This window comes from Staurois parvus, unplaced genomic scaffold (assembly GCF_062004578.1).
Source record: "Staurois parvus isolate SC_StPar_1 unplaced genomic scaffold, SC_StPar_1.0 ptg000502l, whole genome shotgun sequence".
In the NCBI taxonomy this organism is placed as follows: Eukaryota; Metazoa; Chordata; class Amphibia; order Anura; family Ranidae; genus Staurois; species Staurois parvus.
Window position 1 is genome coordinate 814,064 of NW_028318298.1, and position 72,089 is coordinate 886,152.

Here is a 72,089-nt window from a genome sequence, read left to right on the forward strand (position 1 = left end):
TATTGCCAAAAGTATTGGGACACCCCTCTTAATCATTGGATTTAGGTGTTCCAATCACTTCCATGGCCACAGGTGTATAAAATCAAGCACTAGACATGCAGGTTCCTTCTACAAACAAGTGTGAAAGAATGGTTCATTCTCAGGAGCTCAGTGAATTTAAACATGGTACCGTGATAAGTTGCCACCTGTGCAATAAATCCATCCGTGAAATTTCCTTGCTACTAAATATTCCACAGTCAACTGTTAGTGCTATTATAACAAAGTGGAAGCAAGTCTGAATGTCTAGTGCTTGATTTTATACACCTGTGGCCATGGAAGTGGTAGGCCATGTAAAATGATAGAGCAGGGTCAGCACATGCTGAAGCGCACAGTGCACAAAAGTTGCCAACTGTCTGCAGAATCAATAGCTAAAGAACTCCAAACTTCATGTGGCCTTCATATTAGCACAACAACAATGCATAGAGCTTCATGGAATGGGTTTCCATGGCCAAACAGCTTCATCCAAGCTTTACATCACCAAGAGCAATGCAAAGCATTGGATGCAGTGGTGTAAAGCATGCCGCCACTGGACTCTAGAGCAGTGGAGACGTGTTCTCTGGAGTGATGAATCACACTTCTCTGTCTAGCAATCCAATGAATGCATCTGGGTTTGACAGTTGCCAGCAGAATGGTACTTGCCTGACTGCATTGTGCCAAGTGTAACGTTTGGTGGAGGTGGGATTATGGCATGGGGTTGTTTTTCAGGGGTTGGGCTTGGCCAGTGAAGCGAACTCTTAAGGTGACAGCATACCAAGAGATTTTGGACAATTTCATGCTTCCAACTTTGTGGGAACAGTTTGGGGATGGCCCCTTCCTGTTCCAACATGACTGTGAACAAAGCAAGGTCCATAAAGACATGGCTGAGTGAGTTTGGAGTGGAGGAACTGACCTGCACCTCAACCCGATAGAACACCTTTATGATGAATTAGAGCAGAGACTGTGATCCAGGCCTTCTCATCCAACATCAGTGCCTGAACTTGCAAATGCGTTTCTGAAAGAATGGTCAAACATTCCCATGGACACATTCCTAAACCTTGTGGACTGCCTTCTCAGAAGAGTTGAAGCTGTTGTAGCTGTTGTAGCTGCAAAGGGTCTGCCAACTCAATATTGAACCCTACGGACTAAAACTGGAATGCCATTAAAGTTCATGTGCGTGTAAAGGCAGACGTCCCAATACTGGCAATATGGTATATATGCTCATTCAATACACTTTATCATGATGATTAGAGATGAGCGAATCGAACATGGCGAAGTGGAATTCGTTTCGAATATTGGGAAATATTCGATTCGCGCCGAATCCGAAAAGTAGCCAACTTCGGATGCACGAATCAAATTTTCCCAAAAATGGCGGCGACATGTGTGGCGACGGAGCGGGGATCTCTGGGAAGGCGCGCAGACAAGGCGCGCTGACCCATAATGCATTCATTCATGACATGTGATCGCATTAGCCAATCAGCAGCCAGCCAGCCAGCACTGTGTAATGGTGGAGCTATAAATTGCGGCCATCTTACAATTCTCCATTAGCCTGCGGTCATTCAAGAGAGACAGATCTGTCTGTATTAGGGACAGAGTTAGGGCCAGAGAGACTTTAGGGCCACAGAATCGTTACTTAGGGACACAGAATCGTTACTTAGGGACACAGAATCGTTACTCAGGGACACAGAATTGTTACTCAGGGACACAGAATTGTTACTCAGGGACAGACACAGAATTGTTACTGAGGGACACAGAATTGTTACTGAGGGACACAGAATTGTTACTCGGGGACACGGAATTGTTACTCAGGGACACAGAATTGTTACTCAGGGACACAGAATTGTTACTGAGGGACAGACACAGAATTGTTACTCAGGGACACAGAATTGTTACTGAGGGACACAGAATTGTTACTCAGGGACACAGAATTGTTACTCAGGGACACAGAATTGTTACTCAGGGACAGACACAGAATTGTTACTGAGGGACACAGAATTGTTACTGAGGGACACAGAATTGTTACTCAGGGACACAGAATTGTTATTCAGGGACACAGAATTGTTACTCAGGGACAGACACAGAATTGTTACTGAGGAACACAGAATTGTTACTGAGGGACTCAGAATTGTTACTCAGGGACAGACACAGAATTGTTACTGAGGGACACAGAATTGTTACTGAGGGAAACAGAATTGTTACTCAGGGACACAGAATTGGTACTCAGGGACACAGAATTGTTACTCAGGGACAGACACAGAATTGTTACTGAGGGACACAGAATTAATACTGAGGGACACAGAATTGTTACTGAGGGACACAGAATTGTTACTGAGGGACACAGAATCGTTACTGAGGGACACAGAATTGTTACTCAGGGACACAGAACTGTTACTCAGGGACACAGAATTGTTACTCAGGGACACAGAATTGTTACTCAGGGACACAGAATCGTTGAATTAAAGAGTATGTCAGACAACACGCAGAGGAGTGGCAGAGGAGTGGCAGAGGAGGCAATGTTTCAGGAGCGAGCAGACGTGGCAGCAGAGGAAGGGGTCGAGGCAGCACTAGTCGCAGCCAGAGGCCAGTGCTCCCGGTGGAATGCCATTAAAGTTCATGTGCGTGTAAAGGCAGACGTCCCAATACTGGCAATATGGTATATATGCTCATTCAATACACTTTATCATGATGATTAGAGATGAGCGAATCGAACATGGCGAAGTGGAATTCGTTTCGAATATTGGGAAATATTCGATTCGCGCCGAATCCAACTTCGGATGCACGAATCAAATTTTCCCAAAAATGGCGGCGACATGTGTGGCGACGGAGCGGGGATCTCTGGGAAGGCGCGCTGACCCATAATGCATTCATTCATGACATGTGATCGCATTAGCCAATCAGCAGCCAGCCAGCCTGCACTGTGTAATGGTGGAGCTATAAATTGTGGCCATCTTACAATTCTCCATTAGCCTGCGGTCATTCAAGAGAGACAGATCTGTCTGTATTAGGGACAGAGTTAGGGCCAGAGAGACTTTAGGGCCACAGAATCGTTACTTAGGGACACAGAATCGTTACTTAGGGACACAGAATCGTTACTCAGGGACACAGAATTGTTACTCAGGGACACAGAATTGTTACTCAGGGACAGACACAGAATTGTTACTGAGGGACACAGAATTGTTACTGAGGGACACAGAATTGTTACTCAGGGACACAGAATTGTTACTCAGGGACACAGAATTGTTACTGAGGGACAGACACAGAATTGTTACTCAGGGACACAGAATTGTTACTGAGGGACACAGAATTGTTACTCAGGGACACAGAATTGTTACTCAGGGACACAGAATTGTTACTCAGGGACAGACACAGAATTGTTACTGAGGGACACAGAATTGTTACTGAGGGACACAGAATTGTTACTCAGGGACACAGAATTGTTATTCAGGGACACAGAATTGTTACTCAGGGACAGACACAGAATTGTTACTGAGGGACACAGAATCGTTACTGAGGGACACAGAATTGTTACTCAGGGACAGACACAGAATTGTTACTGAGGGACACAGAATTGTTACTGAGGGAAACAGAATTGTTACTCAGGGACACAGAATTGGTACTCAGGGACACAGAATTGTTACTCAGGGACAGACACAGAATTGTTACTGAGGGACACAGAATTAATACTGAGGGACACAGAATTGTTACTGAGGGACACAGAATTGTTACTGAGGGACACAGAATCGTTACTGAGGGACACAGAATTGTTACTCAGGGACACAGAACTGTTACTCAGGGACACAGAATTGTTACTCAGGGACACAGAATTGTTACTGAGGGACACAGAATTGTTACTCAGGGACACAGAATTGTTACTCAGGGACAGACACAGAATTGTTACTGAGGGACACAGAATTGTTACTGAGGGACACAGAATTGTTACTCAGGGACACAGAATTGTTACTCAGGGACAGACACAGAATTGTTACTGAGGGACACAGAATTGTTACTGAGGGACACAGAATTGTTACTGAGGGACACAGAATTGTTACTCAGGGACACAGAACTGTTACTCAGGGACACAGAATTGTTACTCAGGGACACAGAATTGTTACTCAGGGACAGACACAGAATTGTTACTGAGGGACACAGAATTGTTACTGAGGGACACAGAATTGTTACTCAGGGACACAGAATTGTTATTCAGGGACACAGAATTGTTACTCAGGGACAGACACAGAATTGTTACTGAGGGACACAGAATTGTTACTGAGGGACACAGAATTGTTACTGAGGGACACAAAATTGTTACTCAGGGACACAGAATTGTTACTCAGGGACACAGAATTGTTACTGAGGGACACAGAATTGTTACTCAGGGACACAGAATTGTTACTCAGGGACACAGAATTGTTACTGAGGGACACAGAATTAATACTGAGGGACACAGAATTGTTACTGAGGGACACAGAATCGTTACTGAGGGACACAGAATTGTTACTCAGGGACACAGAACTGTTACTCAGGGACACAGAATTGTTACTCAGGGACACAGAATTGTTACTCAGGGACACAGAATCGTTGAATTAAAGAGTATGTCAGACAACACGCAGAGGAGTGGCAGAGGAGTGGCAGAGGAGGCAATGTTTCAGGAGCGAGCAGACGTGGCAGCAGAGGAAGGGGTCGAGGCAGCACTAGTCGCAGCCAGAGGCCAGTGCTCCCGGTGGAATGCCATTAAAGTTCATGTGCGTGTAAAGGCAGACGTCCCAATACTGGCAATATGGTATATATGCTCATTCAATACACTTTATCATGATGATTAGAGATGAGCGAATCGAACATGGCGAAGTGGAATTCGTTTCGAATATTGGGAAATATTCGATTCGCGCCGAATCCAACTTCGGATGCACGAATCAAATTTTCCCAAAAATGGCGGCGACATGTGTGGCGACGGAGCGGGGATCTCTGGGAAGGCGCGCTGACCCATAATGCATTCATTCATGACATGTGATCGCATTAGCCAATCAGCAGCCAGCCAGCCAGCACTGTGTAATGGTGGAGCTATAAATTGTGGCCATCTTACAATTCTCCATTAGCCTGCGGTCATTCAAGAGAGACAGATCTGTCTGTATTAGGGACAGAGTTAGGGCCAGAGAGACTTTAGGGCCACAGAATCGTTACTTAGGGACACAGAATCGTTACTTAGGGACACAGAATCGTTACTCAGGGACACAGAATTGTTACTCAGGGACACAGAATTGTTACTCAGGGACAGACACAGAATTGTTACTGAGGGACACAGAATTGTTACTGAGGGACACAGAATTGTTACTCAGGGACACAGAATTGTTACTCAGGGACACAGAATTGTTACTGAGGGACAGACACAGAATTGTTACTCAGGGACACAGAATTGTTACTGAGGGACACAGAATTGTTACTCAGGGACACAGAATTGTTACTCAGGGACACAGAATTGTTACTCAGGGACAGACACAGAATTGTTACTGAAGGACACAGAATTGTTACTGAGGGACACAGAATTGTTACTCAGGGACACAGAATTGTTATTCAGGGACACAGAATTGTTACTCAGGGACAGACACAGAATTGTTACTGAGGGACACAGAATCGTTACTGAGGGACACAGAATTGTTACTCAGGGACAGACACAGAATTGTTACTGAGGGACACAGAATTGTTACTGAGGGAAACAGAATTGTTACTCAGGGACACAGAATTGGTACTCAGGGACACAGAATTGTTACTCAGGGACAGACACAGAATTGTTACTGAGGGACACAGAATTAATACTGAGGGACACAGAATTGTTACTGAGGGACACAGAATTGTTACTGAGGGACACAGAATCGTTACTGAGGGACACAGAATTGTTACTCAGGGACACAGAACTGTTACTCAGGGACACAGAATTGTTACTCAGGGACACATAATTGTTACTGAGGGACACAGAATTGTTACTGAGGGACACAGAATTGTTACTCAGGGACACAGAATTGTTACTCAGGGACAGACACAGAATTGTTACTGAGGGACACAGAATTGTTACTGAGGGACACAGAATTGTTACTCAGGGACACAGAATTGTTACTCAGGGACAGACACAGAATTGTTACTGAGGGACACAGAATTGTTACTGAGGGACACAGAATTGTTACTGAGGGACACAGAATTGTTACTCAGGGACACAAAACTGTTACTCAGGGACACAGAATTGTTACTCAGGGACACAGAATTGTTACTCAGGGACAGACACAGAATTGTTACTGAGGGACACAGAATTGTTACTGAGGGACACAGAATTGTTACTCAGGGACACAGAATTGTTATTCAGGGACACAGAATTGTTACTCAGGGACAGACACAGAATTGTTACTGAGGGACACAGAATTGTTACTGAGGGACACAGAATTGTTACTGAGGGACACAAAATTGTTACTCAGGGACACAGAATTGTTACTCAGGGACACAGAATTGTTACTGAGGGACACAGAATTGTTACTCAGGGACACAGAATTGTTACTCAGGGACAGACACAGAATTGTTACTGAGGGATACAGAATTGTTACTCAGGGACACAGAATTGTTACTGAGGGACACAGAATTGTTACTCAGGGACAGACACAGAATTGTTACTCAGGGACACAGAATTGTTACTCAGGGACACAGAATTGTTACTGAGGGACACAGAATCGTTACTGAGGGACACAGAATTCTTACTCAGGGACACAGAATTGTTACTCAGGGACACAGAATTGTTACTGAGGGACACAGAATCGTTACTGAGGGACACAGAATTGTTACTCAGGGACACAGAATTGTTACTCAGGGACACAGAATCGTTGAATTAAAGAGTATGTCAGACAACACGCAGAGGAGTGGCAAAGGAGGCAATGTTTCAGGAGCGAGCAGACGTGGCAGCAGAGGAAGGGGTCGAGGCAGCACTAGTCGCAGCCAGAGGCCAGTGCTCCCGGTGTCATCCAGCGGTCATGTCTCCACCGACAACCCTGCCGTCATCGATTGGTTGGCTCGGTCGTCTTCCTCTTCCCAGGTCACCTCTGACACCTACAGCCAACGGTCGGTGGGTACGTCAGACACAACCGTTAGTTGGCATGGCCCGGGAGCAAGCCCACTGAAATCACGTGTCCTCTACCTGCCCCTGTCCTTTGGTGTTCCCTCACCAAGCGAAGTATCGCATGCTGTGGGCTCAGCCCCACTGTACAGTGAGGAAGAGCTAACAGAGGGCGGTCAGGAACGGGGGAGACATCCGCCTCTTCAGCAGCCAGGCGAAGAAGTACAGGTCTGTCTCCTGACCCACACGCAGCCGAGGGGGCTAGTAGTGAGGCGGAGACCCTAATTGATGATGATGAGGCTGATCGCACTTGGCAGCCTCGTCGTCATCAGGCTATTGCTTCCGCATCATCAGGAGAAGAGGGTGCCAGCTTGGCAGCGAGCAAAACAGTCGGTGGGTTGCCCAGGAGGCAGCAGGGTCGCAGCAGTGTCAGTGGAGGCAAACGGCCACGGAGTAGAGCACCAGCTCCACTGCAGCCTACCACCACGGCCAGTAGTGCACGGAGGAAGTAGCAGTCAGCCAGTGAGGAGTAGCGAGGGCAAAGTTTCCTACTCAGCGGTGTGGCAATTTTTCGTCAAGCCGCCCGAGGAAGTAAACGTAGCCGTATGTCGACTATGTGGCCAGAAAGTCAAGCGTGGCCAGGGGGCCCATGTTGGGACTACAGTGTTGCGTCAGCATATGCAGCGTCGCCATTCGGTGGCCTGGGAAAACCGTGATAAAGATATGGCGGTTCTGCCTGCCCCAGCCCCCGCTCCATCACCCGCTCCGTTACTTGCTCCGTCACCCGACATCAATCACCCTCTATCAGCCAGTCAAGGCTCCAACACCTCTGCTGAGGGGAGTTGTCGCTCGTTGGCATCTTCCGCTCGTTCAGATGCTCCTTCTCCTGCTACTCCTCTTCACGGATTCCGTCAGCAGTCTTTCTTGGAATCCATTTCCAAGAGACAACAGTTTGCGAGCACGCACCCGACGGTGCAGAAGCTGAACGTCCTCCTGTCCAAGTTGCTGGTGCTGCAGTCCCTCCCTTTCCAAGTGGTGGACTCAGCACCTTTCTGAGAAATGATGGCTTGTGCCGAGCCACGGTGGAGAGTGCCAAGCCGGCATTTCTTCGCCAAAAAGGCAGTGCCAGCCCTGCATTCACATGTAGAAGAGATGGTGGGCCAGTCTTTGAGCATGTCGGTCTCTGCCAAAGTGCACGGCAGCGTCGACGTGTGGAGCTGTAACTACGGTCAGGGACAGTACATGTCATTTACGGCCCACTGGGTGAACGTGGTGCCGGCACAGCCGCACCAGCAACTTGGACAGGTCACGCCGCTTTTGCCTCCACGTTTGCACGTCCTTGGTCCAGAAAAGATGTCCGCCTCTACCACCTCTTCTTCCGCCGTGTCCTCAGCCGCCACCCCTGTGCCAAGTCCCATTACCCGACCGGCATATCACATGTGCAGGGCGCAACGGTGTCACGCTGTGCTGCACCTGGTATGCCTTGGCAAACGTAGTCACACAGGGGAGGAACTTCTGAGTGTAATGAACAGAGAAATCGACAGATGGCTGTCTCCGCGCAAACTGAAAATCGGAACCATGTTGACCGACAACGGAAAGAACATGGTGTCTGCTCTGCGTCAAGGAAGGTTGTGCCATGCGCCATGCATGGCTCACGTATTCAATCTGGTTGTCAAGCGGTTCCTAAAATCCACCATCCCACTGCAAGACATCCTTAAAATGTCACGTAAACTTTGCATGCATTTCAGCCATTCCTACACCGCAAAGCACACCCTCCTTGAGCTGCAGCGGCAGAACGGAATTCCACAGCATCGCCTGATCTGCGACGTTGCAACAAGGTGGAATTCAACCCTACATATGTTAGACCGCCTTTACGAACAGCGAAAGGCCATCACCGATTTCCTGATGTTACAAGCGGATAAAGGTACTCCCCTGTGTAACTTCGATGTCAGCCATTGGCAGCTCATGCGTGACACCTGCCGCTTGCTCAGGCCCTTTGAGGAGGCCACGCTATTCGTGAGTCGCAGGACTATGGGATGAACGACGTCATTCCTCTGTTGCACGTCCTGGAACAAATGCTGTTAACAATGGCTGGTCAGGGTGCGGTAGACGTGGCGCACAGATCTCAACGCCACATGACCCCTGTGGGGGCAGGAGAGGAAGAAGAGGAGGAGGTAGAGGAGGACATTGGTGCTCAGGAATTATTGAGTAAAATGGGTGGTTTTTCCACTCAGCGGACAGGAGTGGAGGAGCAGGAGCATCTGGTAGAGGAGGAGGAGGAGGAGACAGAGGACCCAGACGCACCGTGGCAGTATGCTGTGGAGATGGAGGCAGGGAGTCCCTCGCATTCCTTGGCACAAATGGCCCATAGCATGCTCGGTTGCTTGCGTAGCGAGAGCCGAATAATAACCATCAGACAGAGGGATGACTTTTGGCTGTCCACCTTGTTGGACCCTCGCTACCGTTCAAAAATGGTGGCCTTTTTCACACCTGCTGAGAGGGAGGCCAAAATAACGTACTATAAAAACCACCTATGTAGTCAGTTGGTCTCTGCCTTTGTGCGCCAACGTCCATCCTCAGACACTGTGGGCCCTGTGCGCTCGCGTTCCGCTGCCATGGCATCAGGGGAGGGGTGGGGTGGTAGGAGCAGTGGCAGCTCCACCAGCAGCGGCTGCCTCAGTCTGCAGTCGATGATGAGTAGCTTTCTTCACCAGCGCAGTGAGGAAACTACTAACCAGCCGCAGCAGCAGCAGCATCAGGTGGACCTGGAGCAGGACCTCAAACAACAGGCTTGGGCCTACTTGGACAGCACCCTGCCAACCGAGGTAGACAATCCCCTTGACTACTGGGCAAGGAAACTTGACCTTTGGCCCCAACTAGCTGAATTTGCCCTTGAAAGGCTGTCATGCCCGGCCAGTAGCATCGGCGCGCGTGTTTAGTGCGGCAGGAGGTATTGTAACTCCGCGGAGGACACGACTGTCCACCCAAAGTGTGGAGAGACTCACGTTTGTGAAAATGAATCAGGGGTGGATTAGTCTGGATTTCAAACCACCAGTTCCTGACACAACTGACTAAATCCGCCATGAATCATGCCCCAAACATGTTATTATTTTTAACATAGGCCTCTGTATGGCCTTCAATTTAAGCTGCTTACGCTTCGCCACTCTGCCATGGGTCCCTGTACCGCCTCCTCTTGCTGCTGCCAGGTCCAGAGTGTGTCATGGGTCCCTGTACGGCCTCCCATTGCTGCTGTCTCCATCGCCACACTCTGCCATGTGCCACTTTCAGGTCTCCTCACACTGCTGGTGGGTTCCATTTTGTCATAGGGTGCTGGCAGATTACGGGCCTCCCATTGCTGCTGCCAGGCCCGTAATCTGCCATGGGCCCCCGTACCGCCTCCTCATGCTGCTGCCAGGTCCAGAGTGTCTCATGGGTCCCTGTACGGCCTCCCATTGCTGCTGTCTCCATCGCCACACTCTGCCATGTGCCACTTTCAGGTCTCCTCACACTGCTGGTGGGTTCCATTTTGTCATAGGGTGCTGGCAGATTACGGGCCTCCCATTGCTGCTGCCAGGCCCGTAATCTGCCATGGGCCCCCGTACCGACTCCTCATGCTGCTGCCAGGCCCGTAATCTGTCATGGGCCCCTGTACCGCCTCCTCATGCTGCTGCCAGGTCCAGAGTCTCTCATGGGTCCCTGTACGGCCTCCCATTGCTGCTGTCTCCATCGCCACACTCTGCCATGTGCCACTTTCAGGTCTCCTCACACTGCTGGTGGGTTCCATTTTGTCATAGGGTGCTGGCAGATTACGGGCCTCCCATTGCTGCTGCCAGGCCTGTAATCTGCCATGGGCCCCCGTACCGCCTCCTCATGCTGCTGCCAGGTCCAGAGTGTCTCATGGGTCCCTGTACGGCCTCCCATTGCTGCTGTCTCCATCGCCACACTCTGCCATGTGCCATTTTCAGGTCTCCTCACACTGCTGGTGGGTTCCATTTTGTCATAGGGTGCTGGCAGATTACGGGCCTCCCAATGCTGCTGCCAGGCCCGTAATCTGCCATGGGCCCCCGTACCGACTCCTCATGCTGCTGCCAGGCCCGTAATCTGTCATGGGCCCCTGTACCGCCTCCTCATGCTGCTGCCAGGTCCAGAGTGTCTCATGGGTCCCTGTACGGCCTCCCATTGCTGCTGTCTCCATCGCCACACTCTGCCATGTGCCACTTTCAGGTCTCCTCACACTGCTGGTGGGTTCCATTTTGTCATAGGGTGCTGGCAGATTACGGGCCTCCCATTGCTGCTGCCAGGCCCGTAATCTGCCATGGGCCCCCGTACCGACTCCTCATGCTGCTGCCAGGCCCGTAATCTGTCATGGGCCCCTGTACCGCCTCCTCATGCTGCTGCCAGGTCCAGAGTGTCTCATGGGTCCCTGTACGGCCTCCCATTGCTGCTGTCTCCATCGCCACACTCTGCCATGTGCCACTTTCAGGTCTCCTCACACTGCTGGTGGGTTCCATTTTGTCATAGGGTGCTGGCAGATTACGGGCCTCCCATTGCTGCTGCCAGGCCCGTAATCTGCCATGGGCCCCCGTACCGCCTCCTCATGCTGCTGCCAGGTCCAGAGTGTGTCATGGGTCCCTGTACGGCCTCCCATTGCTGCTGTCTCCATCGCCACACTCTGCCATGTGCCACTTTCAGGTCTCCTCACACTGCTGGTGGGTTCCATTTTGTCATAGGGTGCTGGCAGATTACGGGCCTCCCATTGCTGCTGCCAGGCCCGTAATCTGCCATGGGCCCCCGTACCGACTCCTCATGCTGCTGCCAGGCCCGTAATCTGTCATGGACCCCTGTACCGCCTCCTCATGCTGCTGCCAGGTCCAGAGTGTCTCATGGGTCCCTGTACGGCCTCCCATTGCTGCTTTCTCCATCGCCACACTCTGCCATGTGCCTTTTTCAGGTCTCCTCACACTGCTGGTGGGTTCCATTTTGTCATAGGGTGCTGGCAGATTACGGGCCTCCCATTGCTGCTGCCAGGCCCGTAATCTGCCATGGGCCCCCGTACCGACTCCTCATGCTGCTGCCAGGCCCGTAATCTGTCATGGGCCCCTGTACCACCTCCTCATGCTGCTGCCAGGTCCAGAGTGTCTCATGGGTCCCTGTACGGCCTCCCATTGCTGCTGTCTCCATTGCCACACTCTGCCATGTGCCACTTTCAGGTCTCCTCACACTGCTGGTGGGTTCCATTTTGTCATAGGGTGCTGTATGGCCTCCCATTGCTGATGCCTCCACCGCCACACTGTGGCTCCACGCTCTGGTTTTGGCCCCGTGACTGCCCAAATGAGTGAAGTGTGCGGTGATTCTAAGATCGACGGCACTCATCTGCATGTCATACTGACTGACAGTATTATTTCTCTTCCCCAGCAGATTCCAAGGGCATTTAAATTAAAGGTACAGTGTTCTGCACTAATATAAAGGCTCTATGAAGCCTAGAAACACCCTTTTTATAAGTTAAATTCGCAGCGAATATATTCGACTCGAATTTATTCCGCGAATTCGCCGAATCAGCCGAATCGAATTTTTGAATACTTTGCTCATCTCTAATGATGATCTAAGCACTATGATATACTTTTCAGTTTAGATTTTTGAAAAATCATAAATTTGCCAGTCTGCATTTGTATATCCATGCATGCAATCACTAAACTGTCTGCTTCATTTCTTATGCTACCCACTCTGAAAAATGTGGAGCCAGCCTTCCAATACTCTAATCCCATCTAAAATCATTGTTTATTACAAACATTATATGAAATGACAGAATCAATTAAAACCATCTCCAGTTTATAATCTAATACTAGAATAGAATCTGAGATCTTGTATTTTCTTGTTCAGTCATATAATCCATTTTTTTATATTCATTCTTTCAAAATGTAATCTTTATCCCAACAGACCACCATCAGTATGTATGTACAGACCTAATGTTGAAAAAAGGAAATGTGGGGTAGGGGAAAGGAGAAACAAAATAAGGGGAGAGAAAAGAAGGAAAATAAAAGGAAGGGAGGGAAGAAAGAGAAGAAGGAAGATGAGGGTTAAGGATTGGGTATAGACCTAATCATAATAATGGGAAACCTCCCATTTGAACAGGACAGAAAGTGTTGTTCGTAGGATTACAAGTAGAGATGAGCGAATTATTCAAAAATTCGATTCGGCTAATTCGCCGAATTTGCGGGAGAAATTTGATTCGATGCGAATTTATTCGCCGCAAATTTAACTTATTAAAAGGGTTGCTAGGCTTCAGAGAGCCTTTATATTAGTGCAGAACACTGTACCTTTAATTTAAATGCCCTTGGAGTCTGCTGGGGAAGAGAAATAATACTGTCAGTCAGTATGACATGCAGATGAGTGCCGTCGATCTTAGAATCACCGCACACTTCACTCATTTGGGCAGTCACGGGGCACGACGAAGAAGAAGAAGAAGAAGAATGAAAAGAAGAATGAAAAGAAGAAGAAGAATGAAAAGAAGAAGAATGAAAAGAAGAAGAATGAAAAGAAGAATGAAAAGAAGAAGAAGAAGAATGAAAAGAAGAAGAAGAAGAATGAAAAGAAGAATGAGAAGAAGAATGAAAAGAAGAAGAAGAAGAATGAAAAGAAGAATGAAAAGAAGAAGAAGAAGAATGAAAAGAAGAAGAAGAAGAATGAAAAGAAGAATGAGAAGAAGAATGAGAAGAAGAATGAGAAGAAGAATGAAAAGAAGAATGAGAAGAAGAATGAAAAGAAGAAGAATGAAAAGAAGAATGAGAAGAAGAATGAAAAGAAGAATGAAAAGAATGAAAAGAAGAATGAAAAGAAGAAGAAGAAGAATGAAAAGAAGAAGAAGAAGAATGAAAAGAAGAATGAAAAGAAGAAGAAGAAGAATGAAAAGAAGAAGAATGAAAAGAAGAATGAAAAGAAGAAGAAGAAGAATGAAAAGAAGAAGAAGAAGAATGAAAAGAAGAAGAAGAAGAATGAAAAGAAGAATGAAAAGAAGAAGAAGAATGAAAAGAAGAAGAAGAGGAATGAAAAGAAGAATGAAAAGAAGAAGAATGAAAAGAAGAAGAAGAATGAAAAGAAGAATGAAAAGAAGAAGAAGAATGAAAAGAAGAAGAAGAAGAATGAAAAGAAGAATGAAAAGAAGAAGAAGAAGAATGAAAAGAAGAAGAAGAAGAAGAATGAAAAGAAGAAGAAGAAGAAGAAGAATGAAAAGAAGAATGAAAAGAAGAAGAAGAAGAATGAAAAGAAGAAGAAGAAGAATGAAAAGAAGAAGAATGAAAAGAAGAATGAAAAGAAGAAGAAGAAGAATGAAAAGAAGAAGAAGAAGAATGAAAAGAAGAAGAAGAAGAATGAAAAGAAGAATGAAAAGAAGAAGAAGAAGAATGAAAAGAAGAAGAAGAAGAATGAAAAGAAGAATGAAAAGAAGAAGAAGAAGAATGAAAAGAAGAAGAAGAAGAATGAAAAGAAGAATGAAAAGAAGAAGAAGAAGAATGAAAAGAAGAAGAAGAAGAATGAAAAGAAGAAGAAGAAGAATGAAAAGAAGAAGAAGAAGAAGAATGAAAAGAAGAAGAAGAAGAATGAAAAGAAGAATGAAAAGAAGAAGAATGAAAAGAAGAAGAAGAATGAAAAGAAGAAGAAGAAGAATGAAAAGAAGAATGAAAAGAAGAAGAATGAAAAGAAGAAGAAGAAGAATGAAAATAAGAATGAAAAGAAGAAGAAGAAGAATTAAAAGAAGAAGAATGAAAAGAAGAATGAAAAGAAGAAGAAGAAGAAGAATGAAAAGAAGAAGAAGAATGAAAAGAAGAAGTATTCCAGTACAGCAAAAAGTGTATCTGCAGAGAGCTCCGCTATTTCTGACAGTTCTCTGACAGTTCCTTCACATTTACAGCGGTTGAAAGATTGTATCTATTTATTTCCGAATAAAAACATCTGTATCCTAAATGGAAACAAATAGATACAATGTTTCAACCGCTGTAAATGAACTGTCAGAACTGTCAGAAATAGCGGAGCTCTCTGCAGTGACACTTTTGCCAGCTGATCGGGAAAAATTCGATTCGTGCACCCGAAGTTTGCTAAAATTCGGATTCGATGCGAATCGAATTTTTCCCGATATTCGAAACGAATTCCACTTCGCCTGGTTCGATTCGCTCATCTCTAATTGCAAGGTGAAAGTAAAGAGAAAAAAAACACATTAAAAAAGAAAAATAATGCAGCTACAATATCCAAGGACTAATGAGCTGCATTATATTTACATCATATTTGTTTCTGGGTTTAGATACACTTTTGTTAATAAAAAAAAAAGATAGTTAATGAAGTGTTAAACTTCATTAACCCTCATTTTTTTATTAACTGAATCTATATTACTTTTGTTTTCATCATTGTTGCGTATCTTCTTTTGTAATGCTACATTACAAATAATGCTTACCTTATTTCTCAAAATAACATTTACACTTTTCATATATGAATGTATGGGAAAAAAAGCCATCATAATAATCAAATCCTGCTTCTGCCATCTTTGTGAAAATGGGAGTGAGTAGACCATCACAACAGGAAGTAAAATGTATGTCCTAGATAGACCACTAGCCACCAGTGATCTTAAAGACCTCCTTCAAGGGTCAGTGTCTTTCTGGAGGTACATGGGACAAAATAATCAAGGAAAGGGAAAAGGATTAGAGCACTTATCTTTCCCAGGCCAAGGAGAGCGAGGATCAGACTCTTATGCCATGTCCTTCTTTCCCCTCTCAAAAGCATCCCTTTCATTACTGTGCATCTTCTGCAACAGTATTGAGGCCTCTCAAGTTAGGCTCCTTCTCCACCTGTAAGGCCTGGCACTCCAAAAGGGCTAAATCTGAGACGTCCTCCTCAATGAAGGTGCGCTTCCACTTTCCAGAAGGGGGAATGCCTGTTGGCATTTGCGGGCACTTGGGAATTTTATATATCTGATGCTTGGGTATGAGAGTTGGTATCTCAAGGTTACAAACTTGTGTTTTATTCCTTGCTCCTCCTCACATTCTAGCTTCCAATCTCCTTGAGTCTTTGCAATGCCTTATGACCCTTCATCAGGTCCGCTGCTTTTGTAAGGTTTCATTACTTCAGTTCCTGCTGCAGAAGGCTTTCAGGGATTTTATTACAGTCTACTTATAGTTCCCAATCCCAAGGGATTCCCATCCACCCTATCATGGAGCTCAAAGCTCTAAATGTCCTAATTCAAGCTTACATGTTCCAAATGAAATTGGTTGGCCATTGCTTATCTCCATCAGGGGGATTTCCTAGACTCGGTGGACTTCAAAAAGTAAATGCTTAAGTGGGACTTTCAATATACCTCTGGTGTTCACAAGAAAAACAGACATGAACCAACTGAGTATATTGAAAATCATAAAGATATACACTCACTGGTCACTTTATTAGGTACACCTGCTCTATTGCTTGGTAACACAAATTACTTATCAGCCAATCACATGGCAGCAACTCAATGCATTTAGGCATCTAGACGTAGTAAAGACGATTTTGCTGAAGCCCAAACTGAGCATCACAATGTGGAAGAAAGGGGATTTAAGTGACTATTTCAAAAACTGTTGATCAACTGGGATTTTCACACACAACCATATCTAGGGTTTACAGAGAATGGCCTGAAAAATAGAAAATATCCAGTGAGTGGCAGTTGTGTGGATGAAAATGCCTTATTGATGTCAGAGATCGGAGGAGAATGGGCAGACAAGTTCGAAATGATAGAAAAGCAACAGTAACTCAAATAACCACTTGTTACAACCAACGTATGCAGAATACTGTTATTTTAATTTGTGATATCCAGATTTTTTATTCAGTCTCTAGTAGTTATAATATACGACTAGCCAAAATATTTTCCTCTAATTAGATGTGAATGAGAAAGGTTTTGAGCTAAAGTAATAACAGATGTGAATTATTTGTGTATGGAGTTTGGTAACTAAGTAGTTTAGACATAATGATTGATGGTTTTAAGTTTATATTTTCTTAAATGTAATGTATACCTTGTTATGATTTAACTGCTTGCCCTGTACTGCTAGGCTGCGCAAAATCACACACACACATATATATATATATACATACAGTATATACATGATTCACATTTCTGGGGGGGGGGTGCAATCCGCCTTACTTGCACCACTATTGGTTACTGGGGATGTCAATCACCGAGTCCCGGCTGGCGATTCCCGGCCGGGGCTCGGTGATCGTCGGCAAAGCTGACAGGAGAGAGACCTGTGTATAAACAACACAGGTCTCTCTCCTGTCAGCATGGACATGCTGCTTTGTATCTCTGCACAACAGAGAGATACAAAGCAGCATGTCTCCCAAGTAAAACAGCACAAAATGTAAAACACACACAGTACACTGTTAACCCTTTGATCGCCCCAGATGTTAACAACTTCCTGCCCAGTGTCAGTAGTACAGTGTCAGTGCTTTTTATTAGCACTGATCACTCTATTACTGTCCCTGGGGATGTCAGTGGCAGTTAGTTCCCACCCATTGTCAGAATGCCCCCCCCCCCTGCAGTCCCGCTATAAGTCGTTGAACACCACCATTAATAGTATAAAAATAAATAAAAATTCCAGTATATATACCATTTGTAGATGCTATAACTTTCGCGTAAACCAATTAATATACACTTATTGGGATCTTTTTTAGCAAAGACATGAAGCAGAATATATTTTGCCATATGTTTATGAGGAAGTTTGATTTTTTAAATTTTTTTATTGGATATGTTTTATAATAAAAAATGTCAAAAATATTGTTGTTTTTTTTCATAATTGTTGATCTTTTTTTGTTTATAGCGCAAAAAATAAAAACGCAGAGGTGATCAAATACCATCGAAAGAAAGCTTTATTTGTGGGGAAAAAAATTACATAAATTTTATTTTTGTACAGTGCTGCATATCTCAAAAAATGGCCTGGTCAGGAAGGGGGTTAAATCCTCTGGAGGGCAAGTGGTTAATTTAATAGATTGAGAGCACACAGTTGTGTTCAAAATAATAGCAGTGTGTTGAAAAAAGTGAATAAAGCTCAAAATATTTCTAATAGCTTTTATTTCCATACACACAAATGCATTGGGAACACTACACATTCTATTCCAAATCAAAACATGAAGAAAAATATATCAAATTTATGTTGTTCCTCTAAAAAAAATTGAAGAAAAGTGAATATTAGACTGTTCAAAAAAATAGCAGTGTTTGTATTCTTCTTTACAAACTCAAACATTCACTATATAAACTGAAAAATGTTTGAAGATTTTGCTTTCCTTTGAATCACTTAATGAATATTTCGTTGTATAAGCACTGTTTCTGAGAACTGCTGTACATCTGTGTTGCATGGAGTCAACCAACTTCTGGCATCTGTGAACAGGTATTCCAGGCCAGGATGATTGGACTACATTCCACAGTTCTCTATTTCTTGGTTTTGCCTCAGAAACTGCATTTTTGATGTCACCCCACAAGTTTTCTATTGGATTAAGATCCGGGGATTGGGCTGGCCACTCCATTACGTCAATCTTGTTGGTCTGGAACCAAGATGTTGCACGTTTACTGGTGTGTTTGGGGTCGTTGTCTTGTTGGAACACCCATTTCAAGGGCATTTCCTCTTCAGCATAAGGCAGCATGACCTCTTCAAGTATTCTGATGTATTCAAACTGATCCACGATCCCTGGTATGCGATAAATAGGCCCAACACCGTAATATGAGAAACATCCCCAGTCCTTGCCATTTTGGCTATTCTTCTAAACATTCAAATGATAGTTTTTCACTTTCTTCCAAGTCTTTGAGGTTTTGGTTGCCATTTTAAAGCATTTGCAATCATTTTAGCTGAGCAGCCTATCATTTTCTGCACTTCTTTATATGTTTTCCCCTCTCCAATCAACTTTTTAATCAAGGTACGCTGTTCTTCTGAACAATGTCTGCAACGGCCCATTTTCCTCAGAATTTCAGAGAGAAATGCACTGTAACCAGCATGTACAACATTTGCTGTCTTCCTTCCTTACATAAGGGCAATAATTGCCACCTGTTTTTCAAAGAATGAATGAGCTCACTAATAGAACTCCACACTGCTATTATTTTGAACATGCCCCTTTCAATTAGTGATTCAATTACACAGAATCAGCAGCATGCATGTCATGACTGTTGGGTCTGTTGGATTTCTATTACTCTATTACACCTGCTAGTAAATTATTTACCATGTAGAAATATCATTTCTACCAAAAACAGTGATTGATCAGGTTAGTGATGTCTGACTGCTATTATTTTGAACACAACTGTGTGTATTCTTTCAATGTTCATCAATCATACACATCAGACACAAGAATATTATTAGTGTCTTTTCACAATTCTACATTTCTAACATTTTTGCAAAGCCAGCCCTTATCAAAATTTTCTGAGTTTTTTGCCTTTTTCCTCACTTGCTCAGAGGGTAAGAAGATGATCTGAATTAGGTCTGTTAACTGATCAAGCTTTGGAAAAGATTGAAGAACGTAACCTGTGATTGTGGAGAACAAAAGTCGAGAGAGGCGGGTCCCTGAGCCACCACATAAGAAGAAACCTGCTATATTCGGTGAGTAGAAATAATGGAATTTATTGATTTATTAGATAATGAAAGCAAGTTGGAATTTCAGGGTTTAGCTAGCCATGCTTCTGATAGTGGTTTGTGGAAATCTATGTATGAGCAATGTTTGCAGGCTAATGTTGATATTGATAAATCTAGATTTTCATTTAATAAAATTAAATAAAAATTGCGTAACGTAATGAAGCTAGTTAGCATTCCATAATGCATTTGTTTTTTAATCTTTTTCTGATTGATTTAACCTCAATGACAATCAGAGAAATAGAACTTTCTGTCTTTGGGTTCACAATTTTATGGCACGTTGTTTACTCAAGATGCCATATCTTAATGAGGATGAGGAGGAAGTTCATAGCAGCACATCAGACAGATTGCATCAGTTGTTGCTATGTACAACTGGAGAGGAAACTCCTCTGGAAATCTTAAATTCATTAAGAGCTACAATGGATGATGATCCTTTTGATTATAGGATTAGATTTTCCAAAACATATGGAATGGTATTTGATTTAGAGGATGAGACCCCTGCTATGGTAAAAGCTTTTGTTAAAATATGTATCTAGATACAGCGTCTGTTGTCATTGCTGCCAAAAAATGTAATTTAGACGAGGCATCATCTTTTATTGATAAAGTAAGAAGACAATTAAAACAAAGTACTGTACAATCTAAAATAGCTTCTATTTAGAATGGAAACCTAAAAAGGAAAGTCAGCTCAGATTTAAGACAGGAAACTCTGCCCCCTACAGGAATGACAGAGTAAGACAAAGGAATCAAAGGGAAAAACTTACTGTCAAAGCCAGGGCATTTTAGGTGGCAGTGCAAGAAATTTTCGAAAGACATTGAGATGATGAATTTTGGAAAAGAAAATGGACTTGTTTCTCTTGAACCGTCTGCTCCACCTTGTTCAGAGGAAGCCAAGTTATCTTCACCCTACACTCCTCTGATGAAAGAGTTTAGTGAAGTGTCAGTTGGCAATGGAGTAAATGTAAATAACTTACCTTCACCATGACTGAGAACGGGAATTAGAGCCTCGCTGTTTGGATTATGTTGCTCCAATTTTTAGACAAGTGTGGGCATCCCTATGTAAAAGCTAAAATAAATGGCCAAAAATTTAAATGTCTTTATTCTATTAAATGCAGCCGTTCTTACAGTTGTTGGGTTTAATGGGACAGGTCATTTCCATGCTACAATGTGTAAAAATGTGTCTTTTGAAATTCCAGGTTGTTTGCAAACTGAAATTGACATTTGGTATTGTCAAGCTGCAGAGAACATTATTGGTACAGACATTTTGTCTCAAAGAGGGTGGACAATTGATTTGGCTAATGGAGTGATTTGGAAAGGCCCTACCAATTGTAATCCGGTGGTAATTGACCCAGCAGATTATTGTGAAGTTGGCAGCATCTGTTTGACAGAAGTAATTGATGCTGACTATAAATGGCCAGATGCAGGAGATAATTTGGAATTAAACAGCTGGTACAATCACACAAAAAACTTTGGAGTCAAGGTAAAAATGAAGCAGGACTATTTTAAGATATTGAAGTAGATATTCAAGGCTGCGATCTTACACCTATTAAGCAATACAATTTACTGCCAGAATCCGATGGACCTGTATCAATTATCATAAAATAATTAGCAGGGAATCATTAGGAAAGCTATGTCTGTGACAAATAATCCACTATGTGTAGTGGCTAAGTGGATACACTCCAAGTTGTACGCCTATTGTAGCAGAAACTCCAGACATCATGTCGCAGATAAACAATGCAAAAAGTGTTCTCTGTTTTTGACATTGTGAATGGATTTTTCAGTATTAAATTGGCTAAGAGTTGCCAATAAAAATTTTCTTTTGTTCATAAAAAAAGTCCAATGTTTTCCAGTGCCTTCCTTCCAAGGCTTGCACTTGTCCCTTTCTATATTTCATCAGGCATTAGTAAATGTTTTATCCAAATTCTCTAAACCAGATTGTTTAATCCAATATGTAAATGACATTCTGCTAATGACTGAAAAAAGGACGGAGCACATGACTCCTTTGGCAGAACTGTTCACACTTCTGCAAGAAGAAGGTCTCAAGCTGAACATGCACAAAGTTCAGCTCATAGAGTTCTGATTGATCTAGGAAAGAGACAGTCTTTAAAAGAACACATTGAGGCTATTAGGTCACTTCCTGTACCAACAAGACCAAAAAACTCCTTTATTAATTGGGCTGCATCAATATTCATAAATTAATATAAAATGCAATTTCTTTATTAATACAGAAGATTTTTCTCAAAAAATAGGTTAAAAACCCATAATAGTACAGATATTGCGGCTACAAGTTCTATTCGCACATATACAAGGCTGTAAAATAAAGCCAGGAGATTCAAACTGCATAGATAATCCAAAAGTGCAACACCCGACACGTTTCAAAGTGTCGTTCTTCCTCAAGGGTGCTTTCTATGTATTCAGAGTATACTTTAATCAAAAAACATTATATTAATGACAATTTTAGTTATAAATATGCACAAAATATTTTTATCCAAATAGGCACTGACATGATGTGCATTATAAACAAATATATATATAGCAGCTAACATGGACAGAATTAAAATTAATGTCAGTGCTATTCTGCTGGCTCATCAGGCAGGAATACTCCCCTAAGAGATGGGAGGGCTCTATAGAATACCAACAATTTTCACTGCTGGGGCCACCATACAAGGTCTTGCTAGTAAGAGATGTATATAAATGAATACAATATTGGTATATGTATATAGAATTATATAAGAGGGAACAGATATTTACCCACCCTCTCTAATGTATATTGGGCACATGAACCAGATGCGTTTAATGCCAGCAAGCTTGACAAAATATCAGAATGCAACTTCAATGGGGAAATCTATAAAGATATATATATCTATATATATAGATATATATATATAGATATCTATAGATATATATACTGTAATAATCAATTAAAAACAGCATAAGTGTATGCTTTTTTGAATTGTTCTAAAAGATACACATAGGCCCTGATTTACTATTGGGCGTGGGTGCATATTCGTGGGCGAACGCCCAATTTTTATGGGCGACCGTCTATTTTTACCCCGCAACGAGATTTACTATTGAGCAGCGCCCATAAGCAGATGCCCAATCGAATTTACAAAAAGACACATGCCCGGAATCAGACTCACAAAGCAGACTTGCTAAGAAGCACGTCTAACACCATGAAAAATCACTGCAGAGACATGTTCACTTAGAAATTTGCTTTACCAAATATCAGGACTTCACTTTAAACAATATCTGCTATTTCCAAAAAAATTAAGAATGTGTTAAAAATCGTTTTTTTCAAGGAAATAGACACAATAAAAATCTTGACACCCGTGCAGTGTCTTTGGCCGATATAAATGTGCATGTGCAGAACACATTTTAGGTGTCTGCCATGGGCGTTTGCTTTTTAGCCACTGCTCAATAGTAAATCTCATTGTGGATTCCTCTGACAGCCGACACTCGGTCGCGTCTACTGTGTTAAACAAACAGCACTAAGCATATCTTCATGTATTCTAATTTGATTTCCTTAGTTCTAGTGATTCTATTTTTGTTTCTTATCCTTTATAATTATTTCTGTAATGATTTTACTTATTTCGAAGGTCTAGATAATATTTATTTTGACAGCTGAATGTAAAAATAAAGGTCCGGCAGGTCAGGAAAGGGGGGGGACGAGCGAGCGCCCCCCCCTCCTGAACCATACAAGCCCACATGCCCTCAACATGGGGGGTGCTTTGGGGCAGGGGGGCTCCCCCTCCCCCCAAAGCACCTTGTCCCCATGTTGATGAGGACAAGGGCCTCTTCCCCACAACCCTGGCCGGTGGTTGTGGGGGTCTGCGGGCGGGGGGCTTATCAGAAACTGGAAGCCCCCTTTAACAAGGGGGTCCCCAGATCCCGCCCCCCCCTACGTGAATGAGTCTGCGGTACATGGTCCTGCGACTCATTCACCCAAAAAAAAAGTGTGGTGTAAAAAAAACACAGTACAGGGTCTTTGACAAGTCCTTTATTAAAACAATGCCCCCCGAAGTAGATCCAACATCAGTCACGGCGGCGGCGCAACCCGAAAATAGAAAGAAAAGAAAAATGTTCCGCTCCCGTCGGAGGCTTCCAGCCTTGTGAAGAAAAGGCTAGCTGACATTTCTTAAATAGGTAGGGGGCGGGGCCAGCCGGGGAAATCATCCCAGTGACCCCGCCCCATGTAACATCATTGATGTCACATGGGGCGGGTTTCTCGGGTGATGTCCCCGGCTGGCCCCGCCCCCAAAGCACCCCCCCATGTTGAGGGCATGTGGCCTGGTATGGTTCAGGAGGGGGGGGCGCTCGCTCACCCCCCCCCCTTTCCTGACCTGCCGGGCTGCATGCTCGGATAAGGGTCTGGTATGGATATTGAGGGGGACCCACGCTGGTTTTTTTTCAAATTTTAGTGTGGAGTTCCCCCTTAATATCCATACCAGATCCGAAGGGCTTGGTACGGATGGGAGGGGGGACCCCACGCTTTTTTTTTTATTAATTTGCAATAAAGGAAATTATTTTACATTTAGCTGTCAGTGGGGAACCCCGCTGACAGTTGAAACACTAACACATGGCTGTCGCTCCTACAATCCCGCATGAGTTATGTTATCAACTCATGCATCGTTTTAGTAGCGAAAACCAATGCAGCGCTCATGTTTCAGCTGTCGGCGGAGTTCCCCACTGACAGTTGAATGTAAAAGTATTGCAAGGAATTATAAACAATTTTTAAAAAACATGGCTTGGGGATATACTAAGCCCTTCAGGTCCCATATGGATGTTAAGGGGTAACTCCACGCCGAAATTAACCATTTCAATACCGTGCAATTTTACACCTTCCTGCCCAGGCCATTTTTCAGGTTTCAGCGCTCTCACACTTTGAATGACAATTGCGCGGTCATACAACACTGTACCCAAACTAAAATTTTATCATTTTCTTCACACAACTAGAGCTTTCTCTTGGTGGTATTTAATCACCGTTGGGGTTTTTATTTTTTGCTAAATTAACAAAAAAAGACCAAAAATTTTGAAAGAAAACCACATTTTTCTTTCTTTCTGTTATAAAAGTTTACAAATAAATAATTGTTCTTCATAAATTTAGGCCGAGATGTATTCTGCTACATGTCTTTGGTGAAAATAACCCAAATTAGGATGTATTTTTTAGTTTGTAGGAAAGTTATAGAGTTCACAAACTATGGTATAGATCTGAATATTGATCAATCCTGAAGTACTGACAGCCAATCTAATTTCTTGAGGTCCAAGAATGTCAGAACAGTACAGATATCCCCCAAATGACCCCTTTTTGCAGAGTAGACAGTCCGACGTACTTCATAAGAGACATGGCGAGTTTTTTGAAGTTGTATTTTTATGTCATAATTTTTCGGAAAATGAAAAAATTAAAAAAATTATTTTCACTATTTTTTTTTTTACATACTGTCACCAGTGCAGTACAGCGTCATCATATAACTGGCATGGCGGTTAACAGGGACACTGACTGGTGACAGTATGAAAAAAAAAAAAATATATATTTTTTTATTTTTTTTTTATTTTTTTATTATATTGAATTTTTTATTACATTTTTTTTATTTTTTTTAAGATTTTTTTTTCATATTTTACTATGACCAAAGTAGTACAATGTTACCATAGTAACACTGTACTACTTTGGGGAAGTGATCAGTATTTTTTTTTTTTTTTTTACACAATTTGCTTATAGCAAAGAATTACTTTGCTATAAGCAAGCATTTACCCGAATGAAATCGATTCATTCAGCTTTTTTTTTTTTTTTTTTGTGCTTAGCTGTGATTTGGTCACAGCTAATCACATGACATGTGCATGTGATTAGCTGTGACCATTCACAGCTAGGCACTAGTATACAATGGATGGCATCATGAATGAAGCCATCCATTGTATACAACTGTCATGTGACCTGCTGTGATTGGTCACAGCAGGTCACATGGTACCAGCAACGGGAGCCGGTACTTGGATCTGTCATCGGCCGTGTCCGAGGTGCACGGCCCGTGACAGATCCCGCTGCTGCGCCGCTCTGCATTACCGCAAACGGCGCATGTGCGGGAGCACGCCAAATGGCGTGCACCCGGAATGAAGAGGCACATCTGAAGCCACCAAACGGCCATTGGCCGGGCGGCTAATGGTTAAATAAAAACAGCGTGGGGTACCCCCCAAAATCCATAACAGATACTTATCCGAGCATGCAGCCCGGCAGGTCAGGAAAGGGGTGGGGGAGCAAGCGCCTCCCCCCCTCCTGAACCATACCAGGCCACATGCCCATACCAAATTATTCAAACATTTGTAAACAGACCAATTAACTGAAATGGTTTGGCATTTGTACCCCAAATATGACGTTCCCTGAGGCGTTGGTAAACCGAGGTACGCATGTATTAGTATTGCAATCCTTTGTATTGGGATACATAGAACAAACATAAATCAGAATTGCCAACATAGCACAACATTTATGTCACATTGGAGATATCTGGCTAGTTACACTTACCTTGCCCAGGGACCTAGGATTGATTCACAACACAGAAATACAGGCGGAGTTAGCAATGTAGCTCTGTGGAGTAGTGGTTAGCACTGCTGCCTCCCAGCGCTAGGGTTGTGGGTTTGAATCCCAACCTCCGTGTGTGGCTGTCTTCAAATAGATGTTCTGGCAAAATCTTTGCTTTCTGTCTAAATGATCCCTAAAATGTAAATTAGAATGAGGCCTTGTCTGTTGAAACACCTTCAAAGCTGCACCTTATGTGAATGGCAAACAATGGGATAAGATAAGGGCCTGGACCACTAATAGATTTGATAATGATGGTTTACACTCCACCTTTTGTGAAGGATTGGCAAGCAAAGAGATGACAGAGAGAGAGAAGAGCGAGCCAGTGAGACAAAGAAGAGTGAGCGAGAGATACATACAGAAGGGTGAGCGAGAGAGAAGAGCGAGCCAGTGAGACAAAGAAAAGTGAGCGAGAGATACATACTGAAGAGTGATAAAGAGAGACACGCAGAAGGGTGAGCGAGAGAGAAGAGGGAGACAGTGAGCGAGAGAGCAGAGCTAGCCAGTGAGACAAAGAAGAGTGAGCGAGAGATACATACTGAAGAGTGATAAAGAGAGACACGCAGAAGGGTGAGCGAGAGAGAAGAGCGAGCCAGTGAGACGAAGAAGAGTGAGCGAGAGATACGTACTGAAGAGTGATAAAGAGAGACATGCAGAAGGATGAGCGAGAGAGCAGAGCGAGCCAGTGAGATGACGAAGAAGAGTGAGCGAGAGATACATACTGAAGAGTGATAAAGAGAGACATGCAGAAGGGTGAGCGAGAGAGAAGAGCGAGCCAGTGAGACGAAGAAGAGTGAGCGAGAGATACATACTGAAGAGTGATAAAGAGAGACATGCAGAAGGGTGAGCGAGAGAGCAGAGCGAGCCAGTGAGATGAAGAAGAGTGAGCGAGAGATACATACTGAAGAGTGATAAAGAGAGACATGCAGAAGGGTGAGCGAGAGAGAAAAGACTTGGTTGGTGAATCCACACATCAAACTTGTCACAAATACTGGTGTGGATATTTCCAACAAATGCATAGCAGACACTTATCCAAGCAGGCAGGTACCGCACGCCTTCAAAGATGTATTTCCTTTGTTGATTTACCTGCTTCGTTCACACTATATGCAATTGAAAATTACTCTTTAAGTTGCTAATTTTACTGTGTTTTCCAGCGAATTACTAACTAGTTGTGTTTTCAATTGTGTTTAGCATTGCGATTTCTATTTGAGTCTAGATGTTAAATTGCTAATAAATGGACAAAATTTTCAAATACCTTTGAACTCTCGCTGCAACAAATGGCGTATGTTAATCCCCTCACATTCACATTCATTATATCCAATATCAGGTACGATGTCAATTCACAAATCGCACCTGAAATTGCACACCCTGGATGCGACTTGTCATGCGATTGGCATGGCCAGCAGCTTGCCCTTTGCATGGCAAATTGCACCCAATGTTACTGGGGGCTAACACCACTGTCACATCTAATCCGATGCGGCAATTGCCCAATTTACAGTGAAGTTGCACGAGTTCACAATCCAATTGGATGTGAACAGAGCCTACAGTGGCCAATAGGGTGCGACTTGGTCTACGATTTGCAAGTCGCACCCTAGTTGCATGGCAATGGCAAACAATGTTACTGGGGACTACCCGGTCACATTAAAGCAGATTTCTAAGTGGTGTTATTGACACCACAGTCACATCATGTGACTTGCATTGAAGTTGCATGATTTCAAAGTCGGGGTACATGGTGATTTCAAGTGCAATTTGCAAGACATCCGACACCGATCTCTCAGCAAATTGCATGAAAAGTAGTGTATTCATTACTTTATTATTACTTGCGGCTCCGACCAAGTTTGAACCACAACAATATGAACGCTCCAATAGCGTGCACATTGAGTGGGACTTGGCATGTGATTTGCACAACATGCAAGTTGGAAATCGTCTGCAAAGCCGCACCCTATTGTCTGCTATTAGAGCGACCATATGGGTGTGTTTCAAACACTGATTTCCTAAGTAGAACATGTACTACTTTAGTGGCAATTTGCATAGAGATCTGTGTCAGATGTCTTGAAAATTGCTTTGAAATGGTCAACTTTACTGTAAGTCGCATGATTTGTAAATCAGCTTTGCCCAGAGCGTAATGTTTGTTGATGTTTGATTTCTGGAGTGTTTTGCCAATTGATGGGAAATTCACCATACTAATCAAATCAAGTTGTAATTTTCAGTATTACATACAAGATGTGGTCATGTGACTGTCTTAACTCATGCGATAATCTGGAGGGAATTGTGACCATAGTAGCAATAAAGGTTCCCATTGGGGTTCCCTTTCACATCCCTGCTCAATGCTCTGTTGTATGCTGCACACGTACATTTCACTGATCTTTCTGATATCTTTCTGATTTGTGGGGCCTGTATACCAAGGGTTAACGCAGGTGGGAAGAGGATTCGTCAGCTGCAACCACTTTCTGTGACCAAATTAAGGTCAGTGGTGGGTGTAGGCTTAATTGGGTGTGGGGCCTTGTTTGGCGTGCTCCAAATGCAACCTAGCTTATATAAAGACCGATTTTTGTTTTAAAAAAATGAAAAATCGGTCGTTCAAGCGGCCGACGTTACCAGCAACGGTAAAAAAAAAACGGCCAATTTTCATCCCGTCTACAGCCGGCAAAAAGTGTCCCTGCAGAGAGCTCCGCTATTTCTTCTGACAGTTCCTTGACATTTATAGCGGTTGCAACAATGTATCTATTTGTATCCATTTAGGATACAGATGTTTTTATTCGGAAACAAATAAATACATTGTTGCAACCGCTATAAATGTCAAGGAACTGTCAGAAGAAATAGCGGAGCTCTCTGCAGGGACACTTTTTGCCGGACTGGAATTCCTCTTCTTCTTCATCCTCTTCTTCTTCATCCTCTTCATCTTCCTCTTCTTCATCTTACTCTTCTTCACCTTCCTCTTTATCCTCTTCTTCTTCATCCTCTTCTTCTTTTTCATCCTCTTCTTCTTCATCCTCTTCTTCATCTTCCTCTTATTCTTCTTCCTCTTATTCTTCATCCTTTTCTTCATCTTCCTTTTCTTCTTCATCCTCTTCTTTTTCATCCTCTTCTTCTTCATCCTCTTCTTCTTCATCCTCTTCTTCATCGTCTTCTTCTTCTTCTTCATCCTCTTCCTCTTCTTCATCTTCTTCTTCTTCATCCTCTTCTTCTTCCTCTTCTACTTCTTCTTCTTCATCCTCTTCTTCTTCTTCTTCATCCTCTTCTTCATCCTCTTCTTCTTCATCCTCTTCTTCATCTTCTTAATCATCTTCTTCATCCTCTTCTTCTTCATCCTCCTCTTCATCCTCTTCTTCTTCTTCATCCTCTTCTTCATCCTCTTCATCCTCTTCTTCATCCTCTTCTTCTTCTTCATCCTCTTCTTCATCCTCTTCTTCTTCATCCTCTTCTTCATCTTCCTCTTCTTCTTCATCCTCTTCTTCATCTTCCTCTTCTTCTTCCTTTTCTTCTTCATCCTCTTCTTCTTCATCCTCTTCTTCTTCTTCTTCTTCTTCTTCTTCTTCATCCTCTTCTTCATCCCCTTCTTCATCCTCTTCTTCTTCTTCTTCATCCTTTTCTTCTTCATCCTCTTCTTTTTTTTGTCTTCCTCTTGCAGGTCACTGCTCATGTGCAGATTTTTTTATTGGTAAAATATCGGCCGATTTGCCCATCATTGCCGCGAAAATCGACCGATCGGCAAAATCGGCCAATTTTTTTCCAACTTTACCGATAAAAAAAATCTGCCAAAATACAGAAAAACGGCCGAACATTTAGCCCACTAACGATTTGAAAATCGGCCGATTTTATTTTCGGCCGAAAAATCGGCCGATTTTCGACCCATCTATGGCCTGCATAAGTCCTTGCTTGTAGTGGTTTGGGGAGGAAGAGATTTTGTGCCTAATTGCCCCAGACACCACTCAGGCTGTGCTTGGAAGTGGGCTGGAAACGATGTATCTATTTGTATCCATTTAGGATACAGATGTTTTTATTCGGAAACAAATAAATACATTGTTGCAACTGCTATAAATGTCAAGGAACTGTCAGAAGAAATAGCGGAGCTCTCTGCAGGGACACTTTTTGCCGGACTGGAATTCCTCTTCTTCTTCATCCTCTTCTTCTTCATCCTCTTCATCCTCTTCTTCATCCTCTTCATCTTCCTCTTCTTCATCTTACTCTTCTTCACCTTCCTCTTTATCCTCTTCTTCTTCATCCTCTTCTTCTTCTTTTTCATCCTCTTCTTCTTCTTTTTCATCCTCTTCTTCTTCATCCTCTTCTTCATCTTCCTCTTATTCTTCTTCCTCTTATTCTTCATCCTTTTCTTCATCTTCCTTTTCTTCTTCATCCTCTTCTTTTTCATCCTCTTCTTCTTCATCCTCTTCTTCTTCATCCTCTTCTTCATCGTCTTCTTCTTCTTCTTCTTCTTCATTCTCTTCCTCTTCTTCATCTTCTTCTTCTTCATCCTCTTCTTCTTCCTCTTCTACTTCTTCTTCTTCATCCTCTTCTTCTTCATCCTCTTCTTCTTCTCCATCCTCTTCTTCTTCATCCTCTTCTTTTTCTTCTTCATCCTCTTCTTCTTCATCCTCTTCTTCATCTTCCTCTTCTTCTTCATCCTCTTCTTCATCTTCCTCTTCTTCATCTTCCTTTTCTTCTTCATCCTCTTCTTCTTCATCCTCTTCTTCATCCTCTTCTTCTTCATCCTCTTCTTCTTCATCCTCTTCTTCTTCTTCTTCATCCTCTTCTTCTTCCTCTTCTTCTTCTTCCTCTTCTTCTTCCTCTTCTTCTTCCTCTTCTTCATCCTCTTCTTCTTTTTTCCTCTTCTTTTTGTCTTCCTCTTGCAGGTCACTGCTCATGCGCAGATTTTTTTATCGGTAAAATATCGGCCGATTTGCCCATCATTGCCGCGAAAATCGACCGATCGGCAAAATCGGCCAATTTTTTTCCAACTTTACCGATAAAAAAAAATCTGCCAAAATACAGAAAAACGACCGAACATTTAGCCCACTAACGATCTGAAAATCGGCCGATTTTATTTTCGGCCGAAAAATCGGCCGATTTTCGACCCATCTATGGCCTGCATAAGTCCTTGCTTGTAGTGCTTTGGGGAGGAAGAGATTTTGTGCTGAATTGCCCCAGACACCACTCAGGCTGTGTTTGGAAGTGGGCTGGAAACGTTTGCATATTTTCGGCCTTGTAAAGTGTGTTTGTGTGTTATTGCACAATGATTGTGTTTTTTCTCTTTGCATTGAAAGCCTCACACATGTCAATCGTTTTGTTTAAAATCTGCTCTTGTTTTAATGTTGCTTGCTTATTTAGACTCCAATGCATTTTTCTGACAAACCTGCTGACAAATGTATGTGTAGGGGATTTGAAGAGGTGGGAGGGTTTTTTTTTTTCACATGTTTTGTTTTCTTTATATTTTGATCTGTAGACTTTTTTGTGAATGGATCTTTATACTAAGTGATTGTGTAAGTAAATCTTATGTGCACGAAAATGTTACTTGATTCATCTTCCCCTTTGTTTCCTGCTATAACCTGTGCACGCACAGTTCATTAGAAGTATCTTTAGATTGTAAGCTCTTATGAGCAGGAGTGTTTTATTTTCGCCACATCAATCCTATTCTTTTTGTGACTCACACCAAGATATTGACTGTACCTACTTGTTCCTGCTGACCAAATAAATGAAGATATATTTGATCAATAAATGTTTGACCAATGTTTTTGTGTTTATTTTATGTTCAATATATGAACAACCTTAATAGTTACTTTGTATACTTATATAATCTGCTCAAATGTAGCTTGTAAGAGCGTGAATATGTAAGTATGTGCAAACTGGCTTTTTCAAAACCAAACAAAAAAAAAAAAAATAACCCCTCTTGCACCACAATATTGTTATGTACCAATGAATGTCATATTCACTGTGCAGCCAGCTACAGGTTTTCTACAATTTGATTTACAGTAATAAAATAGTCCACACTGTATGTTGATTTTTGGCCTTTGGCAACAAATATATATTAGCCAAGGTTAAAAAAACAAATCAATGAGAAGCACATATCCGCGAAAACTCATAGTTGCGCATAGAAATGCGCAATTGCACGCAAAACAGCGCGATCGCGAACAAATAAACGCCAAACAGGTGTCCCCATGGAGCACGAGCGGATCTCCTCCCGGAAATCCGTCATCACGTGCGCACGCACCCGGAAGTGGTTGTGGGGAGTGTAAGTGGGTGAGAGTGGTTGGAGGTTTCTGGAGTTGGAGAATTTCTGTAAGTTTGGTTGGCATTTGGACATGGCGAGAGCACAGTTCTCAACTGAGGAGATGATCCTTATTTGTAAAGTAAGTGTGGCCATTGCAAATATGTTTATAACATGTGAGGGACAGGTAATTGCAATTTTTTGAGTGGGGCCTAGCAGAATCTCACTTGGTGCACATACTACTTATCTGTACACTAGCTCCTGGGTATTGATGGGTCAATGATATTAACCACTTGCCTACTGGATACTCATACCCCCTTCCTGTCCTGGCCAATTTCCATCTTTCTGCACTGTTGCCCTTTGAATGACAATTGTGCGGTCATGCCACATTGTACCCATCTTAAATTTATATCAGTTTTTTCAGACAAATTGAGCTTTCTTTGGGTGGTATTGACTTGCTGCTGTGTGTTTTACTTTTTGCTCGATAAACAACAAAATAGCTCATAATGAACAAAAGTCTGTTTATATTATAACATTTGTTAAACCGGTAATTTAGCAACACTGATGTGCGTTGATGAGGCAGCACTGGTGGGTGGCACTGCTGGCCACAGGTGGGCGGAACTGTTGGGTGGCACTGGTGGGCACTGATCATTGGTGCCGACCCCTGCTCTGATAACTGCTGGTTCTCGGCAGTACTTTCCACACATTCTGACAGCGTGAGGAAAGTGCAGGCAAGACCCGGCAAATGCATTTCCCGGTCATCAGCGTGTCATTGGACATGGCTGATCACGTGGTAAAAAGCCGCTGTGATTGGCCTTTTACCACATCACGTGATCAGCTGTGTCCTTAGGACACAGCAATCACGGAGAGCGCATTCTGCCAGGATGTCATATCCAGAACTGCCTGGATGCAGTGTAGTGTTATTTGACTATCTGCGGTCGCCAAATAGGTAACCAGCTAGGCCTTCATGGCTAATCTTTGAATATCTGGACATGTATACTGTGTGTAATGCATTACAGTCTACAATGTGTTGGTGTACACGGTATCACAATGTGCAATGCGTTGCTCTATCCTGCATGACAGTGTACAGTGCATTACAGTCTACAATGTGTTGGTGTACACGGTATCACAGTGTGCAATGCGTTGCTCCATCCTGCATGACAGTGTACAGTGCATTACAGTCTACAATGTGTTGGTGTGCACGGTATTACAGTGTACAGCGTATTACAGTGTGCAATGCGTTGATGGATTCTGCTTGACAGTTTACAGCGTATCACAGTGTGAAATGCGTAGCTCTATCCTGCATGACAGTGTACAGTGCATTACAGTCTACAATGTGTTGGTGTACACGGTATCACAGTGTGCAATGCGTAGCTCTATCCTGCATGACAGTGTACAGTGCATTACAGTCTACAATGTGTTGGTGTACACGGTATCATAGTGTGCAATGCGTAGCTCTATCCTGCATGACAGTGTACAGTGCATTACAGTCTACAATGTGTTGGTGTACACAGTATCACAGTGTGCAATGCGTAGCTCTATCCTGCATGACAGTGTACAGTGCATTACAGTCTACTATGTGTTGGTGTACACTGTATTACAGTGTACAGTGTATTACAGTGTGCAATGCGTTGTACACTGCAGTGTGCACTAAAGCATTTTACACTCATTCACTGTACACACTAACGCATTTGACATTTTTAGTGTGCAATGCGTTAGTGTGCAATGCCTTCGACAGTACAATGCATTTGCAGTATTGGTGTATGTTTATTAAGCACAGATAGTTAATCTGATTTTAGTTATCAAGGAGAAGTCTTCTCTGTCCCCCTGTTTATGGGGTGGAGGACAATTGTTTTCCGAAGAAGAGAGGAGACTTTTTTTCAAGGAGATCTGTATAGATTTCCAGAGATATGTGTAGATGGTTGAGGGGCTGCATGTGATCTCCGGAGATAATTGTGATTAACGATCACCTGAGTTAAACCAGTGAATAAAAAGTGTAATAAAACATGGATTGAAGATAATCTGCACTGACCACTGTGCTTTGTCAAGCCACATGTTGGCACATTCTGGTTTCACACAGATGCGATGTGAAATTTGCAGTGTTTTCTGTGCAAGTGCTGCACCGCATCACAACCGCAACCCCTTCATGCCACCTGCTGCGGCTTTCTAGGTGAAGTTAACAACACACCAAAATTGGTACACAAAGCGTATTGCGATGTATCAAATTGGATCGCATGCCTATTCACACCCATGTGCATACCCTGAAAAAGGGTCCTGCACATTTTTGGCCCGGATGTGGTGCAATTTGAGGTGTGCAAAATGTTTGTCTCTAATTGCAACGCACACAAATTGCATGTGATTTGCCCAGGAGTGCACTGTTATGCCACAATGCATGTATGTGAAGCCAGAATAAAAGTATGTGTATCTTGTCTACTTTTACTTGCGCATGTTAACATTATGTAAGTGCATTTTTCTTCTGTTTAACATGCTATAGAAATGGAACATGCATTTGGATGTAGTGTTTTTGTATGTGCATTTTGGAAGTATTCTAAACACACATTGACCCTAGGGCCACACCATATCTTAAGCCGTGTTTGTCAGAAATGCTGTACAGTACATTTAAAGCGGATTTACACTCCACCTATCAAAAAATAACAGTCATCAGCTACAAAAACGGTAACTGCTGACTTTTAAAAAGCAGCCGCTTACCTTTCCCTTGGTTCTGTTGTGTGTCCCCCGCAGCTCCTTTCACCGGCTGTCCTGGTTTCCAGGAGGACGGCATCTTCACTGTGGGAACCCGGCTGTGACAGCTTGCGGCTACCCACTGTGCATGTGCGAGTAGAGTTGCGCTTCATGAATGGTCACATGTCAAATGTCCCCAAAGACTACAAGGAGCGAGGACACCTTCCGTTTCCAAACGTCTAGGCGATCGTACCGGAAGTAGGAGCGTGTACCTGTCAAATTTGGGGACTCGCTCTCCAAGGGTGCCAATCCTTAAGGGGGAATGGGGGAGCAGTCCTTAAAGCGGAACTTCCCCTTTTGGATGGAGCTCCACTTTAAGATGATTTCCTATGGGACATGTTTACACATGTGCTCTTTCACATGGCTTGTTTTTTGGGAAAAGGTCAGAGCCTTTTTGGAACTCCAAAAGTGTAATGTTTTTGTCAAAATACTTAAATGGAAACACTGCAGACAAGAACGTATTTCATGTTGTCTGAGTTTTGCCGTTCTAAATCTGCCTAGCAACAAAAATGAAAACAGTAAGGCACAAAAATACATAAGAAACAAAAAACAACGCAAAACCCAATGCAGAGACTGCTACAACACAACCTGTGTTGCCTTAGGCACTTGAGTGCACACTTGGCCACAGGTGATTTTAACAGGCGTTTTTGGGGTCAAAGCATGTGTGTTTGCATTTGTGGAAAGTGTATTTTTTATTTAATTTTTGGTGTTGTTTTTTACATATACTTTGGCAAACTGCACATCTGCATTCAACTTTGTGGTGAAAATTAACCAAATAATGTCCCAGCCAAAATGACATGCATTTTGCATGTGTGGCCAGAACACACACAAAAATGCTGTTACAAAATAATCAAAAATACAGGCTCAAACAAGACAAACATGCACATCCAAATTTCAAACAATGCTTTACAAAACATATCTAATGACCAAAAAGCACCAACAAAGTGGATTACAAAATACACCACAATGAGAATTCAAATGTCCACACAAGCAAAAATTGCTCTTTTGTGCCCATGGAGTGTTGTGTTTTTTTTCAATGCTCATCTAGGTGCGTGCCTAGCATATTTGTGAAATGCTAAAATGTGCAGCAAAATGCATGTTTGCTAACAGCACTTGGGGTGCCATTAACAATGAATAGCACACAAAAGCACAATGCGTATTTAAAGACCATTTGAGCACAATTTAGAAGTGCTGCAACAATTGTGCAATTCTGCCAACAATTATGCATTGCTCAGGTGAGAATGCATTGAAAATAACAATACAATACAATTATACTGTATGTATGTATGTGTATACACACACATGTAGATATAGTTCATGTTTTAGCTTGCCTTTTGGGACAATTATCCCCTGCTTTGTGTCTGATATTTGGTATGTTTGATTACACAAACCTCTCACATTTAAATTCTTGACCTTTTTTTGTCACCCACAGATTCTGCTGTTACGCAAGTATGACGGTGGCTGTTTGAATTTTGCCAAGCAGACCATCGTGCGCCACATCAAGCATCAGCTGTGGCAGAGATTCCACCATCGCTCCACTGTGCTGCAAATCCAGCACAGTTGGAGCGATGTGAAGCGGCACAACCCGCAATTTTTGAAAAAAGTTGCCCGCCGAATCTCTGGTAAGTCAAGTTGTTATTAAAAAGTTTACTTTCAGTTTTGTATTGTGAAAAATGTTTTGCTACATTCATTCTGAATTTGTTTGGCAATAATGTTGTCTTTGTTGACTTGTTCTAGCCACAGATGATGGGCGCCAGGCGGTGGTCTGCTTGGAAAAAAAGCCTCACAGGAGTACAGCCACCGTCCACTTTTGCCAACCACAGGCGGGGCATCCCCTGCGGAGACTCCGCATTGTGGAAGGTAAGCACAAGCTCTAGAAGCTTGGACCTCATGACTTTGCCATTGTTGGCATCTCCACACTGATCTCCACTGACTGTCAATTGTACATTAATGCCACACACATTGCTTGTAAATGACATGATAACTGTGACGGAAGCATAAGCAGGACAGAACACACGGAGGATGCTAAACACACCAAGATTTATTGTTATATGGAAAGCAATCAATCAGGGTAGGAATTTAGCATCCGGGGACCCAAAAAGGGGGAGGAGAGGGGAGTAGCTCCAAACAATTGTCATTCAGCCCACGATAGGGCAATTTGTGTAGCGATGGCCCAAGCAAGTATTAATCCAAACAGACAGCTCCGGCAAAAGTAATAGGGAAGTTCAATAGGGCAATCGAGGCAAAAAATGTATGAGAGTTCTACGGGACCGTCCAGGCAGGGGAAAATCGGGGGATGTGGGGGGGAGTTCAAACTGGAGGATTGGGGCACTCACACTTTAGGCAGGAGTATCCTTGGGCACACAGCAGGTAGCAGGCAAGAGTACTGTCGCACACAGCGGATAGCAAGCGCCTCTAGCCCCCCAGCACTCATAACATTTTGTTTTTACAAATGACAGAATTGGACTTCTTTGGACCCATTTAAATTACAATATGTGTATGTTATGTATGCTGTTTGAAAGCTGCAGAGTATACAAATTATGGAATATTTTGGCACTGAAATGCAACTCCATGATGTACAGCCAATCTCATTTGGTGAGGCCCCATAAGATGACACAACGTGAGAAATATTCTACAATGCATAGTATGTTATTATTCACACATTAACACATGAATACAGTATTATGGAGAGGGCACATTTGGGTGGATTTTTGGTTAGTTTTGGGGATGGGGAAATTTCATAATCTTGGCTTCTCCTTACATTGAGAATCATAGTAACAGAAATGTTTTACATTGTCCTGACTTGATTACATTACTGCCATGTTGCCTTTTTGGTGATCTGGTATATATAGTCTACAGCCAAACATATTGACCAGGGTGCTGTGATTGGTCCAAATACCATGTGATAAGTGTGTTCCAATCCCATTTGGACTTTCAAGAGTTCCTAATATGTCAATTAACATTGTGATCATGTCATTGCATAGCAAATACATGGTCAACAAGCTTAACAAATCAGCCTCCTACCATGACTTGGTATCTGCTGTAGTGCGGTGGACAAAGTTGTGGAAAAGGATGCAGTCTGCCCCAGCGGATGTACAGTTATGTTCAAAATAATAGCAGTCAGACATCACTAACCTGATCAATCACTGTTTTTGTTAGAAATGATATTTCTCCACGGCAAATAATTCACTAGCAGGTGTAGTAGAGTATTAGAAATCCAACAGACCCAACAGTCATGACATGCATGCTGCTGATTCTGTGTATTTGAATCACTAATTGAAAGGGGCATGTTCTAAATAATAGCAGTGTGGAGTTCTATTAGTGAGGTCATTTATTCTTTGAAAAACAGGTGGCAATTATTGCCCTTATTTAGGGAAAGAAGGCAGAAAATGTTGTACATGCTGGTTACAGTGCATTTACTCTCTGAAATCCTGAGGAAAATGGGTTGTTCCAGTCATTGTTCAGAAGAACAGCGTATCTTGATGAAAAAGTTGATTGGAGAGGGGAAAACATATAAAGAAGTGCAGAAAATGATAGGCTGCTCAGCTAAAATGATCGCAAAGGCTTTAAAATGGCAACCGAAACCTGAAAGACGTGGAAGAAAGCGAAAAACTACCATTCGAATGAATAGAATAGAAGAATAGCCAAAATGGCAAGGCCAACAATCATCTCCAGGAAGATCAAAGAAGGTCTAAAGTTACCTGTGAGTACTGTTACAATTAGAAGACGCCTATGTGAAGCCAAGCTATCTGCAAGAAGCCCCTGCAAAGTCCCACTGTTGAAAAAAAGACATGTGCTGAAGAGGTTACAATTTGCCAAAGAGCACATTGACTGGCCTAAAGAGAAATGGTGCAACATTTTGTGGACTGATGAAAGTAAGATTGTTCTTTTTGGGTCCAGTGGCCGGAGACAGTTTGTCAGACGACCCCCAAACACTGAATTCAAGCCACAGTACACTGTGAAGACAGTGAAGCATGGTTGCTCAAGCATCATGATATAGGGATGTTTCTCATACTACAGTGTTGGGCCTATTTATCGCATACCAGGGATCATGGATCAGTTTGAATACATCAGAATACTTGAAGAGGTCATGCTGTCTTATGTGGAAGAGGAAATGCCCTTGTAATGGGTGTTCCAAATAGACAACGACCCCAAACACACCAGTAAACATGCAACATCTTGGTTCCAGACCAACAAGATTGACGTTATGGAGTGGCCAGCCCAATCCCCGGATCTTAATCCAATCTAAAACGTGTGGGGTGACTTCCAAAATGCAATTTCTGAGGCAAAACCAAGAAATAGAGAAGAACTGTGCAATGTAGTCCAATCATCCTGGGCTGGAATACCTGTTCATGGGTGCCAGAAGTTGGTTTACTTCATGCAAAACAGATGTACAGCAGTTCTCACAAACAGTGGTTATGCAAGTTTGTTATGCAACAATCTTCAAACATATTTCAGTTTATATAGTGAATGTTTGAGTTTGTAAAGAAGAATACAAACACTGCTATTTTTTGGAACAGTCTAATATTTACTTTTCTTCAATTTTTTTAGAAGAACAACACAAATTTGATATATTTTTCTTCATGTTTTGATTTGGAATAGAATGGGTCGTGTTCTCAATGCATTTGTGTATTTAAATAAAAGCTCTTCGAAGGAATTTGAGCTTTAGTCACTTTTTTCAACACGCTGCTATTATTTTCAACACAACTGTACATCCAAAGTCAAAACACAACAAATTAGGGACACGAACGCAATTGTGCCTATATGTGTGGCCTGACACCAGGTAATGGACAGTTGTCATTCAGCCCTGTGGACTTAGCTTTGGCACACAGGTTGTTGAGAAATTAGTAAACTTATGCCATGTTTTAAGGTTGTTAATGTTCCAATTCTGTGTTATTCTTTTTGTAGAGGAAGAGAGTGAAGAGGAAGCCCACTGTAAGTGCCTTGAGTGTTATTGGCTGTTCTCTGTGTGCATTATGTAACTTTGATGTCTGCAATGTGTTTGTTGTGTTCTATCTCGTTGTTTATGCAACTCCAGCTATGTTGGAAGAGGGGGCCGAGGAGGAGTATGAGGAGGAGGGGGGCACATCCTCTCAGGCTCACTGTAAGTGCATTGAATGTGCTTGTCTGTTCTCTGTGTTCCTTGTTGTCCTTGGCTCTCTCAAAGGGGTTGTTGTTCTTTCTTGTTTATGTAGTACCAGCAAGGTTGGCTCCGGTGGAGGAGGAGGAGGTGGCAGCAGCCATGTCGCCCAGGTCACCGGTCCTGCCAGAGACCCCCTCACCTCCAGCTCACTGTAAGTGCCTTGGATGTGCTTGCCTATTCTCTGTGTGCATTATGTAACTTTGATGTCTGCAATGTGTTCTGTTCTATCATGTTGTTTATGTAGCACCAGCCATGTTGGAAGAGGAGGAGGAGGAGAATGAGGAGGGCACCTCTTCTGAGGCACACTGTGAGTTCATTGAATGTGCTTGTCTGCTCTCTGTGTTCCTTTGTTTTCCTTGCTCTCTCAAAGGGGTAGTTGTTATTGTTGTTGTTCTTTCTTGTTGTTTGTGTAGTTCACGCAAGGTTTTCTCCGGAGGAGGAGGCCCACCAGCCACCTCCGGATTTTCGGGACCAGCAAGAGGCCCCCTCAGCTCCAGCTCACTGTTAGTGCCTTGGATGTGCTTGCCTGTTCTCTGTGTGCATTATGTCAATTTGATGTTTGCAATGTGTTTGGTTCTTTCTTGTTGTTTGTGTAGTTCAGGAAAGGTTTTCTCCGCCGGAGGAGGAGGAGGAGGAGGCCCACCAGCCACCTCCGGATTTTCAAAAGCAGCAGGAGGCCCCCTCAGCTCCAGCTCACTGTAAGTGGCTTGGATGTGCTTGCCTGTTCTCTGTGTGCATTATGTCAATTTGATGTTTGCAATGTGTTTGGTTCTTTCTTGTTGTTTGTGTAGTTCAGGAAAGGTTTTCTCTGCCGGAGGAGGAGGAGGCCCACCAGCCACCTCCGGATTTTCAAAAGCAGCAGGAGGCCCCCTCAGCTCCAGCTCACTGTAAGTGCCTTGGATGTGCTTGCCTGTTCTCTGTGTGCATTATGTCAATTTGATGTTTGCAATGTGTTTGGTTCTTTCTTGTTGTTTGTGTAGCTCCAGCCATATTGGAAGAGTTTGAGCTGGAGGAAGAGGGGATGGTTGAGTGGTCTTCCCCTCAGGCCCACTGTAAGTACCTTCAATGCGTTTGGTGATTTTCCTTTTGTACAATCTTGCTGTACATAGCTGTAGGCTCATTTGAATGATTAATATTGGCCGGACTGTAGTTTCTTATCCAAGTCGGCCTTGTTTTTGTTTCCACTACTGCAACTTACCTAGATGGTTGAACCATTGGTCCAATACTTCATCTGTCCCCCTTAGGTTGTAAGGGTGGTAACTGTGCTGTGATGGAGCGTAGGCAGGACTGAACACACAGAGCAGATGATAAACACACAAAACTTTATTGAATCAGGACAGTCACTCAATTTGGTTTTGAAGGTAGCGTCCAAGTTCCCGGGGCAGAGGAAGAGCAGGGATGGCTCACAAAAATATTGTAATCCGGCCCCAGGAAGGGCAAACTTAGAGTCTTTGCTAAATTGTGATCCAGGCAGGGAAGGGAAAGGAGGGAGAGTTCATCGCCCATCCATACAGGGGTGAAAACAGGTGCACATACACTCACAGTTCCGGCAGGGGTTTTCCTGTCTCACAGTGGCCGACAACAGGGGCCGACACTTATGAGCACACAGCAGAGGGTCCACTTCTACAGCACACTGCGACACGTGCAATCCTGGCCTCACAGTATTAGGCAGTGTAGCAGCGGGTACTCCTCCTGAGGCCCGAGTATTAGCAGAGTGTTCAGTGGGTAATAGTCCTGGTATCCCCGGGGTATTATGTAGAGGGCCAGTGGGTAATAATCCTGAGTCTCTCCGAGTATAATACAGAGTGCTCAGCAGCTAATAATCCTGGTATCCCCAGAGTATTATGCAGAGTGGCTGCGGGGGTCTTGCCTCAGCGCAGACCTCCCAGCAGCTTTGCAGTGAATGGAACACCTGGGAAAATCCTGCGTTGTCCTTCTTAAGGCTGAGCAAGATGCTCCTGGTTGCCCTGGCAACATCCAGCCCAGTGCCTTGTTGCCCGGGCAATGAGGCACACCCCCTTGACACGGGCCGCGCTCTTGAGAGCGCGGTCTTTGTCTCTGGCGGGTGCAGGCGTGGGAACCCATGCACCAGCGCTGGAGCTGCTGGGGGGGGCACATTGCGACAGGCTGGAGGCGATGCTCTGGAACCCCCCGGTGGGAGGTTAGCCCTCTGCTAGCAGCTGTATGGAGAGGTGTGAATCCCGCTGCAGGGGGTCACCTTCTTCTCATCCAGCTGCCTAGGATGGGAAGAAGTGACACTTATCATCCTGTGCAGGACAACTTCAAAGGCTGCTACAGGATGACAAGGGAGGGAGGGTGAGGGGACCCAGGCACCAGGAAGGGGGTGGGGAGTTCTCGGAGAGCAGGCACGCCGTGGCATCTGCAATCACATGTAGATGGTGGGTCAGCTCCACCCCCCAGCACTTACTGGGCTGTTTAGGGGGAGGCAGCGGCAGGCTAAAACTCTTTGTTATTCATGGCTAGGCTGATCCAATTGGTGCTCCAGAGTCTGCAGTATACCATGACTTGAAAGTTGTGATGTTGATCCAGTCTGACCATGCTGTGTGGCTTCAGTAGACTTAATGCAGCAGTCCCCTGTAAATGTGTCACAGGAGTGCCAAATGAACTACACTTCTGTCATCCACAGGAGAGGTACAGGCAAAAAATCTTTGCCTGGACTTCCCTTTAATCTATGTATGTCAGGCTTAAAGTGTAACTAAACCGTGAAGCCCGCTTTCACTCTATCTGGTCTACGCAGACCCTGCACTGACTATATCCACTCTCCCTGGACCCAGAATTCACTCTATCTGGTCTCCCGCAGTAAACAGAACATGGCAATGCAAGTATTTAAGGCCATACAAACAGCTAAATACCTTTTATCATCACCAGTTAGAGCAGTCTTGTGACTTCACCAGAGCACTGTTTAAACTTTCTTTGAGTATTTTTCTTTCTGCTCTAGGAGGATGTGAATCTTCTGGCCCTCTATGTGAACAGTGCTGATTGGCCCTGTGCTGATCACATACACCTTCCCAAAACCATCACCCAAAAAGTATAGCAATGCACAGTAAACTGAGCATGTGCATGTGACTATGATTCAGTCTGTATCAGGTGGTCATTTCAACAAGAGGAGGGGCAGAGAAGACAGGATCAAACATCCTTTTTACACAAGACAGAGTATTAACCCCTTAGGTTACACAGCGAGTATACCAAGCATGCTTTACTGCATATACAGACTGCTTGGACTGTTGTGGGTTTAGTAAGAGTTTAAGTACTATTGCTTGCTTCCTTACAACACATGCTCAAGCAGTTTTTGGAATACAGCTTCCAATGTGGACCTTAGTGTAGTGGCCAGGCAGTTATTAGCCCAATATGTGTAGGCCTGTACACATCCATACCTTTCTGAGACCAAGTTTGGCTCTCTAGAACAGCATGGCAAGATAATTGGCAGCAGGTCAGTATTTTGGGGGCCTGAGGAGGATGTCAAGCAGTGGGGCCTTCATGCTGCAAATGCATGAAGGCAAGAAACTTTAGCTTTTTGCCCAAATCTCCAATGACCTACAAACCCAGGATATGTGCCCCCAAAATACACTAGCAGAGGGGTGGGAGAGCTTATCTCTGAGGATCTTCTCAGCTATTAGTGTTTGCCAAGTGTTTTGAGTTGTGTGTCTTTTAATATCCAATGGTTAAGGCCTTTCCCTTGTGTCAACCTTTGAAAAGGTTACAGCTAAGGGTACAGTGGCTGTTAACACCACAACCCCTTACAATATCCGCCATAAAGATTGGACTTTGTTAATCTTCATGAGCACACCCTCTTCTATTTGGATGTTCAGGAGCCAGAATTTCACGTGGGACTATCTTTGAATTCCATGGCTCCCTAGGGTCATACACTATCCCAACTTATCTGGAGTTCGTCTGCACCTTGTGCTTCAAGTCTGAGATAATGTAAGGCTTGGTTTCAACATTGTGTGTGTTTGTAGTAAACTCTTACATTTACAAAGCCTCGAATTAGACTGACATGTGGAGTTCTTTTCCTTTGTTTGTGTTTTTTTCAAGTTTCCTGGCACTCTGAAAGAGGATTGCTGCACACCCAAGCCCCCACAAAGCAGTGAATGGAGGAGGAGTCCTCTTCATCCCTGGAGGAGGGGGAAGTCTCCTCCAGTTCCCCAGAGCCCCAGGACCCAGCTAGCCCAGGTATGTCCCATTTGTGTGAATGTGATCAACTTGCCAATATTTGCTTTAGGACAGTGTCTATGTGTGGGGGTGTCACATGAGGGGTGTTGGGTAAAGGGTGGGAAGGCTGGCACCAGACTTATTTTTGTTTGGGATTCCCGATCTGCTCCAAAATACAAATGCCACCTTGCAGTGTGCATGTGTTAACCCTCGAGGGGGCATTTGTATTTTTGCAGAGGGGAGGGGAATATTCCATGGACTAAGCCCTTTTGCAGCTAGACTGTCAAAGACTTAGATCTTGTGACATCTTCCTGGGAAGCTTCAGATCTGCTGGCGACCTGTGTCCTTTGCTTTGGGATGCTTGAAGTCACTCTATTGTAGACCCCAGAAAGGAAAGTGGGAATGGCTGCAAGGGCTGACCAATGAGTGTTTCCACTCTTACTGTAGTGTAAGTGTAGCTATTCCTCTTGTCAAGAGCAAGCCTCTCCAACATTGGAATGCTGGCACCACACCACTGGCAAGAAAGAGTGTTCCTTATCATGTCTGTCAGCTGTAACATTTGGGTTATGTCCTAAGGTGATCTGAAACATCGTCAATGGATACCCATAGAGTATGTTAGCATTGGAAGAGATGAGCAACTTGCTGAAGTGTGGGTACCAACAAGTAGCCAAATGATTTTGGCCTTAAGCTCTTCAGGTTTTGGTCACCTAGTTCAGTAACCAAAACCAAAAGAGGACTTGCCTATGTTGGTTAGGGCTAGGGCTTACTACATGGGGCCTGTACTATGTGACTGTTTAACATCCATGTGTTTATCAAATGTCAGGACTCGCATCTTTACTATGTCATTTTTTTGTTGCTCTTCACGTAGTTGTACCTCAGGATGCCCCACCTGATATGGGGGAGCTCCAGCCCCCTCTGGATGCAGAGGCCAACATCCATCAAGGTCAGTGTCTAAACTGTTTACACATATGCACATGTAACGTATGTGGAAGGCTTCAGCTCCCCCTTGTCTAAATTGGTCGGCCTCATCCTGTGTTTAGGCTGGCCGCCCAAAAGAAATAAAACATTCACACTAAACAACACATCAGGCAGATAGGAGCTTAATCTTCACACTTAGACCTGACAGCTGACTTTGTCTACATAGGCATACATTAAAGTGTTTTTCTAATTAAGAAAGGACAATAAAAAAGAATATGACACAATAGTCAAGCACTAGCCTGACACTCCAGTGAGCAAAAACCTGCTTCCCAAGTAACAAGTGCTTGTTCCACTCTGGTCTCTCCACCATCTTAAAGAAGCACTACATATAGATGCAGCTGACACATCCAGCTTCCTGGGAGATGGACTGCCTCCCTTCAAGGACACACCTGGTTAATCACACTGCCAGCTCTATAGGAATCTCTGGACCTGTGTGGAGGGAGTTGGTCCACTAGCCTCCAATAGGCTTATATAGTTTGCTCAGCTCTGTGCTCTGGCTGTGCATAATGTGTGTCGGGTCCCCCCCCCCCATGCAGCTACTAGAAAGCTAGGATAGATGCCTTTGGGAACTCTGTGGAGGAGATAGGTGTGGCAAAGTCATCTGTTGTCTTTACTGATGAGATTGCCCTTTTTGCTGTTGCCCACAGATATATTTGTAGTCCGTGAGCAAACACTTTAATCTAGGCCTAAGGATTCCAAGCTCACTCCCTGGCCCATGAAATCCTCCTAGGCAAGAAATGTAAGCTCTGTGTTCTAATTATAAGTTGACAACAGCATAGAGTTCTTTCAGGATAATGGACAAAGTTAGTCAAGTATTGCATGCTGTTGTTGTTTGTTTGGGAAGAAAGTGTGTCTCTTTTTTTTTATTGCAGATAATACATTTTTGTTTACTTTTTCTACAGTGTTCAACCAGCCAGTCACACATGCCATTATGACATGGATGTCCCGGCGCATCCTTGACTTAGAAGAGGCATTGGGGGTGGGGCCTGCCGAGGACGAGCCTGCCATTGTGGCATTTTTTAAGACGCAAGTTTGATTTTTTTTTTTTTTCGTTTTAATAGGTTTTTATAAATAAATATTCTATTTATATTTGACAGTGCACTGTGTTGTGGCCTTCTTTAGCCTTTGCAGGTATGCAATCTTCTTCATTGCAGTTGGAGCTGATCTGCATGTCCCTAAAGCATTGCAGTACTCAGCTAGCTCCAGCTGCAGTGGCCAATCTTGCTTACCTTGAATTTTTGGTAATGTCCAAACAAAGTCTTTTCTGCCAAGTCCAGCTTTAGGATGCATGTTTCAAACAGGTAAACCAGCTCCTTCAATCCTAAACTGGGATTTATAAAGATTGAAGTTGTATGGTTGCTTTCTGCAGTTACTCACAATCTTAGTTTGCTGCCGCTTGTGAAATGCCGCAACAGTTTACACAGAACACTCCATTCACGTTACATTGTTTACATTTGGAGTAGCTCTTCATTCCATCCAGGGACTTCAACATAGCTCGGTGGAGTGTAGTTGTAAAGACTGGCAAAAGGGGAGGTGCAATCAAGTAGATAATGTGTGGGTGGATGGATCCTGTGGGCCAACTCTGTCTAGATGTTACTTCCCACCTCATTTCTAATTGGGATTGCCATTACACAGAAGCCACATGACTCGAAAGCTGCTCTTGGAAGGACTATCAGTTATGGATGAGACCACTTACATGCAATGTCCCGCAGCAAAGTAGAGGCCCTAATGGCCAAATTGACTTTCTGCTCACCACACACCACTTGGATCCAACTTGTTGCTCATTCACATTTCAGTGTTTTGTCAACAGGAGGTGGGAAGGGAATGAAGTGAGGAACAAGTGTACAGTGGACACGTCTAGAATCAAGCAGTGTAAGATCCTATGCTCCCCAACCAATCTCGGGGCAAGATGTAACATGCTGTGTAAAGCAAACTTAGTCTGGGTCTAGTTAATCAAGCATAATGATAGTCCAAACAACAAAAGTCCTTTTTCTTATTCTCACAACTTTTAGGTGTCTGTAGCTTTCCTTGGCAGGCTTCATGTTTGTAAGTCGTGGCCTGGTTTTGCACCTGGTGGCCTGGCTATTGACACACTTCTTTTATAGTGTGTGTCAATGTAGTAGCCCAGGGAACGTATTTGGACAGCAGTGTCAGTCTCTGGGGGAGGCAAGTGTTTGATGCAGGAGTCTTCTTCAAAATCAGCATCCCATAAAGAGCAAAGCTAGACAACAATTTGCAAGCAAGCTGCAATAATTTTTTGCCCCATTTTTGGGAAAGTTAGCCTTGCCCACAGAGTCCACTGAGAATCCTTGGCTCAATTGGGTCAGCCAAATTGAGAGCAGACAATGCCCAACTGCTACATGTGGCAGAGAACTTGTTTGATGTGGAACATCTAGAACTCTTTGAATGACACACCACCAGGTCAAAACAGCAGAAAGGCCAAAGAGTATAACCACCAATTCCTTGGGAAGTGTCAACTTTGAATGTTATTAGTATGTGCTGTTTTTTGGAGTGTTACCTGTAGCAATTGTGCCCACAGAGAGGGACGTGCTCATCCATTTTGCTCCAAACCCCTCCATATTGTCTCTCTCTCCCAAATCCGATTCCTCTGATATACCCCCCCCTCTCTCTGTTGAGTGACATGTGGTCTGGATGATGACAGAGATCACAGGCAGCAAACTCATTGGGAGGGCATCATGGCTATGAACCTTACTAGCTGGCGCCCCTCTGCCTGGGAGACTGTTGCTTGAGAAGGGGTTTATAAAGCCATAAACCGAACAGTTGCTGAGCTTCAAAAGACATTCCAAGGAATCGTAAAACAGACTTACATTTCCAAAATCCAGTTTTACATATAATTTTATGTCTCCAAATAGGAAATAATTACACAAACATGGAGCACATATTGGGATGGCTCACTTTAAGACAAGTCGCCTGGTATATTACACACCCTAGCTGTCATATACAGGAGAGCAGAAAATTATATCTCCTTAAGCATCCAAGCAGGTATCCAATATGTAGACATTTAGCAGAAGATTGTGCATATTAATCTACTCGTGGATAGAATGTTCTATGTATCCAGGCTAAGTTATGAACCGTAATATAGGCAAGGAGTGATTTTTGGTCATAGCTTGGGTCTCCACCTGCCACACCCACACAAATGAGGCAATTGGTTCTCTGCTTCAGGGAGACACCCTGCTGAGTTCCTAGATAAAGGCTGTGATGCTTGACGTTAAGCCAAGCTGACTTGATAGAAAATGGTAGAATCTCCCTTTTAACATAGGAACGAACTTTGGGAAATAAGCCCCTTTTGGCAGTGAAACCTGATCTGCTTAACCCAAGGCAAGTACTTTATTCTTCTAATCTTCTGTTCTCTTTGCTTTGTTCTATCCATTCATCTGCTACATCTTTTTCCGAAAATATTTTTCTTCCACCCTTCTGACCTTTTAGTTATAAAGCTTACTTTCTGGAAGTGTTGAACTGTTTTTTAAAGCTCTTTAATGCAAAATAAGCACCCCTGCCTCTGAAGAGCGCTATTGTGTGTGTTTTAAATTTCAGTATATCGCTGCCTGCGTTGACAGTAGTATACCGATGCTTATGCAACCATCATAGTGGTATTGCTGATATTGCCAAGTTGCCTCTTTCTCTGTACAAAAAGGAGGTGTTGGCAGTGTGAAGGGTTAATTGCGTCATTAACCTGACCCAGTAACACTTGCTCCCAGGCTGTCGGAACACAGAGTGTGGTCCATTAGCTGGGAAAGGTTTGTGCAGGGTGCAGCATTGTTACGTACTTGACAGCGCTGTTTTAGATTGGCTAGTCCTTCGGTCACCAGTTTGTTGAGAAGGGCTGGGGTCTGATGATGCAATCAACATTAACTATTTAGAATTACTGGTCGCAACACTAAACCTAAAAATCCTGTGTTGGATTTCCTACATGACCAACTCCACATTATTAGCCCAAACACATTTGACAATATGCAAGACACGTTCAGCCACTTTGAAGAAAATTATTCCAAATTTATTATAAAATTATAGGCGGGGGGGTGGAAGGTCATGGGTCTGGCTGGGCACCTCGGGCTCCTCGGGTGGCTCGGGCTCCTCGGGCGGTTTCTGCTGCTGCTGCGGGGGGAGGGGTATGAGGGCGGGGGGAGGGGGTATGAGGCGGAGGGGGGGAGGGGGTATGAGGGCGGAGGGCGGGGGGGAGGGGGTATGAGGGCGGAGGGCGGGGGGGGAGGTGTCCAGGGCCTGGGAAAGGGTATTGGGTGTAGGCAGATGAAGGGGATAACCGAAAGTGGTGCTGGATAGTGGTGTAAATTGGTTGTGGGGCTGTGAAAGAGTGAGAGGGAAGGACTACAGAAGAAGGGGTTGAATGTGTGGTTAGGAGGGGTGTGTTGGTAGGGGCATTGAAGTGTGTAGGATGTGTTTGGTAAGGGAGGTAGTGATATTGTGTGGTGTGTGTAGGAATGTGAGGGGCTATGAAAGTGGCGGTGTGGCCAAGGGGCAAAGTGGAGCGTGAGGAAGATGAAGTGTGAGGGATAAAGGGTTGATCCTGCACCTGGGGATTTAGGGGCTGGGGTGGGATTTGTTGAGGGGGCTCCTCCAAAGTGGGCGACTCCTGAATAGGCACCTCAATATGTAGTTCCCCTGCTACTTCCCCACCACTTCCAGCAGGGGAACTGTGTAGCACCATTGGCATTGACTCCAAACAACTACACAAGGGTTGTGAGCCGCTGGTTGATGGTGCATTTTGATCAGGCCCTGCTTGACACAAGGCTCGGATGTTATGCAGCAGGTCATTGTTTTCCTGCAGCAGTGTGGTATTTCTCTGCATGATTGCAGTCTGAACCTCAACTGCAGTGGCAATTCGAAGCAGGGTTGAGTGTTGGAGCTGCAGTAAATGTTCAAGATCAGGAGGGGGGCTATAATTCCTCCTTTGCTCCAATAATCTCTCCAGATTGGACACCAGCCTTTCCCCAAGCACAAGAAGGGGGCTGTGTTCAGGTGGATGAGGTGCCAATCCAGCTGAATCCAATGTCGGCTGCAAGGAGAAACAAAAAAAAAATGTATTCAAAGAGTGTTTAACACACAGCGCAAGCATACGGTAGGACAGGGGGCTCATCCGACAACAAACACTAGCTCATGTTCTTGTCCCACCCCTAGGACCAGGTATTGGCAAATGCCTTTCCCTGACATATTACACTGGATGAACATCTGGCCAAAATAAATGATTTGTCTGCTTTACCCAGACTGATACCTTTTGGGTCTGTAATGTGATTGGATTGGGATTTAGACAAAGTGAACAGCTAAAATTCCAAATTGTCACATGCATATCACTCTTTCCAGCTCATGACTAAGCAATGATCCCCAAAAAGTAAGTTACACATCACGTTTCCAAATCCTGCCCAGCCAGGAACAGTTATACTCTAAATGGGTAACTCATTATGGATAACATCTTTAGCATCTCTTACCTGACGTTGAGGCAGCTCAGATGTCGGTGACGGACTTTGCTGAACTATTGGAGTGCCTGAACGTCCCTGCACCAAAAAACAAAAAAAGGGCATGAGATTTCACAAATACACATGCAACATGCATTTGAACATCCCCACCCAATTACAGCAGTTCCCATACCCGAACATCGGATGCAGATTGTTCACCCACTCTGTCAGCTGGGGCATCCAGGTCACAAAGAGCTGAAAATAGATTTCAAGATGATTAGCAACAGACACAAGTTTGGCTGTATGTATGATCTGACATTTTTGTAAAAGGTTTGAGGGTTTGCTCATTATGTTTTTCACAACAGTTTATCCAGAGAAATAGGACACTGGCAGCTACAAGCCACGAGACTGTTTGGGAGTAGAAAGAGGCATGGTAAGGCTCAGGAGCAGGGGCCACAAGAATTAGTGGGCACCTTTCCTGCCAAACAAGGAGGCAGATGTGTTAGGATGGCTACAATATGCCGATAAGCTACTGCAGGCTTTTAGACCTTGGCCTTCAAACATTTAATCGAAAGAGATAACATTTGTTAAGGCAACATTCCAAAAAGGCTTAAATACCAACCCAAAATGCTCTAATCAAATATAGAGGTGCCACAAAATATTTACAAAGCACAAACGCATGTAAATGCATCCCAAAGAATTGTTGATATAACTGTGGATCTGAAGAGATCAAGAACAATGCATACAAAAATCCTTGAATCACTTTTAAAACATAGGTCTCATGACAACTCCATGTGAAAAAGAAAATTATTAGCTCATGTGCCAGTCTAAAAATATCCAAAAAGATTAAACAGCCTTTCCAGACAATTTGAAGCTCTTTGAGCTACAAATGGTGGGACTACTCAATATTGAACCATACGGACTAAGATTGAAATGCCATTCAAGTTCATGTGTGCAGAAAGGAAGGCATCCCAGCAGTGTTGCCAATATAGTGTATTTGTCAGTGAACAATAGATTAGTCTTTATGATGCATTTTGGGTTTAAGGCGACTTCAAAGCAGAGGATCTGGGTGGATAGGTCTGGCAAAGGAATAGATCTTCTTGCTAGTAATGTGATGTGCCAAGCTCAAGCAGTCTAATTATTGGCCTCATGTTTACATGAGAGGCCAAAAACATTATTTCATTTACTTTGTTTTGGGGGGGGGGAAGACACAGTAAAAATATTTGCCCCTGGAGATTCCTTATTCGTGACTTAGAAAATTAGCAATTGTGTGTGCTTTTAATTGTGACCTGGCTGTGTTTTTTGGCTTGGGGAAAATGGCTCCAAAAATACTCAGTGTTGGTATGTCTTTGATTTTGCCTCTGCATTTTAAGCTATGGTAAAATGGACGCCATCACTTTAAACTTTACAATTGGGTGAGTAGCTACATTTCTAGATGTTGACCTCTAAAGTTTTACTAGGCTTAAGTCCCAGATGACATGATGAAACAAGTCAGGAGAGGGGCCCACTAGATATTACTGGCAGACGTCTCAGCACAGATATTTTTAAACCACTTGCCTACTGGCCAGTTAAAATTCCTTCCTGGGCTGGACAACTTTCACCTTTCAATGCTGTTACACTTTGAATGACAATTGTGGTCAGGCAACACTGTACTCATCTGACATTGTTTTCAGACAAATAGTGGTTGTTTTGGGGGATATTTAATGGCTACTGTGTGTTTTTTTGGTGTTCCCTAAAAATACATAACCACCTAACAATGTGGAAAACTATGTTTCTCTTGTTTTCTCTTAACAAATTCTTCAAACAGGTAAGTTTTCACCTTCACTGAGCTGTTGATGAGACTGCAATGATGAGGTGGCACTGATCTGCACCAATGATGGCCACTGATAGGCGGCACTGACTGGTGGCAAGGCTGGGCATTGATCATCATGGCAATGATCATCAGTGCCCTGATGATCATTGGCAAGAAATCCTCTACAAATTGTCAGTTGTTTGCAGTACATTCTTCACATTGACAGCGTGAGGAAGGTGCAGGCAATAACTGGCAATTGCATTGAGCATTGATCTGCCATGATCAAATGGTAAAGGCCACAGAAGTTGGCAGGTGTGAGCCCCCAGGGGCATGCGGGTGGGCGTCATTTGATTACCTCCCTGGACTGTAGGCCAATGACAACTACAGTGCAGGTGACAAGTGTTTAAACACTACTCTGAAAATCAGCATCCTTAAGGTGCCCAATAAACTCATTAAATGGAAATGTATACAAGCATGAGCTCTTTTGGTCTTGTCTTTGTCCACGTATTTGCCTGGAGACCTGCAGCCTTAAAATGCTACTTACTGATTACAATAGAATTTGAGAGATGTTGCCAGTTCTGCCAACCATAGTGTTGGCCAAAGTGTGTTTGACCTTCCCTTTGTGTGGGCAAAAACCTGAAGTTGAGCGGCACAATTGGGAAGTGATGGGTCCCTGTAGTGGAGCACATCATTTCCTGTATATTGAGCAGGCATGATATATGCACACCAAACACATTGGATATTCTGGGACTGTCAGAGTTGAGCATTTTGACATTGGTCAGATTACGTGTATGTGTTTACATGTGTGAGATGTGTTTGTGCCTGGGCGAATTTCTGAAGTTACGAGGGCGAGTCTGATTTGCAATGCTCAGGAGATGTCAGCTAATTAGTGATGTTTGGAACTTTATTACTCTGTTTGTTCCCACATTTTGTTTTGTGGTGTTACCTGCTTGTATTGGTCTGGGGAAACTGGGCCCACAACATGTGGCAGGGATGAGACACATTTCTGTGTGGTAACATTTTTGCACTTTGATTTCTCTACGGTTTTGAGTGCAGTACAGTGAGGAGGCCCAAAGAAATACAGCGTGTTGTGGAGATATATTTGTGTTCACACAGAGTTTAGCATTTGATTTGTTCTGCATTCCTCAGAGGATGCTCATTGGCTCATCCTGAGTGATTATGATTGTTCTAGGCAAGCACATTAATACATACCCAGACCTTGCTCCTGGTCTGACTGCAGTGGGTGGAGCCTCTCCTCCTCCTCCTGCTGATGTTGTGCTGTGAATAGGACATTAACATGTGAGATGATGTTTGATGTTTTAGCAGCTTGTTCAACATTACGGGGTGCATTCCCAATGAGTACTTACCAGGAGTGAACACCTCTGGATCAGCGTATGCGTGATCCGAGTCATCTGAGGGGATAGCAGAGGCAGCACCTGGCTCGGGATGGGCTACAACACAAGACAAAATGAACAACAAATGTAAAGCTACACTATTTCGCACACTTTGCTTTTCAATAAGATAACACAACTTTATCGACAATATGGACATGTGTAGTGTACTTACCACTCTGCAAGTCATCAGTGTCTGCACGAGCCGTCACCCCCAAAATCGTGAACATGCTGATGACTGGGAGAAGTTCTTGTTCATCCCGAGACAGGCGCTCATAAAAGGTGGGATCCACACCTTCGTGGGTCACATGCCCCTGCTTAGCCCACTCAGCCAACTTTGACTTTAAATGACGTCTCAGATCACGCATACGCTTCTTGATGTTTGGGAGGGTCCGGCGTACCATCCTGCCCACTGCATTCACGACCACCGCAATCTCCTCCCACAGACGGTCCTTGGCCGCCTGACCGCTGCGGGAGGAGCTGAACCCCAAAATGCCTTCTCGCCTTGCCATGAAGGCATTGATCAGGGCCCAGTTCTCAGCGCGGGAGAAGGGTGGAAACCTGGCCTCAGTAGGTGCCTGAGGCCGGGCCTGGCCCCGGCCCCGTCTGCCTCCCCTTGATGTCCCTTCACCAGGACTAGAAGGGGAGGCAGCAGCCGCAGCTTCCACCTCTTCTCGGAGGGAAGCCTGGCTCCTTCTGCCACCAGCTTGGCGCCCCCTCACACCAGAGCCAGACCCCCGGCCCTCCATGCCCCCCCTGCCAAATGGCCCAGGGGAAGGCTCAGTGCCCTGGCGGACACCACGGCCACCCCTGGGTCCACGGCCTCTTCGTCCCACCATGGGAGGACAGGTGGGCAGGGGGTCTGGCTGGGTGCTATTTGCAGCAGCAGCAGCAGCATCAGGAATCTATCCAACCAGAAGATATCTGAAACACAAAAAGTGACATAAGGGCAAGGGATAGGGGTCTGGCCTCCAAAGACAGCACATGCCCTGGAGGAAGGACCACACTTACCAATATAAGTAGCCCCTGCCTGGGGGTGGGGGTAATACGTCAGAAAACTGCAAAGGGAGAAAAAAGACAGGAGGGCCAAAGTCACGCTTCCGCTCTCCATACACAGCACATGCCCTAGTGGGGACCACATTTACCAATATAAGTAGCCCCTGCCTGGGGGTGGGGGTGGGGGTAATACATCAGAAAACTGCAAAGGGAGAAAAAAGACAGGAGGGCCAAAGTCAAGCTTCCACTCTCCATACACAGCACATGCCCTAGTGGGGACCACACTTACCAATATAAGTAGCCCCTGCCTGGGGGTGGGGGAATACGTCAGAAAACTGCAAAGGGAGAAAAAAGACAGGAGGGCCAAAGTCACGCTTCCGCTCTCCATACACAGCACATGCCCTAGTGGGGACCACACTTACCAATATAAGAAGCCCCTGTCTGGGGGTGGGGGTGATACGTCAGAAAACCGCAAAGGGAGAAAAAAAACAGGAGGGCCAAAGTCACGCTTCCGCTCTCCATACACAGCACATGCCCTAGTGGGGACCACACTTACCAATATAAGAAGCCCCTGTCTGGGGGGGGGGGGTGGGGGTAATACATCAGAAAACTGCAAAGGGAGAAAAAAGACAGGAGGGCCAAAGTCACACTTCCGCTCTCCATACACAGCACATGCCCTAGTGGGGACCACACTTACCAATATAAGAAGCCCCTGTCTGGGGGTGGGGGTGGGGGTAATACATCAGAAAACTGCAAAGGGAGAAAAAAAGACAGGAGGGCCAAAGTCACACTTCCGCTCTCCATACACAGCACATGCCCTAGTGGGGACCACACTTACCAATATAAGTAGCCCCTGCCTGGGGGTGGAGGTGGGGGAATACGTCAGAAAACTGCAAAGGGAGAAAATAGACAGGAGGGACAAAGTCACGCTTCCGCTCTCCATACACAGCACATGCCCTAGTGGGGACCACACTTACCAATATAAGTAGCCCCTGCCTGGGGGTGGGGTGAATACGTCAGAAAACTGCAAAGGGAGAAAAAAGACAGGAAGGCCAAAGTCACGCTTCCGCTCTCCATACACAGCACATGCCCTAGTGGGGACCACACTTACCAATATAAGTAGCCCCTGCCTGGGGGTGGGGGTGGGGGGAATACGTCAGAAAACTGCAAAGGGAGAAAAAAGACAGGAGGGCCAAAGTCACGCTTCCACTCTCCATACACAGCACATGCCCTAGTGGGGACCACACTTACCAATATAAGTAGCCCCTGCCTGGGGGTGGGGGAATACATCAGAAAACTGCAAAGGGAGAAAAAAGACAGGAGGGCCAAAGTCACGCTTCCGCTCTCCATACACAGCACATGCCCTAGTGGGGACCACACTTACCAATATAAGTAGCCCCTGCCTGGGGGTAATACGTCAGCAAACTGCAAAGAGAGAAAAAAGACAGGAGGGCCAAAGTCACGCTTCCACTCTCCATACACAGCACATGCCCTAGTGGGGACCACACTTACCAATATAAGTAGCCCTTGCCTGGGGGTGGGGGTGGGGGTAATACATCAGCAAACTGCAAAGGGAGAAAAAAGACAGGAGGGCCAAAGTCACGCTTCCGCTCTCCATACACAGCACATGCCCTAGTGGGGACCACACTTACCAACTCGCACTGGTGTTATGTTGAAAATTCTGGGGAGAAAAAGGTCAGACATTAAGAGCAAAGGTCTTGCCAAAAATGCAATTTTTGGCCAGGCAAACAACACATTATAAGATAAGTGAATGCTTTGGGCACTGGCACATTACATGTGCTACAACCAGCTGAAAATGAGCTAAATGAAAAGCACATATTGTGTTGCCTTCACAGGCTAATTGAATTGAAGTTACTTATATGGGACATGTAGTGTACCACTGCCATCTAGTGGCAAACATGAATGGCAGGTCTCCTCTGCATATGTAAGCTCTCAGACAGGAAATGACTCTTGGTTTAGGAAGCTCGTCAGCCATTTTAGACTTCTATTCACTGGGGATGCAGTGTGCTTGCTTCTCTCCCAAGGGGCCTGAGACATCATCACCTGTAAGTGCCTTTCTTCTGTGTCATCTGTCATTTATGTTACACTAGTTATTCTATGTATACTGATATGCTGTTATTGTATTGTGTTTCAGTTTCACCTATAAAATAAAGTTGGATTCTTTGGTAGACAACACAAGCAGTGGGCTTCTGTTTGCTGGAGATTCTGACAAGGGTTTAGCTGTCCGTTTAGAGCCACACATAGTCAGTGTTTTGAGAACGGAACAGTGAAAAGGTGAAGCGCAACAAGCCTGGAGATAGGAGTCACTGCACAGGCAGTGAAAAGGTGAAGCGCAACAAGCCTGGAGATAGGAGTCACTGCACAGGCAGTGAAAAGGTGAAGTGCAACAAGCCTGGAGATAGGAGTCACTGCACAGGCAGTGAAAAGGTGAAGCGCAACAAGCCTGGAGATAGGAGTCACTGCACAGACAGAATGGCCTTGATTCACTAAGATGTGAGTGTATTAGCAGAGACTGACCATTCAGGCAGACTCCGGTCAATCAATCAGTCGTCTGACCAGCGTCTAGCAAGCTCATTGACTAGCGTCTACTGACTACTTTGCTATCACTAAATGTAGTATCCCGTCTGGCACATTTTTAGGTGCAATACCGGATATGTTCGCTAGATGGCGCACAAGCGCGGGCTTTATTAACATTGGCGTTCTTATGATGGCAAAATAGAATTCTTAGAATGTAATAAATAGTACACCTGTATTAGAATTTTCTATTTTCTTCTATTTCTTTTCTTGCTGTGTCTCCAAAATGATCAGGAAACTAATGCATTTACTAATGAATGTCATACATTCTGTACTCAAATGTTAAACATTTTCACACTTATATCTCAAATAATTTATATACTTCTAATTTCCCAATATAATTATATATCTTCATTCTCTTTAATCACGTAATTATTCTATGGTAAAGACAAGTGCAGCGCTATAAATGCATGTGATCAATAATGAATGCATGTAAAAACCAAAAAGTGCAAAGAATTGCAACAATGATGTAATATTGTAAATGGTGCTAAAATAAGTTCATAGAATCATTCCTGAATAATGGAATGTCCTTTGTGTGAGAGTACCAACTCAGAGAGTGCCTATGAATGGCACGTGTGGTCTCTCCGTGACGGACAGTAGTGCATGAACTTGTGAAAGGTAAACCACCCTTGGGACTGGTCTACACTCACCAGAACAAAAGTATTAATGTGTATGGGTTATACACATCACACATCTGGGGGTGCAGCGGTATGCTGGCAGTTATGGGTTAGTCATCCAGCTCCATCCATCCATCCATCAGGGTGGGTGCCCAAATGGTCCTGGGGAGGAATTAGCTCAGCCACAGGAGCCAGAAAGGTGCTCAAAAGTGTAGTACACTGTCACAGGGGTGGATGACCTTTCACGAGTTCATGCACTACTGTTCGTGGTTATATTTATCTTGTGTAATACCATTTTACTAGTCTATATCATTTGACCAGCGCTCGCTTTATCATTTTTAAACAATGTAACTATTCTACATTATAGCTCAAACTGTGTCTCCCACAGTGGTTTAGTGGTTAGAGCTCAGCACTTGGGTCATGGGTTCTAATCCCAGTCTTGGCAACATCCCAAAAAATGGAGATCAATTTTCTGGGTTGTGGCAGGAATATTGATCAATCAATTATGATTTTGCCTAATGACTAGAAAGTGGATGAATGTTACTTGCGTACTGTTCTTCTGCCAATTAGGAAATGTGCAAGTTTCATGCCGTGTATATTTCATTGTAACTTTTTTCTCTTTTAAATCTGTCTCCTTATACAACTTGACCCCCATCCCCCACCCCATCATCACCAGTCCCATATGCAAATCTATGGATCACCGCCCCACTCTTTAACTATCTATTTACTGATCAAGTGAATGTGTCTCATTTTCTATCAGCTACAGCTCAGATCTCACATTATTATACAATTGCTGATTGTATCTCACCACTAGTCTGATTGAATTCACAATTCCTGGTCAGTCCTGTTCCCTGACCTCTAATAACCTTTAGGGCCAGTTCACACTACATGTGTTTCAGTTGCTTTTTCAGCATCACAAACGCACAGAAAGAAGGTTATATGGTTGTCAATGTCATAGTTCACATCAGCGCTTGCATTTTCAATGCATTGCAGGTGCTGTAAACAAAGTTGACCACGCTGCATTGTTTCTGCACAGAACTGTACTGGAACACATTGAAACGTCCTTGAATGTACTAAAACGCAGATGTCCCTAACTACATTGAATACAAAGAAAATAGAAAAAAATAAGTGGAAGGGATACAAAAATGCAATGTAAACATGTCCAAAACGCATCCAAAATGTACTGGAACACACTAAACATGCATGCCAAAAGGGCATGAAAAAAACCCATCAGGAACACATCTAGACTGTTTCTATAGTGTGAACCAGCCCTTAGGACTTGTTCACACCATTGGTGGTGCAGAAACGCATGCAAGAACACACATTTTCCAGCACAGCAAAGAAATGCAATGCCCTATGTAGATGTGTGCAGGTACCATGATGAAAACGTTGTTGCACCTACACACGTCTATTAAAAACAGCCCCATTCACAGCCACAAATACGCATGGCACCACACTACTGTGCGGTTAGGTGCGACACACTTGGAAAATAACATAAAAATAAGCCAACATGGCTAAAACATATCTTGAAAATATGGGGACTCTGATATCCGGCGACAGTCCGTTCACGAACGAGAAGCAATTCTGCACCCCTAAAACCAACATAGAGGAAAGGGATGGTCAAATTGCTGTGCTGCTTCCAAACCACCTCTGGCATGCCAGGGTCATTATGCAGGTCCTCGATGCCAGTTCTTGCCTGCGGCCACAAAATATCCACTGGCCACAAGTGAAGGTGAGTGGAGGACGTGAAGGTGGATTTCTACCAGCTTCAACCGCAAGCAGTACCACTCCTGAAAAATGAGAGCAAATAATCATTGACACGTCATCATGACAGTCAATTCTCAGTGCAGGCTATCTAGAGTGTCTTTCCTTTTTAACCATTTCAAGAGTTCAAGGAAACATTCTTGGAGCATCTACTGTGTTTGGAAAGGCCAAAGGTCCCCCCCTCCCCCAGGCACACTAATGCTTATGCAGGCCATAGACGGGGAGAAAAACAGCCGATTTTTCTTTTAAAAAATGAAAAATCGGTTGTTCAAGCGGCCGATGTTACTAGCAATGGTAAAAAAAAAAATCGGCCGATTTTCATCCCGTCTACAGCCGGCAAAAAGTGTCCCTGCAGAGAGCTCCGCTATTTTTTTGACATTTATAGCGGTTGCAACAATGTATTTGTATCCATTTCGGATACAGATGTTTTTATTCCGAAACAAATAGATACAATGTTGCAACCGCTGTAAATGTCAAGGAACTGTCAAAGAAATAGCGGAGCTCTCTGCAGGGACACTTTTTGCCATACTGGAATTCCTCTCATTTTTCATCCTTCTTCTTCCTCTTCTTCTTCTTCTTCTTCATTATCATCCTCTTCTACTTCTTCTTCATCATCATCCTCTTCTTCTTCTTCATCATCATCCTCTTCTTCTTCTTCATCATCCTCTTCTTCATCATCCTCTTCTTCTTCATCATCATCCTCTTCTTCCTCTTCATCATCTTCTTCATCATCATCATCCTCATCATCTTCTTCATCATCATCCTCTTCTTCATCATCCTCTTCTTCTTCATCATCTTCTTCATCATCATCCTCTTCTTCATTGTCTTCTTCTTCTTCTTCATCATCATCATCCTCTGCATCATCATCCTCTTCATCATCATCATCATCCTCCTCTTCTTCTTCCTCATCATCCTCTTCTTCATCATCCTCTTCTTCTTCATCACCTTCTTCATCATCCTCTTCTTCTTCTTCATCATCATCCTCTTCTTCCTCTTCATCATCTTCTTCTTCATGTGGAGATTTTTTATCAGTAAAAAATCGGCCGATTTGCCCATCATTGCCGCGAAAATCGGCCGATCGGCAAATTCGGCCGTTTTTTTTCCAACTTTACCGAAAAAAAAAATCTGCCAAAATACCGAAAAACGGCCGAACAAATAGCCCACTAACGATCCGAAAATCGGCCGATTTTATTTTCGGCCAAAAAATCGGCCGATTTTTGACCCATCTATGGCCTGCATAAGATATGGTGTGGCCCTAGGGTCAATGTGTGTTTAGAATACTTCCAAAATGTACATACAAAAACACTACATCCAAATGCATGTTGCATTTCTATAGCATGTTAAACAGAAGAAAAATGCACTTCCATAATGTTAACATGCGCAAGTAAAAATAGACAAAATCCACATCCTTTTATTTTGGCTTCACATACATGCATTGTGGTCTAACACCGCACTCCTGGGCAAATCACATGCAATTTGTGTGCGTTGCAATTAGAGACAAACATTTTGCACACCTCAAATTGCACCGCATCCGGGCCAAAAATGTGCAGGACCCTTTTTCAGGGTATGCACATGGGTGTGAATAGGCATGCCATCCAATTTGGCAAATCGCAATACGCTTTGTGTACCAATATTGGTGTGTTGGTAACTTCACCTAGAAAGCCGCAGCAGGTGGCATGAAGGGGTTGCGGTTGTGATGCGGTGCAGCGCTTGCACAGAAAACACTGCAAATTTCACATCGCATCTGTGTGAAACCAGAATGTGCCAATATGTGGCTTGACAAAGCACAGTGGTCAGTGCAGATTATTTTCAATCCATGTTTTTTTACACTTTTCATTCACTGGTTTAACTCAGGTGATCGTTAATCACAATTATCTCCGGCGATCACATGCAGCCCCTCAACCATCTACATATATCTCTGGAAATCTATACAGATCTCCTTGAAAAAATGTCTCCTCTCTTCTTCTGAAAACAATTGTCCTCCACCTCATAAACAGGGGGACAGAGAAGACTTCTCCTTGATAACTAAAATCAGATGAATTATCTGTGCTTAATAAACATACACCAATACTGCAAATGCATTGTACTGTCCAAGGCATTGCACACTAACGCATTGCACACTAGAAATGTCAAATGCGTTAGTGTGTACAGTGCATGAGTGTAAAATGCTTTAGTGCACACTGCAGTGTACAACGCATTGCACACTGTAATACACTGTACAATGTAATACCGTGTACACCCACACATTGTAGACTGTAATGCACTGTACACTGTCATGCAGGATGGAGCAACGCATTGCACACTGTGATACCGTGTACACCCACACATTGTAGACTGTAATGTACTGTACACTGTCATGCAGGCTGGAGCTACGCATTGCACACTGTGATACGCTGTCCACTGTCATGCAGAATCCAGCAACGCATTGCACACTGTAATACCATGTACACCAACACATTGTAGAATGTAATGCATTATATGCAGTATACATGTCCAGATATTCAAAGATTAGCCATGAAGGCCTAGCTGGTTACCTATTTGGCGACCGCAGATAGCCGAATAACGCTACACTGCATCCAGGCAGCTCTGGGAGGGTGTCATATGACATCCTGGCAGAACGCGCTCTCCGTGATTGCTGTGTCCTAAGGACACAGCTGATCACGTGATGTGGTAAAGGCCAATCACAGCGGCTTTTTAGCATGTGATCAGCCATGTCCAATGACACGCTGATCACCGGGAAATGCATTTGCCGGGTCTTGGCTGCACTTTCATCACGCTGTCAGAATGTGTGGAAAGTACTGCCGAGAACCAGCAGTTATCAAAGCAGGGGTCGGCCCCGATGATCAGTGCCCACCAGTGCCACCCAACAGTTCCGCCCACCTGTGGCCAGCAGTGCCACCCGCCACCCACCAGTGCTGCCTCATCAACGCACATCAGTGTTGCTAAATTACCAGTTTACCAAATGTTATAATATAAAACAGACTTTTATTCATTATGAGCTATTTTGTGGTTTATCGAGCAAAAAGTAAAACACACAGCAGCAAGTTAATACCACCCAAAGAAAGCTCTATTTGTCTGAAAAAACTGATACAAATTTAAGATGTGTACAATGTGGCATGACCGCACACTTGTCATTCAAAGTGTAACAGTGCAGAAAGATGAAAATTGGCCAGGACAGGAAGGGGGTAGGAGTACCCAGTAGGCAAGTGGTTAATATCATTGACCCATCAATACCCAGGAGCTAATGTACAGATAAGTAGCATGTGCACCAAGTGAGATTCTGCTAGGCCCCACCCACAAAATTACAATTACCTGTCCCTCACATGTTATAAACATATTTGCAATGGCCACAGTTACTTTACATATAAGGATCATCTCCTCAGTTGAGAACTGTGCTCTCGCCATGTCCAAATGCCAATAAAGTTATCAAAATTTTCAACCAACACAAAACCTCCAACCACTTCTCATCCACTTACACTCCCCACAACCACTTCCGGGTGCGCGCACACGTGATGACGGACTTCCAGGATAGCCGTTCATGCGCCATGCGGACACCTGTTTGGTGCTTATTTGTTTGCAATCGTGCATTTCTATGCACGGCTATGATAGCTTTCGCAAATGATCAATGTTATTGATTTGTTTTTTTTAACCTTGGCTAATATTTGTTGCCAAAGGCCAAAAATCAACAAAGTGTGGACTATTTTATTACTGTAAATCGAATTGTAGAAAACCTGTAGCTGGCTGCACAGTGAATGTGACATTCATTAGTACATAATATTGTGGTGCAAGTGGGTTTTTTTTTTTTTTGGTTTTGAAAAAGCCAGTTTGCACACACTTGCATATGCACGCTCTTACAAGCTACATTTGAGCAGATTACAAAGTAACTATTAAGGTTGTTCATATATTGAACATAAAATAAACACAAAAACATCAGTCAAACATTTATTGATCAAATATATCTTCATTTATTTGGTCAGCAGGAACAAGTAGGTACAGTCAATATCTTGGTGAGTCACAAAAATAGGATTCACGTGGCAAAAATAAAACACTCCTGCTCATAAGAGCTTACAATCTAAAGATACTTCTAGTGAACTGTGTGTGCACAGGTTATAGCAGGAAACAAAGGGGAAGATGAATCAAGTAACATTTTCGTGCACATAAGATTTACTTACACAATCACTTAGTATGAAGATCCATTCACCAAAAAAAGTCTACAGATCAAAATATCAAGAAAACAAAGCATGTGAAAAAACCCCTCCCACCTCTACAAATCCCCTCCCACCTCTACAAACCCCCTACACATACATTTGTCAGCAGGTTTGTCAGAAAAATGCATTGGAGTCTAAATAAGCAAACAAAATTAAAACAAGAGCAGATTTTAAACAAAATGATTGACATGTGTGAGGCTTTCAATGCAAAGAGAAAAAACACAATCATTGTGCAATCACACACAAACACTTTACAAGGCCAAAAATATGCAAACATTTCCAGCCCACTTCCAAACACAGCCTGAGTGGTGTCTGGGGCAATTCAGCACAAAATCTCTTCTTCCCCCAAACCACACCATGCAAGGACTTAGTCACAAACCACCCGGCCTAGTAACAGGCCAAATTACTCACTACTGCACGTCTTTATATAAGCTAGGTTGTATTTGGAGCGTGCCAAACAAGGCCCCACACCCAATGAAGCCTCACCCACCACTGACCTTAATTTGGTCAGTGAAAGTGTTTTCACCTGATGAATCCGCTTCCTACCTGCATTAACCCTTGGTATACAGGCCCCACAAATCAGAAAGAAATATACAGTGAAATGTACGTGCGCAGCATACAACAGAACATTGAGCAGGGATGTAAAAGGGAACCCCAATTGGAACCTTTATTGCTACTATGGTCACAATTCCCTCCAGATTCTCGCATGAGTTAAGACAGTCACATGACCACATCTTGTATGCAATACTGAAAATGACAAATCGATTTGACTAGTATGGTGAATTTCCCATCAATTGGCAAAACACTCCAGAAATCAAACTTCACCAAACATTACACTCTGGGCAAAGCTGATTTACAAATCCTGCGACTTACAGTAAAATTGACCATTTCAATGCAATTTTCAAGACATCTGACACAGATCTCTATGCAAATTGCCACTAAAGTAGTACATGTACTACTATATACTACATACTATATACATATACTATATGTACTATAGAAATCAATGTTTGAAACACACCCATGTGGTCGCTCTAATAGCATACAATAGGGTGCGACTTTGCCTCTCTCTGTCAGCTCTTTGCTTGCCATATCCTTCACAAAAGTGGATGGAGTGTAAACCATCATTATCAAATCTATTAGTGCTCCAGGCTCTTATCCCATTGTATGACATTCACATAAGGTGCAGCTTTGAAGGTATTTCAACAGACAAGGCCTCATTCTAATTCACATTTTAGGGATCATTTAGACAGAAAGCAAAGATGTTGCCAGAACATCTATTTGAAGACAGCCACACACGGAGATCATGCTACTTCCTCACCGGGGTTGGGATTCAAACCGACAACCCTAGAGTGGTGAGGCAGTAGTGCTAACCACTAATCCACAGAGCTACATTGCTAATCCAGCCTGTATTTCTGTGCTGTGAATCAATCTTAGGTCCCTGGGCAAGGTCAGTATAACTACCAGATATCTCCAATGTGACACAAATGTTGTGCTATGTTGCCAATTCAGATGTATGTTGGTTCTATGTATCCCAATACAAAGGATTGCAATACTAATACAGGCGTACCTCGGTTTACCAATGCCTCAGGGAACGTCATATTTGGGGTACAAATGCCAAACCATTTCAGTTAATTGGTCTGTTTACAAATGTTTGAATAATTTGGTATGGGCATGTGGCCTGGTATGGTTCAGGAGGGGGGGAGGCGCTCGCTTGTCCCCCCCCCTTTCCTGACCTGCTGGGCTGCATGCTCAGATAAGTATCTGTTATGGATTTTGGGGGGTACCCCATGCTGTTTTTTATTTAATTTCAGCGTGGAGTTACCCCTTAACATCCATACGAGACCCGAAGGGCTTATTATGGATGAGAGGGGGGACCCCACGCCGGGTTTTTTACAAATTGTTTATAATTCCCTGCAATACTTTTACATCAACTGTCAGTGGGGAACTCCGCCGACAGCTGAAACATGAGCGCTGCATTGGTTTTCGCTACTAAAATGCTGCATGAGTTGATAACATAACTCATGCGGGATTGTAGGAGCGACAGCCATGTGTTAATGTTTCAACTGTCAGCGGGGTTCCCCACTGACAGCTGAATGTACAAAAAAAAAAAAAGCGTGGGGTCCCCCCTCACATCCGTACCAAGCCCTTCGGATCTGGTATGGATATTAAGGGGGAACTCCACGCTGAAATAAAAAAAAAACAGCTTGGGGATCCCCCCAAAATCCATACCAGACCCTTATCCGAGCATGCAGCCCGGCAGGTCAGGAAAGGGGGGGGGACGAGCGAGCGCCCCCCCCCCTCCTGAACTATACCAGGCCACATGCCCTCAACATGGGGGGGTGCTTTGGGGAAGGGGGGCTCCCCCCCAAAGCACCTTGTCCCCATGTTAATGGGGACAAGGGCCTCTTCCGTTATTGGGATAATTGGTCGGCCATTTTTTGGGATTTTAGCATATTTTGTTTACCAGTAAAGTTGAAAATTTTTTGTTCCAAATTTACTGATAAAAAAAATGTGCCAAAATCCCGAAAAACAGCTGACCAATTAACCCACTAACGGCCCGAAAATCGTTCGATTTTTTTTTCGGCAGAAAAATCGGCCGATTTTAGACCCATCTATGGCCTGCTTTACATGGGTCTAAAATCGTCCGCAAAAAAATCGGCTGATTTTCGGCCCGTTAGTGGGTTAATTGGTCAGCCATTTTTGGGGATTTTGCAACTTTTTTTAATTGGTAAATTTGGATAAAAATTGGCCGATTTTGCAGATCGGCCGATTTTAGCTGCAATGATCGGCAAATTGGCTGATCTTTTAACAGATAAAAAATCTGCACATGAGCCATGACCTGCAAGAAAAAGAAGAATAAAAAAAAAGAATAAGAAAAAGAAAAATGCAGGCCATAGATGGGGCGAAAACTGACCGTTTTAAAAAAAAAAAAAAATTTGGTTGTTCAATGGGCCGACATTACCACCAATGGTAAAAAAATTGTTCGATTTTCGCCCCGTCTACGGCCTGCAAATATAATAGCAAAGTAATTACTTCTGTCCCTGCAGAGAGCTGCGCTATTATATTTGACATTAAAAAGTATAAAGGTTGCAACATTGTATCTATTTGTATCCGAATAAAAACATCTATATCCAGAATGGATACAAATAGATACAATGTTGCAGTCTCTATACTTTTTAATGTCAAATATAATAGCGGAGCTCTCTGCAGGGACAGAAGGAATGTTTCAGCTGTCATCGGGGTTTCCCACTGACAGCTGAATTTCAAATTATTTCTGTGAATTAAATAAATAATAAAAAAAAACAGCGTGGATCCCCCCTCTCATCCTTACCAAGCCCTTCAGGTCTGGTATGGATATTAAGGGGGAACTCCACACTGAAATAAAAAAAAAAAACAGTGTGGGTCCCCCTCAATATCCATACCAGACCCTTATCCGAGCATGCAGCCTGGCAGGTCAGGAAAGGGGGGGGAGGAGCGAGCGCCCCCCCCCCTCCTGAACCATACCAGGCCACATGCCCTCAACATGGGGGGGTGCTTTGGGGCAGGGGGGCTCCCCCCCAAAGCACCTTGTCCCCATGTTGATGAGGACAAAAGCCTCTTCCCCACAACCCTGGCCGGTGGTTGTGGGGGTCTGCGGGCGGGGGGCTTATCAGAATCTGGAAGCCCCCTTTAACAAGGGGGCCCCCAGATCCCGCCCCCCCCCTACGTGAACGAGTCTGCGGTACATGGTCCCGCAGACTTATTCACAAAAAAACTAAGTGTGGTCTAAAAAAAACACAGTACAGGGTCTTTGACAAGTCCTTTATTAAAACAATGTCCCCCGAAGTAGATCCAACGTCAATCACGGCGGCGGCGGCAGGGACCCGAAAAAAGAAAAAAAGGTTCCGCTCCCGTCGGAGGCTTCCAGCCTTGTGAAGAAGAGGCTAGCTGACATTTCTTAAATAGGTTAAGGGAGGGGCCAGCCGGGCACATCATCCCCGCCCCTTACCTATTTGAGAAATGTCACCCTGTCTCTCCACTGAGGCTAACTAGCTGAATGCAGGAGACAGTCTGACATTTCTTATATAGCTATGGGGCGGGGCCAGCCGGGAACAGCAAGCATGTGACATGGGGCGGGTCACTCGGATGATGTCCCCGGCTGGCCCCGCCCCATACCTATATAAGAACTGTCAGCTAGCCTCTTCTTCAGAAGGCTGGAAGCCTGGGACTGGAGCGGAACCTTTTTTTTTTTTTCTTTTTTCGGGTCCCTGCTGCCGCCGCGATTGACGTTGGATCTACTTCGGGGGACATTGTTTTAATAAAGGACTTGTCAAAGACCCTGTACTGTGTTTTTTTTACACCACACTTTTTTTTTTTGTGAAGGAGTCTGCGGGAGCATGTATCGCAGACTCCTTCACGTAGGGGGGGGCCGGGATCTGGGGGCCCCCTTGTTAAAGGGGGCTTCCAGATTCTGATAAGCCCCCCGCCCGCAGACCCCCACAACCACCGGCCAGGGTTGTGGGGAAGAGGCCCTTGTCCTTATCAACATGGGGACAAGGTGCTTTGGGGGGGGGAGCCCCCCCTGCCTCAAAGCACCCCCCCCATGTTGAGGGCATGTGGCCTGGTATGGTTCAGGAGGGGGGGCGCTCGCTCGTCCCCCCCCCTTTCCTGACCTGCCGGGCTGCATGCTCGGATAAGGGTCTGGTATGGATATTGAGGGGGACCCACGCTGTTTTTTTTTTAAATTTCAGCGTGGAGTTCCCCCTTAATATCCATACCAGACCTGAAGGGCTTGGTAAGGATGAGAGGGGGGACCCACGCTGTTTTGTTTTTTTGTTTTTTTTTTTTTTTATTGTGGACCTTTATTTTTACATTCAGGTGTCAAAATAAATATTATCTAGACCTTTGAAATAAGTAAAATCATTACAGAAATAATTATAAAGGATAAGAAACAAAAATAGAATCACTAGAACTAAGGAAATCTAATTAGATTACATGAAGATATGCTTAGTGCTGTTTATTAAACACAATAGACGCGAGCGAGTGCCGGCTGTCAGAGGAATCCACAGTAAGATTCACTATTAGTCAGTGGCTAAAAAGCAAACGCCCATGGCAGAAGTCTAAAATGTGTTCTGCACATGCTCAGTTGTATCTGCCAAAGACACTGCACGGGCTTCTAGATTTTTACTGTGTCGATTTCCTTGAAAAAAACGATTTTTAACACATTCTTAATTTTTTTGGAAATAGCAGATATTGTTTAAAGTGAAGTCCTGATATTTGGCAAAGCAAATTTCTAAGTGAACATGTCTCTGCAGTGATTTTTCATGGTTTTAGACTGGCTTCTTAGCAAGTCTGTTTTGTGAGTCTGATTTCGGGCGTGTGTCTTTTTGTGAATTAGATTGGGCATCTGCTTATGGGCTCTCCTCAATAGTGAATTAGGTTGCAGGGTAAAAAATGACGGACACCCATGAAAATTGGGCTTAAGCCCATAAATATGCGCCCACGCCCAATAGTGAATCAGGGCCCATGAGTCTAAGATCAGGAAGACAGTATAAGGCTGAAGATCAGTCACCCGGGACACATCAAGGCAGGGAGAGCATGCCAAGTGTCCAGAAAGATGATGCACGCTCACACTCGTCTAGATCAGCAAGGTCCAGTCAGATTTCATCAGCAAGTGCCCTTTTAGCCAGAGCTCGCGCCAAAGCAGAGGCAGCTCGTGTTCAGCTAGAATTCGCTGAGAAAGAGGCCACCGTTATGAAGGAAATTGCTGAGAAAGAAGCCGCCGCTGCAGCAGCAGAGGCTGCCATTATAAAAGAAAAATCAGAACAAGAAGCAAAGTTGCATATTCTTCAGCGGCAGTGTGCAGCCGCCGCCGCAGCAGAGGCCGCAGCTTATGCCGAAATGGAACGGTATGGAAGTGGGTCTATCCACGAAGGCCCATATGTGCCTGAGAAACCCCTCTCCTCAGTAGAACGCACAAGGGAGTATGTCCAAGAACTTTCAAGCAGCAATGCAACAAAACAGTTCCCTAATCTAGAGTCAGCTGAATCTAAACCAAGACCAGCAGAATCCCTGAGTGTACAAAAACAAACCAATCCAGAATCAGCTGAATCTAAACCAAGACCAGCAGAACCCCTGAGCGTACGAAAACAAACCGATGAGACCAGCAGTACCAGAGCGATTAAAAATGAATCCTTAGTACAGCAATCCAAACACCAGAGTACACAAGATGTCACTAAATATCTTATCCGTAAAGAAATGGTTAATTCGGGCTTTCTCAAGTTTGATGACTGCCCTGAGAATTACTGGGCATGGAAGTCTTCTTTTCTGTATGCAGTCAAAGACTTAGGCTTATCAGCAGCCGAGATGCTGGACCTGATGATAAAATGGCTTGGGACGGAGTCAGCAGAACATGCAAGAAGGATGCGCAGGGTACATATATTTAACCCTCCAGCAGGACTTGATATGGCCTGGCAAAGGCTAGAGGAAAGATATGGATCACCAGAGGCAATTGAAGGTGCTCTAATGAAAAGACTTGAGTCTTTTCCCAAGCTAAACAGCAAAGACAACTTGAAACTGTAAGAGCTGGGTGATATTCTTTGGGAAGTCCAGTGTGCCAAAGAAGAAGGCTATTTAAGAGGACTTGCACATTTAGATACCGCCAGCGGTACTAAGCCAATAGTGGAGAAACTACCTCCCAACCTGCAAGAAAAATGGGTGAGTGTTGGAGCCAAATACAAAGAAGAATATGATGTCCCCTTTCCCCCTTTCTTTGTGTTTTCTAGATTTGTACAGCAGCAAGCAAGGATCCGGTGTGATCCCAGCTTTTCCTTCATCACCAGCAGTCAACTGCCAAAGGCAGAAAAGCCACTTCGATCCTACAATAGGACTTCAGTGATCGCCCACAAGACAGCGGTTCCCTCTGAGGACCCAGGCTGTCCAAGCAGCTACAAGGTAAACACCTTTGAAGGTCCTGACAGACTTTGCCCACTTCATAAAAAGCCCCATCCTCTAAACAAGTGCAAAGGGTTCAAAAGTAAACCCATCAAGGAAAGGATAGCCTTTCTTAGACAAAACGGCATCTGCTTCAAGTGTTGTGGATCCACTAAGCATGTAGCAAAAGACTGCAAAATACAAGCGGATTGCTCAGAATGTGGCAGTAACAGACACATCACAGCTTTACACCCTGATACATTGCATCAACCACTAGAGGTCGCTGAAGAGCAGAAAGATGAGGGCAGGGAGCAAAAGGATAATTCAGCTACCCCAGTAATGTCCAAATGCACTGAAATCTGTGGCGACAGTACAAGTCCACGCTCATGTGCCAAGATCTGCCTAGCAACAGTGTACCCCACAGGGAAAAAGGAGAAGGCAGTTAAGATGTATGTAGTTCTGGATGAACAGAGTAACAGATCACTGGCAAGGTCAGACTTTTTCGATGCCTTCAACATTACATCAAGTGCTATCCCATACACCCTAAAGACATGTGCAGGAATGATAGAAACTTCAGGAAGAAGAGCTACTGACTTTACTATTGAGTCTCTTGACAAGAGAGTCCATCTCTCACTTCCCATTTTGATAGAGTGTGATATGATACCGGATGATAAAACAGAGATCCCTTCACCAGAAGTAGCTCGTCATCATCCTCATCTCAATTCAATATCTCACCTTATTCCAGCTATCCGGACAGATGCCTCTATTCTTCTACTTCTTGGGAGAGACATTCTACAAGTACATAAGGTACGCCAACAAATTAATGGGCCCTTTAATGCCCCCTATGCCCAAAG

The 72,089-nt window shown here is 44.0% G+C and overlaps 1 protein-coding gene across 1 annotated transcript; it reads left to right on the top strand.

The window, feature by feature from the left end:
* The first annotated feature begins 20,545 nt into the window (after positions 1–20,545).
* LOC149452022 (uncharacterized) lies at positions 20,546–45,490 on the top strand. Its single transcript, XM_089689862.1, has 14 exons — positions 20,546–20,683; positions 20,919–20,975; positions 36,667–36,856; positions 36,972–37,094; positions 40,143–40,169; positions 40,273–40,338; positions 40,430–40,528; positions 40,622–40,684; positions 40,791–40,880; positions 40,974–41,075; positions 41,169–41,264; positions 41,358–41,429; positions 44,431–44,568; positions 45,416–45,490. The coding sequence occupies exons 1-13, from the start codon at positions 20,546–20,548 to the stop codon at positions 44,484–44,486; spliced, it is 1,179 nt and encodes a 392-aa protein (XP_089545988.1). The 3' UTR covers positions 44,487–44,568; positions 45,416–45,490.
* The last annotated feature ends 26,599 nt before the right edge of the window (positions 45,491–72,089 follow it).

Bases quoted from the DNA above. Each gene is read 5' to 3' on its own strand.
- LOC149452022 (XM_089689862.1), top strand. From the start codon at position 20,546: ATGAATTTTGGAAAAGAAAATGGACTTGTTTCTCTTGAACCGTCTGCT. The intron at 40,529-40,621 runs GTAAGTGCCTTG...TTGTTTATGTAG, and splicing joins CCCCTCACCTCCAGCTCACT to CACCAGCCATGTTGGAAGAG. The intron at 41,076-41,168 runs GTAAGTGGCTTG...TTGTTTGTGTAG, and splicing joins CCCCTCAGCTCCAGCTCACT to TTCAGGAAAGGTTTTCTCTG.